Source organism: Pongo pygmaeus, chromosome 3, assembly GCF_028885625.2.
Source record: "Pongo pygmaeus isolate AG05252 chromosome 3, NHGRI_mPonPyg2-v2.0_pri, whole genome shotgun sequence".
In the NCBI taxonomy this organism is placed as follows: domain Eukaryota; kingdom Metazoa; phylum Chordata; class Mammalia; order Primates; family Hominidae; genus Pongo; species Pongo pygmaeus.
The window spans coordinates 33,666,653-33,738,741 of NC_072376.2; positions in this window are offsets into that span (position 1 = coordinate 33,666,653).

Here is a 72,089-nt window from a genome sequence, read left to right on the forward strand (position 1 = left end):
AAAGGAGGGCACCGAGAAAATAAAACCAGACAGGAAAAATGATGAAAAAGTTCTTTTGGTTCTCAAGCCTTTGTTCCTAGTTCTTCTTGAGGAATAGTCTCCTGCCTTTCCTGTGATTTGAAATCATAATTGAACTTTTTTAATTTATGAGATTCTACTTTCCTAAGGCAGTTCCAGTTTTGATTCTGTTACTAATACCAAAGAATTATAAAATTGTATGTGCTAAAGCCCATGTTATTAGATTTTCAATCATACTTTTTTTGGTTTCTATGTTTTTTCCTTTAACTTCTATGTGTTCAGATACTTAATCAGCAAATTTCATATTTTTGTCATTCCCTATTAAATTTAAAATAGAATACTGTGTGACTACTCAGAGAAGAGAATCTTCTGAAATGTTTGAAAATATAATTGATCTTTAAGTGTTCACGTGACAAAGAAAGAAGGAGATTGGGTAAGTTAACAAAATCATGAATCAGTTCTTACTATGGAAAGGTCCAATGGTAAGATGTCTAACATTTTTTATTGGAATATTTAATTACAAGTGCACCATCAAATAGGACTCAAAGATCTATTTTTGAAAATACATTTTTATTGAAACAGAAATCAATTAAACTTGAATTTCTCCTTTATATGATTGTCATGGTTGAAACTGCCTTTGCAAAAATGGTGTCAGTGAGAAAATTGTGGCAACAGGAAAGATCTGATCTAGCCAACTTCTCTCTCTTCCTTTTAGCTTTCATGCTGCTTTAATTATTCCTAGGCTTAGGCCAAGATAACTTTGGAAGACATTTAGGTTATAGTTTAAATGATAATAGCTGTTCCCTAAAAAGCCACAACCTTTGTAAAGCTAATGAGAGACCACCAGGCTAGGGAGAGGAGAGGAGCCTGAATTCTGTTAGTGTACAGTAGGCATAAAGGATTGCCAGTCATTATTCTGGAGGTCCTGCAGATAGCATCACTATTGTACAATGGCTTGTAAAGGAATCTTTTCAGAGGTGTTGGCATGTCTGACACCCATGGCTCTAGAACCCATTGGAACCAATGTCTCATCTGGCCCCACCCAGAAATGATTCTGAACACAGGAGGACCATTTCACACACCCCTTTGGTTGCACTCCAACAAATTAGTGGAAGCACCCATTTCCTAGCCGTCCCCACCCCTTCCCCAAACTGACTTTGAGAAACCCCTAGCCTACCAGCTTTGATGAAATCGATTTGACTAATGATGCTGTCTCCCACCTGACATTGATCGCCTTGCATCAATTAAACACTTTCTTTAACGCAATGCCATAGTCTTTATTTATGCAGCAGTCAGGAAGAACCCCAAGGGTGGTCATATGTTCAACAATGAGGAACAAGTTAAATTAAAAACAAAAAAAAAACTTACGGTATTAGTAATTGTATTTCAATTTGAGGATAGAATATATGGATTTTTTCATAAGAAAATACACTTACTATACTTTGCATTGCTTTTGAGTTGTAGAGTGTAAAATATAACAAACTGCATATAGATTTAACCTAAGATTATATGGATAAAATGCCTTGTACCCAGCAGATTAGAAGTATATTGCTTAAAAACAAAATTTCAAATAACCTGAGCCTGTTAAATTTGAATTCACTTGATTTATTTTCTCCCTTACTCTCCTGTGTGGTGAAATGAAACTGTTCAAAAGACACTTTGATGACTTGAACCAAATTGAGAATCTTTATTTTATTTGCTAGAAAGAGTATTTGTGCTTCAAATGTAATGGTTCCTGAACTATTCTCCAATTACGATTTAGTTACTATAATTTTGGAAAGAATAATTGTAAATTTATTGTGTGTATGTATAGTAGAGCAATAAGCCTATACAATAAATATTTTATCCCTTTAGTTTGAAAGCTTAAATACGGACTGGATGTTACTTTGACCAAGCCCAACTGTATATTGTGCTTCACTAGTAGTATTTCTCTGGAGATGTATTTATCTATTAAATATTCATCCTTTCCTTGTTTTTTATTATAATCCAATATTAGCCTTTTATTATGAGACTTCTATATATATATATATATACACACATACACACAGAGACATATATAGCTTATATAAGATATGTATGATATAAATGACTTAGCATCATCTTTTTTTGAAGAATCCCCATTAATTTTGAAATGTCACTTTTTTAAAATAAAAAGTATTGTGTATATTTGAGGTCATGGAATATATAGATATTAAAATGGCTATTATAATGAAGCAGATTAATATGTCTATCATCTCACATGTGATAGATGGCAAGAGCAGCTAAAATCTACTTATTTAACAAAAATGACCTAATAGAATACAGTTTTGTCCACTTTAGTCGCCCTGTTGTACATTAGATTTCTAGACTTGTTCACCCTGTATATCTGCTATTTTTTCTTCTTGGACCTACGTTTCTTCACCCACCTCCCCATGGTAACCACTGTTTCATTAATGTCATATTCTTGAATGCATAATCACCACTATGCATTTTAATAGCAAGAACATGAATGAAATGCACATAATAACAGAAGAGATTATTCTAGAAACTGGATTGTAGGGTGGATACTCTAAAAACATATTGTAAGGGACATCTTCAGAGAACACATATTGAAATCGTCAAATAATCATATGCACTAACAGTGGATAAAGCACACTTAGAAAGAGTGATAATAAATCCATCCTCTGCAAATCCCAGAAACCTGCCATGCATATTATTTGAGGTCTTGAAGATGAAGAAATTATGTAAGGATAGTCAAATATATGTCAGATTTCAAGGAATATAAACATGAAAATGTGATTAGATAATGTAAGTTACATGAGTAATTTGAAAAGTCAGTTTAATTGTACTGTCCTAGCAAATAATCACTGAATAGAGGGTTGCATTCACACCTTTCTTAAAGGGACAAGTTATTAGCTATAATTGGCACAGTGTGAGCTTCAATAAACCTTTAACTACCTGTGAAATACCTTCTTATCCCCACCTACAAATCCTTTTATTAACTCGTGGCTATAATGAATCAAGGAGCTAATTATTAGCGGCTGTGTGGCAACTGGGATGCCACTGGTATTAGAGGAACATGGAATGCAAAGACTTCTCACTAATAAAGAAATACATCTTTTTATCTGTTCTGGCACTGAACAAGAGAAGGACAATCAACTCAGGATTGCCTCTGATAATACTGACCTTGCAGCTTGCATTCTGTGGATTTAGAGCATGGATGGCAATTTAGAACACAAGTCCTTTACTAAAAATACAGAGAAAATAGAGGCATAAAAAGCAAATGTCCTATTATCACATACTTAGTCATAACAGATTCAGAAATAGAAATTGCAGTTTCTGAATCCGGGATTGGAGTTCTTTCTAATACATTTTGCTACCTTGATAGACCCTTACATATTGATCCTCCTATGCAATATCAAGTCATTCAATATTTGTTGATTCAATATATGATGTTTGAATACCACTGTGTGTCTCTCAAGTCTCCTTTTTCTTTTTCAATTTACTTCAGAAAACAGTAAAGTTATAAGCAGGAAAATACATATTTTTTAGAATTCTAGTTTATCAAAATTCTTGAATGTAAATGTTTAAATGCTATACACACACAACACACGCTCACACACATATTTATATATAAATATATAAACATGTAGGAAGACTAAATAGATGATAGATATTAGATACACAGATAGATGGATGATGATAGTTTAAGTTGGTGCAAAAGTAATTGTAGTTTTGCTGTTAACAGTGATGTCAAAAACTGCAATAACTTTTGCACCACCCTAATATTTTGATTGATAATACTCTTTATTCGTGTACTTTTATGTATTCATTTATTCATTCAATGTGAGTATTTAATATGTTCCTACATTCTGTTAGTTAAGATGTGGTGATAAATAATATAATTATTATTGTACCCTACCTATAACTTTTAATAAATTTATAATAAATGACACTTATTTTAAGTCCTTGACAATTTATTGATGACAATTTACCAGACACACACACACGCACGCAGACACACACACACTCACAGTGCAGTCATTGTTACATAGAGGTATATATCCAGAACTAGAATACTGAACTGTTTTAAATGAGGCGCATAAAAGAGAAAAACTATACTGGTAAACAGAAGTATTATACATAATATTTAATAGTAATTCTGTTTGTATTTGTAGACTTTTTTTAGAACTTTTGTAAAGTATAACCATTTAAAAAGTTAGAGCAATAGGATCAATTCTTTTCAGAGCTACAATTGATGGAAAAGAAATGGAAGTACATCATGCCAGTAGGATATTTCCTTTCAGAACAGAAAGTTTAAAAGGATAAGCATGATTCATAGATTCTTAATCTCCCCTCCCAAATAAAGTAATGATGAGATAATTTGGGAATATTTGAACATGGGGGTAGGGGAAAGACTCTAAATAGTTCGAGTTTGCTAACTGCACCACCATGAAGCAGCAGGGATGCTGCCAGGGTGCTCACAGGGATAATTATTACCTGGGAGGGAGCAGTACTTCCGGAAATGATGTTCATCATCAGATAAAAGGGGAGGGCCCATCACAAGCATTCTATGCCAAACTATAAAGCTTTTTTTCCCAGAAGGAGTGGTTATGAATTAAGACCCACTGCTGTTCAAATAATTAGGATTTGTGGTGTTTAAGAATTACCTCCATTAGAGAAGTAAAATGGTATTAATAGTGTGGCTGCAAGCTGTGAAATATAGAAACATTACTTCCTAAGACAGCTGTTCAACTGCTGTTAGAATATGCAAACTTCCCTAGAAAAAGATTTTTTTTTCTAGTCAATCAGTGTGTGGATAGCAATCAACAATAATGAAAAGAAATAACAGCTCCATAGAAATGAGAGTCTTTTGAGCTATCGAAACAATTATGATACTATCTACATGACTAAGGGAACAGAGAATCATTTGGGTATCAAGACATAAAAAAAGTGGGAATGAAGAGATCAACCCACAAAGGTGTATTAATTGAATGATAAAGAAAACAGCAATTCACAAGGTAAGTTCACCTGTGAAGAAAAGTCCTCTGATTCATTGGAGAAACAGCAAGTTTTAACATAATTCTTATAGGAATAAATATGTGGATAAATGAAAATAAGTTTTGTTAATTCAGCCATCAAAAACATCAACTGAGCCTTCCATGAAAAGCTTGTAGCTTACTAAACAAATATGATGATATATAAATCTTTAAATTAATAATTATACTTGGTTATTTGCCTATGATGGCAAACTGGGGGATAGAAAAAATACCAAGAGAATCTAAATTTCAAACTTGTTAAAATACTTACCTTAACTATTTTCCAACTTTTCAAGATACTCAACATAATCCGTATGTGATTTTTTAGGAAGGCTCTCAATGACTGCAGTATTCGGTTAAGGGAGGAAGAATATCAACTGTGTTACATTAAAAGGATACATTTCAATATGTTAAATTTCAAATATGTATAAAATTATTACAAAATAGAATTTTTTTGCAAAACTTCAGTAAATGATACAGTTGAACTTTTTTATTGTGAGTAACTTATAAATTCAAATATATATAAATTCCTTGGGAAAAAATTCCAAATATAAAATTTAAATACAAACACAAACACACACACACGCCTATAGATATTTAAATTTCATGTATGTATGTGTGTGTATAATATATATATATGTATATATGAAGACATGTGAGGACACATCTGAGTTCATGTGTATACACACACACGGCTAGTAGACAAAGGGAAAAAACTCTATGAAAAGCTAGAAATTTCACAAGGGCTAAAGGGAAATTATAACAGGAAAGAGAAGACAAGCCTGAACACCTTAGAAAAGGCAAGGGAAATGAGGAAAAAGGCAGAGTAGAACCTCAAAAATTTGGACAAAATGTTGTGGACGAATAGGCTAGATAGGTTATGGTGTGCTCTGGAGAGAATATGGGGAGCTGCTGTCAGTAAGGCATATTTTAAAGAGAGCCCAGGCCCAGGTTGGCTTTTTGATGTTGCACTTGGGTAGCAGCAAGTATGGAAACTGCTTCCAAAATTTTGCACCAAATAGTGCAACAGAGACTGAACTTAATGTCTGAGGATATGAGTGGACTGATGTCTCAACAATGCAAAATCTTTGCTATGTTTCCTTAAGCATTTTTTTTTTTTGAGACAGAGTCTTACTCTGTCACCCAGGCTGGAGTGCAGTGGAGCAATCTCAGCTCCCTGCAACCTCTGCCTCCTGGCTTCAAGTGATTCTCCTGTCTCAGCCTCCAAAGTAGCTTGGATTACAGGTGCACACCACTACGGCCGGCTGAGTTTTATATTTTTAGTAGAGGTGGTGTTTTGCCATGTTGGCCAGGCTGGTCTTGAACTCCTGACCTCGGATGATCCACCAGCTTAGGCCTCCCAAAGTGATGGGACTATGGATGTGAGCCACTGTGCCTGGCCCCTTATGCAATTTGAAGACTCAGTTTCTTCATTTGAAAATAACAACTTTGAAGTACATGGCTAAGGAACTGGTATGCTTACAGGTATACGTTTTCATTTCTGTTACTATAAGAAACTGGTATGCTTGAAGGTACAAATTTTCATTTCTATTTTTGGCACATAATAAAATATTTTTCTCTCAAAGCCTGATCTAATCTATTAATATTTCTGACTATGCATAGATACATTTAGTTAGTACATAACTGTCTAAAATAAAGCAATCTACAAGTACAGAAACATTTTTAGTCACCTTCAGAGAATGTCACCAATAAAATAACACATGAGACTGGATATCTGCAGTGTTACTTGTGAATAAATGAATGCTTATGAAGCAAGGGCACTTCACAAGTATCTTAAAAAAATAGGGTATATTTTCAGCAAGATTTCACTTGAAGGTACTATAGTAAATCAACTCTAAACTATACTTGGGTATTTGCATATGCCTGAAAGAGTCTTTTCTTAATGCTATGATTATATTTTGCATAAAAATAAAGAATAAAATAAAATATAAAAACTAGCATTTGCCATTAATTATTATATTTTATTTGGTTCCAAGTCACATTTATTTGACAGCTATTTTTTTTAATGTATTAGTTTCTAAAGAAGAATGTTCTTTTTCAGGCTATGGCTACTTAAGTTCTCATTTCCACAGTCTTTATAATACATTTCTCAAAGTAATCCCTTTCTGTGCCCTGATTCTTCCACTTTATGTAGTGATTCGCATTTATTTATTTATTTACTATTTTGATTTTTCAAAAATCTTAATACCTGGAACAGAAATATTGGATTACAGATACAAATCGACTACTTAAAAGAAAATGTCTCCAATTATAAATGATGAAATCAACATTCTCGTATATGTTTCAGATTTTCATAAATTTAATAGTGTGACTTCTGCTTCCAGAGTCCTATTTGGACAAAAAACCAAAAAACGGTAAATTGTTTACGGGCCTACAAAATACAACTATAAATAAAGCAACCTAACCAGCCAGCCTGTTTCCTCTCATTTTAAATATATATTCATTTTATTTGTTGGAATTTTTTTTCTTAGATATCTGGTTTTAAGTTTTGAGTCTTTTTATTTAAGTGTGCAGTGTCAACATATATGCAGGGTTACTTACCAGTTGGCTTATACTGGTTGTCACAGCCAATGGCTGTGTTACATGAGCCAGAGTCTAATCTGATTGGTTGGAGCCAGTGGCCCTTCAGGTTGCTAAAGACCATGCTGATTTTCCACCTTAAGATATTAGGATGTAAATAGAATTTGTAAGGGCATAATTCAGGTGTTGATTTTTTTAATTCACTCAAATTTTTTTTTAAATAGCACACGTAGTATATGCTTAATAAATAATTACTTTACTGAATATTTGCCTATGTTTAATTTTTAATGTGTGAATATATATGTTAAAATTATTTGCATGTCTTAATAGTGGAAAATGACTATGAGATAGCTTTTTATTAATTTTATTTTATTTTTTAGAACTACATCCATAAGCACCAGCTTAACTGAGACTATGTAGTCCCAATTTATATTATCTACACCAACTTTGATGTACATGTCAGGTTATTTCAAGTATGGGTTTGATTTTGTTTGTCTGATTTTATGTACTTGATCACAGAGTTTAGACATGTCCACTCCCTTTATTTTCAACATCATGCACATTATATTGTTATATATGAAAAATGTTATCTTTTCAGTCATGATTTTCTGTCTGCGTTTGGAGGAATTATTCCATGCTTCTGGCCTTATGACCTCTTGTAAGATTATTAAATTCTACAAAACTGCAAAAATCAGCTGTACTTAGAAAAACAATTTTTCTCAACTACACACATTAATCTGTTTCACTGGGGATGTTCATGTTGATTCAAATATGTATAACTAAATAATTCCATGCACATTGTAGCAAAAGCTACCCTATCTGTGTGAATGAAATCTCTTAAGGTCAAAGAAAATCATTTAGAACTTGTCAAAGTACAAAGAGAAAGAAGAAATAATCATAAAGCAAAGAGATTTCTTTTCCAGATATATTTTTTGCAAACATCCTTCTGAATGTATTATTAGTATTTTATCTGAACTCACTTTATGTTAAAGCAAATGTTTCTTTTCAATTAGAAGAGTTGGAAACAAATTATTTTTTCTTAAAAATAAAAATCCAGCATGGAAACTCTTATTATATTTAGGACTTTTCAAGCCCTTTGTTTTTCTTTGTGTTTCACTTTCAAGAAACTTTTATACATATATAGAATATTTTCTATATATGTGTAACTTTATATTCTAACCATTTTTGCTTCTTACTATAGATTTTATGCATATTCATGCATTCAATAGCAACCCTACTTCATAAAGGTATAAATGTTTAATGGAAATTCAAATCACAGCTTCAATTTTCCATCTCTTTTAAAGACTTCTGATTTTCTATTACTATTTAAAAGGTCAAATTAACTTTAAATTTGCATTTCACAATACATCTGCAATGCTGATATTTAGCATTATAAAATCACAGAAAACATAATAGGTAAGTAATTATATAAGTGAGAAAGGTTAATAAAAATATTGATGAAACAAACAGCAATAACTTCAAAGTTTAACAAGTAACTCTATGAAGAAATGATACACTTCACTAAGAATCATTCAAACTTGTTAACCGAAAAATCTGTTACTAGATCTAGTTATTTGCTTTAGCAACTGATAAAATCCCTTTATAATAAAAGTAACTACATAAAAATACATTTTAACGATATTTATCTCTAAGACTTTTAATTCTTCAACGAAGGAGATATCTTTATTATCTTTCCTTCACCATTTAAACAGGAAACTGAAGATTTCTTCATGTAAAGTGATTCATTAAAATACTGGTGGCTGACTAAATATAAGCTATATTATTTGGTTAAAAAGTAGTATTTCCATTAATTCATTGCCCTGAAATTTCTACAAATTAATATTCTTATATTATACCTTGTGTAATATTCTCATATACATACTGTGTAATTTTGTGTTCTTTTAATCCTACATGTTCCTAAATCTGTGAACATGTTTTATTCCTTTTACTTCTTATTTGCAAACTGGCCAGTTATTTTCTGAGTCCATATTTTTCCCAGTATTACAAAAGCATCAATTGCATTCATCAAACAGCATCATCATTGTTTCTGAACTTGACCTCTAGAGCTGGAAATTTCTTTGTTCAAGTGACCGCAAGCCCTATTTTCACCAAATGTTGTCTAGTATCTAACATGGTAGCCATTTTTCCAGTCTGTGGTAATTTCTTCTCTGGTCACCAACTGGCCACTTTGCCTCATATTTTAGGTCACACATTTAGGTTATGGTAGCACATCAATTCTAGACACGAAATTCTGCATTAGTTAGGTTAATGTAGGTTGTACTTCACTGACATCCAACCACAATTCATTTTGACTAAAACAGTTGTTCATTTTCTTTAGTTGACTTGACTAACATTAGCAAAAGGGTCATACTCATCCTAGGGAACAAAGGCTGGCATGGGTATCATATGTCCATGATGCCTCTTAAACTATCATAATAAGGAGTAAAGAATGTTATATCACACATAACTACAAAAAACTGATGTGCAAATCAACTATGAGCCCAGAAAGAAGGAGAAGTGAACTGATTACAAACAGCTTTAGTTTGTAAATGGCTAGTTTGTAATCAATGAGGGATCCCTCATTGAGAGGGAGGTCAGAGAAAGTTTCCATGAAAAAAATCATATCTAAATGGATATTTGAAAATGATATGAGTTAATGGAAATAAGCAAGTAGTGGGGAAGGAGGTATTTTACAGAGAAATAGCACGTGCAAAGACCCTGTGAGATGAAAGCAACACACTATATTGGAGAAAAAAGAGATCAAGTTCAATTTTGAGGAAAAAAGAGAAGTTCAAAATTAAAATCATGTTAATGATTTTAGTCTTTGTCTTAAGAGGAAAAAGAAACTCTTAAAGGGCTACAATAGTGTCAAAAAGAATAGAATACTTAGGAATAAATTTAGCCAAGGAGGAGAAAGACTTGTACACTAAAACAACAAAATGTTACTGAAAGAAATTAAATATGCAAATTAATGAAAAGTAACCTCATGATCATGGATTGAAGACTTAATTATCCTAAGATGTCTTTACCACTCAAAGTGATCTACAGATTCAATTGCAATCTCTGTCAAAATCCTAACAAAATCTTTTGTAGCAATAGAAAAATCCATCTAAAATTCACATGGAATCTCAGGAGGTCCTGAATAGCTAAAAACAAAATTGAACAGAAAAGGATTAGAAGCCTCATGCTTCCTGATTTCAAAACTTACTATAAAATCATAGTAATTAAAACAGTAAGATTCTGGCATTAAGACTAACATATAGATCAATGTAATAGATTAGAGATCTCAGAAATAAATCCTTGCATAAATGGTCAAATGGTTTTTAACAAGGATGTCAAGGCCACTCCATGGAAAAAAGCAATCTTTTGCACAAATGGTGTTAGGAAAACTAGATATTAATATGCAATTTTTTTTCAATGAAGTTGGACTCTTAGCTTACAACACACATAAAACTTAACACAAGTTAAGGTGTCTAAAACTTAACACAAGCTTCTAAAGGCAAAAGCCAAAACTATAAAACTCTTAGAAGAAAACAGGGGAAAACCTTCTGATGTTGAATTTATCAATGATTTCCTAGGATATGACATCAAAACACAGGAAACGACAACAACAAAATAGAATAGTTGGACTCATTCTAAATTAAAAACTTTGCACATTGAAGGACACTATCAACAGAACAAAACACAACCTGAGGAATGTGAGAAAATGTTTGCAAATCATATATTTCATAAGGAATTAGTACCCAGTATATAAAAAATTCTGTAGTTCAACAGTAAAGCAAACCACCTGACAAAAAAGTAGACAAAAAATCTGAATAGACATTTTTCCAAAGATGATATATGTGTCTAATAAGCACATAAAAACATGTTCAACATTCACCAATCACTAGGGAAATAAATACAAACCAAACCACAGTGAGTTACCACTTCATCCCTTCCTTAGAACAGCTATTATTATAAAGACAATAACAAGTGATGACAAGAATATGAAGAAATTGTAAGAATTGTTCATCATTGGTAAAAATGTAAAATACTGCTGCCACTGTGGAAAACTGTATGGCAATTCCTCAAAAAGTCAAACAAAATTACCATGTGATCTAGCAAGTCCACTTTGGGATATATACCCCAAAAATTGAAAACAGAGACTGAAACAGATATTTGTATACTTATGTTTATATCAACATATCAATAACAGCCAAAAGGTAGAGGCAACCCAAGTGTCCAGTGTTCATCAACAGATGAATGGATACACAAAACGTGGTGTATATATGTGTGTATGTATGTGTATGTGTGTATACTTATATATACATTCATATATACGTAGATACACATGTACAATAGAATATTAGTCACCCCTATAAAGGAAGAAAATTCTGAAACATGTTATAACATGGATTAATTTTCAAATCATTGTGCGAAGTAAAATAAGGTAATCAGAAAAAGAAAGATATTATATTATTCCACTTATATGAGATAACTAGAGTCATCCTAAATTCATAGAAACAGAAAGTAGAATGATGGTTGCCAAGGGTTTTTGGAAGAGGGGAGAATAGAAAGCATTAACCAATACAGAGTTTCAGGTGAAATAGATGAAAACATTCTAGAAGTGAATGGTGATAATGATTGCACAACGATGTTAATATACTTAGTGCCACAGAACTGTACATTTTAAGATGGTTAAGCATAAACAAAATGGTAAAATTTATGTCATGTATACTTAACCATTTTTCAAAAATGGGAGCAACATATCTTTCTGTACACCTAAGTAATTATTCAAACTCAAGTTATTCAGAAAGAGATCTCTGAAATATGTCTCAATTATTCTCTTCACACTCAGAATTTATGATCAAAATGTATGTACCATGTATTTGTATAGTCTTATTGATTGTACTAGATATAAGTTTTGCATTTTCTAAATAATTATTGAAATGAGCAGGCAAAAAGGTGCACATATGTACACACACACACACACACACAAAACGTAATGTCTTAGATAATTCAGGTCAGCAAAAGTGGTTTTGATTGATTGATTAGTTCATTTTTATGTATAGTAACAACATCTTTTGATGAATAGTAGCATATCTGTTTTGCAAGTATCAGACTTACAGAATCTTCAATTACTTAATGCAAAGTACAACTTGGAAGAAAACAGTAAGAAATATTTTTTCTCCATCTAAAGTGAAACTTATGCTCATAATAGAGGAGAAGTAAAAATGCCCTAATACCAAATGGCATTACAATATAACAGATTTTAAGAATCTGCCATGACTTACTGGCATTTTGTTTTCTTCATTCAGCTCTATAAAACGTTCAGTTTATGGAATGGAATTACCAAAATGAACAATGAAAATCCAACAATCAGAAAACACAGAGTTTGGGGTTATTGAGTGTAGTTCACTAGAGAGAACAGCTCTGAATATTTATCAAAAACAATTGTTTATATTTAGAAAAATACGAAATTTTATTCAGTACACCCTGACAACATAGAAAATCTGCCATTACTTTTAGAAATGTTCAATAAGAAAATATGTATTTTTAAAAGATCATAATTTAACATTTTAAGCTTCTCTAATTAGAAAAATTTATTCATCCCAGAAATACGATTTGCTCATACTGGAAATGCCTGGTATGTCATATGTTTTTCCATTTCACTCTGCATGTTTTAGTTCAATTCAGTTGGGTGCAAATTCAAAGTTAAACATATAAACAAGTAAAAATCTTAACTTTAGTTAAGGCAAAAAATCATAGAACTTTGTAACAGTGTTGTGTTTGAATATAATAAAAAGTTGAAGACCACTTTTAAATGTAACCTACATCATCATCTGGTTCTTGCATGTCTGGTTTATGCACAATAAACTGGAAAAACATAACAAACAAACAGACAAGCAAAAAATATGATTGTAGTTGTGTGTTAGCTTTTGATTGCTGCTGTAACAAATTGCCAAAAAGTTAGTGTCTTAAAGCAATACAAATTCATTATCTTAGTTTTGTAAGTTAGAAGTTTGCCATGGATCAACTGGGTTAAAACCAAAGTGTCAGCAAGGTTGTAATTCTTTCTGGAGGCTCAAATAGAGAATCAATTTCATTAGCTTTTGCAACTTCTACAGGCTGCCCACATTCCTTGTCTAGTGACCTCCTTCCTACATCTTCAAAACAAGCTATGTTGCACTTCTCTGTAAATTGAGTCAGGAAAGGTCTTCTTTTATGAAATCATGTGATTAGGTAAGGCTTACCCAAATAATCCAGGAGTCTTCCCATATCAAGACCCTTAACCTTAATCACACTTGCAAAGTCCCTTTTGCCATGTAAGGTAATACATTCACAGTTTCCGGGGATTAGGATGTGGCTACCTTTAAAATCCATTATTCTGCCTACCACAAGTTGTCTCTAAATTATATTTTTATAAAAAATAAATTAGGTCGATAGCTTGAGAATGGCAATTTTGCTCTAATAATATACATTATGTATAGTGCATGCCAGTAGTTTCTCCTTCCAATTCAGTATCTCTTAAGTAAGCAATTGCAACTGGAGAGTACAAACTTCCATGTATTTTCTATCCTTAAACAAACATAAAGAGAGCATAAAACCACCTTAGTGCACAAGAAGATTCTATGATACATTTATATCAGTGGTTATTACTCTAGTTTTCATGTGAAGATTTCATCCTGCTTGATACTTTACACCTTCCTTCTATAGTGCCTTTCCCCTATAATTTATGTATGCTACAGTGTTCACAAGGAAAATACATATATTAAAATCAGTTTGTGCCATGAGACTTCTCTATTTGATGGAAGTCAAATCTGGCTCAGATATAGTAAAAAATATCAAATAAAATATAGCAACTCAAATATCTATATGTAGGTACTAACAGTATGATCTCCAAAAATAACATTTCTGAAGCACAGTCTATGTGGTTTATGGTGAATATGTTGGGTTAAATAGCTGAATATCTGTCCCAGGTTCTTTCCAGTTTGCCTTCTTTTTCTTCAAAGGCTGGAAAGTATAGAAACTACTCTTCCTGGATTCTTTTGTACCTAAAGTTTCTAAGGAAACTATTTTATTAATTGCAATTTTACTCTTTATATGGCCCTTTCATGTTTAATTGGTTAATGTTATCATATTTTTATTTCCTTAAATGAAATATATTTCACATTTATTATTTGTCATTAGGATAACGAAAACAATTAAAGTTTATCCATTTTCATTTAAAATGTCAGCTGTGTCTCATAGAATGTGAATTTCTATTTTTATCAGATTATGTTCAGAAAATAGGTCCTATTTTTAGAGTCTAACACTGAATTATTTCTAGAAAGAAATCACTTAGCTTTTGGTTTCTAATTTTGTTTTCAACACATTATCTTGTGTTATGTTGTGATTTTCTTGTTTTTATTAATCTTACTAAGGAAAATATATCTGTGAATACATTCTCGAGGATTCATATCAAGAATTTAGACCTGATTGTTATTTCATTTTTTATGTATTCATTATTCAATAACTATTCAGTCTACAGACCTGTCATGATATCTACCTTTCTAGCAGAAACTGCACATAAACTTTGCCCTATTTAGATTGTTTATTGTTGTCTCCACCTGTGTAGACTAGCAGGTCTATTAGAGCAGAGAGTTTTATCCTGTTTTGCTCACTGGCATAGCCTTAGCATATAGATGAGTGCCTGACACTTAGCAGTGGCTCAGTACTATTAGCTGAATAAATGAATTTATAGAGTGCCTATTGTATGCCACACACTGTTCTGGGCTCTTGAGATGTATCTCTGAAAAAAAAAAAATAAACCCTTATGGAGCTTACAAACCATGAGTGGAAGAAGTCAAATAGCCAATAAACTATAGTTATAAAAATTAAGCTATATAGAACACTAAAAGATGATAAATACTGTAAAAAGGAAAAGGCATTACAAGGACAAAGAAAGTCAGAAGTCATTGGCCAGAAGAGGAGTGGTGGGATTGCAGCAGCAGTAGTATTCAATATGGTGGTCACTGTAGGATGTACCAAGAAACATTTGAGCCAAGTCTTAGAAGTAAAGGTATTAACTCTGAGAAAAGAAGAGGGAGAGAAAATCCAAACAGAAGACACAGTCACATTAGGGCAAGGAGATTCCATACAGAACAAATGGTAGAGTAGAAGGAGGAAGGGACAGGTAGAAGAAGATGAGATCAGAGTGATGAGGAGAGGGTAAAAATCTTGTGACCCTCAGAAACCAGAGAATGGATTTTCGTGTTTTATTTTGAGTAAAACGAACCATTGAGGAATTTTTAACAGAGACGTGGCACCTTGTTTACATTTAAAGGGATCATTTAAATGGTTGGCATGTTGAGAATAAGCAGTAGGAAGTAGAATGGTGAGTTTTGTAGCACAGTGTATTTACCCTTTCAGTAAGACCAATCAATGTGGACATCCTAGCATAGCTGAGCATTAGCTGCATGTTGTTTAATGTAGAACTATCAAGAGTATAAATTTTAGAAACTGACCTTGTAGATTGTTTCTTACAAATCAGAGATGCTGAATTAAGTCTTCCTTAAAAAGGGAGAATGGTTTTCCCCCTCCTTCTTATCTGCGGGGGATACATTTCAATACCCCTGGTGGGTATCTGAAGCCATGAAGGTTACCAAACCAACTAGCTATATACTTTGCTTTTTAGAGCTGATGACCCAGAAGGTTACTTAGTGACTAATAAGCAGATAGGGTACACAGTATGGATACTGTGAACAAGAGAATGGTTTACTTTCCAGTGGGGCCAGAGCAGAGAGCTCATACTTTCATCACACTACTCAGAACAATGTGAAATTTACAACTTATGAATTGTTTCTGGAATTTTTCACTTAATATTTTTGGATCACAATTGGCTGCTGGTAACTGAAACTGTGGAAAGCAAAATCACAGATAAGGGGGCTTGTTGTAGATCTTTTAATGTAAATTAATTTTTTAAATTTTCTAATTTATTTAGCATTTAATAAATGTGGCCATTTTTCTTTTCTATTTCTGAGTGCTGTATTTCCAGCTCTAACATCTAGTATTTAGGCAAACTCCATCATATGTAATTTCCTCAGATTTTCTAGACGGCTGCTCAGAATCTGTAAAACTAGTGGAGGTCATCAAAAGCTTATTTTCAATGGGAACAATTGTTCACTTTTTAAAACGGGGTGCCCCAAATTTGAGTACAGTGCTTTCTTATAAAAGCAGAAGAAAATTAGACTAATTCCTCTTGTGACTAAAAATGAATATGAATCTAATATATGCTTATTGAATATGTACTATATATAAATCTATCTACTCTATATCAATGTAGTGTACATGAACTTAAAATGCAATTCATCAAAAATACTACTTTTATAGGATATATTTTATAAAGATAATATTTTATATTTTTACTTACATTTCTGCTCCCTAAAACGTTTTTTTAAAAGTTGCTATAATACGCTAATATATTTATGACATGCTTCAATAATTTCCCTTCCATTAAGCAATTATATTGTTTTCCCCACCTCAACCCCTGATTGGGAAAAAGGAGAGCAGGCTACAGACTAGCAATACGTAATGCAAAACAAATCCAAAATCAGTCACTCCCTCGTCCCTTTCCAGCGAGCACAGAAAGAATAATTACTAGAATCTTAATTACAATGTTCTTTTTAGGCCACATAATACACAGATAAGTGAAGTGTTTAAATTCCTAAAACACTTAATTGCAAAGATTTTCTTTCTGTGCCCCTATAAATTACAAAAGCTGAGCTATTTGATGTATTGCCACCATCACCTTCTCATGCAAAATATGAATGAAAATAAAAAGCAAATTTGTTTCTGTGGCATCAGTGTATCTTTGGCATTTCTCTAAGGTCTACAGATGCCACCACTAATAAAGAGATGTTAAAGAATAATGAGTTCAAGGCTCTCATATTTTGAATGGTGAAAAAAATTTATGTTTCAGAGATCACATAGGGCCAAAATTGTGTAAATGCACACAAATCACTGCAAAAATTATATTTGCGATCCCTAGTCTTATGGAAGACCTGTGCATGTAAGTTTCTAATCCGTCACTGGCATGAGAAAATCAGTATTTGACAAGGGAAATTTTTCCATGACAACTAAATCTTATTTATTTATTTATTCCTGAATTTAAAAGTATTATTAAAGTTTTAAGCACTAAGTTCTTGAAATGATCTCATTTCTATTTATTTCTGAAAGGCTTTTGGCACGGTACGCTAGATTTCATTGATTTCTAAATATAGTATTAATGTTCTTCCTTGCTGGCTTAGAAATATAAAACTTTCCTTAAGAACACTTTAGAAAATTATTTTACTGTTAACCTGATTGGCAAAGAAGTATGGTAATATTTTATATTCATGATTATCTAGAGTAACTGTCAATGATTTTAAGGATAAAGACTCTCCATTTTGTACCAGTGGTCTAATCTTTGGAACACCCATTAAAGTGCCTTGCATAGAGTGTCTAATAAGCAGATTTATCTGGAAACATCAATCCTCTTTCTTTTTATTTATTTCTTTTTTTGTAGAAGGCGTTTCGCTCTTGTTGCCCTTGCTGGAGTGCAATGACACGACCTCGGCTCACTGCAGCCTCTGCCTCCCGGGTTCAAGGCTATCAATCTCTTTCTATGCATCCATCTATATATATAGAAACTTTCACACATATATGCAGAAGGAAATTATTGTGTTTTAAAAATCTTAGGTGAATTGTGGAAAAGAAAATGAGCAGATAAATATCTGTCCCCAAATTTTATATATGTTTGAATGTGAAAACAAAGAAAATTATTTACTTTCATTTATATATGGAAGAATTCATATAAAAGTGAATTTTGCTACATGTTATAGACAGCTTCTAGAGATGGTTTATGGATTCTCCTGTAATCCTAAAATTCAGTGACTGATTGATTTGCCTTTTCAAAAAAATCAATAACTGATTGATTTGCCTTTTTAAAAAACAGACAATACATAATCATTCAGATTTGAATAATCAAAATACAGATAAGCTAAAAGAAAGAAACTACTACCCATAATAAATCTACCAATTGTTAATAATCTAGACATGCTATTGAAAAAATGTGCTGAATCCACATTACTAAATACAAATTAAATACACATTACCATTAAAATGTGAATTATTATCTAAATATTTTTTGACATTTATAACTACTGTTATATAGATATAAACAGTTGATGAAATCTGAGAAAAAAACTTATATTTGTAAAATTTCTAAAATGTCAAACTTTTATAAATGTAATTGATGGCATTTTATAAATTTTTTACATATATAAACAATAAACTTATTAATTTCATATATTTGTTATGTATTATATAATTTACTTAGTAAAAACATTACTAAGCATTAAATATGTAAATTATATTAAACCAATTGATGAAAAACCCAATAAGCTGAAAAAGCTCTCCCTCCTTATCTTTTTTAAGAAGGAAAAAATATAGTTTTTATCAATTTTATTTCCTTGAATTTTAAAGTTTCTTCCTCTACTTGTACTATCTACTCCATAACAAAAATAATTTGAATAAACAACAAAAAATGTACTATAGTACTTGAAGTCTTATATATTGAATAAACCTTGACCATATCAACATGTGTTTTTGTTTTGTATTTAAAACAAAGTATTAGTCCTAACCAATTATGATCTATTGTATTGGCTATTTCAAAATGCTATAATGAGCTCATTCGATTATTCATCATTAAGCAATTCTGATTGCATTATTCATTCATACAGCATGTATTGAATGTTTGTCATAAACAAAACAAAATTTTTAGGTAATTTTGCTTTTTAGAGGAGAATAACAAAGAATAATACACATTTTTACTTTTAATTATTATTTTAACACAGATGATACATGCACTAGATTTATAAATCTTTGAACAGTTAATGAGACATTCACCTTTAATATTTGTCTGCTATTAGAAGGTATGAAATGTATTGGTTCAGGTTTTGACACTGAGAAATAGTGTAAATACAATAACACTTGAAGGAAAAGAATATAGACTTGGTGCTTAGTGATCATTACGAGAACTGAAATGACTGATTCTGACTTGCCCACTCAGTCAGTGTAGAGTTTAATATTTTATGGGAAAATAAAGAAAACTGACAGTATTATTTACATGTAAGAATATGGACATAAATACAATGGACATAAATACTCACATTTAAAGGCTTACTAAGCTACAAGAGCACTATAAAGTTTATTTTGTTTTCTCTTACACATCACATTGTGCTGTGAAACATATTATCAGAAGTCGGTACAGATAAAAAGTACAAAATTTGATGAAGATCTCTGTCTTGTTTATCATTACACAAGAAAGGAAAAAATTGGAATATAAGACAAAAATTATTTTTTTCATACTAGCTACTTTTGAACACTGCTTTGCTCAACAATTTTGCGTCCATTAAAATAAATATGAGAATCAAATATTTCAAAGCATAGCTATAAAATACTTGTATGTAGAAATTTGTTGATGCCCTCCTCGACATCTTGTCCATTGTCTTATTTTATTTATTTACTTTATCATATTTTTTCTTCAAGGTAGGTTGAGCTGATGACACACACAAAGACATACACTCATATTCATATGCACACACATCCCAAACAAAACACTCAAAAGAGATCTAATTAACCTATTGCCCAAATATTTTCAAATCTAAAATAAGTATATGATTTTGTTTTGTATAAAATATAGTCAGTTCATTCACAGTCTTTATTATTTTGGTGCGAGTTATAGCTTGGAAGCATGTTTGGCTTATATAATCATTGGCAAAATTTTCACCGAAATGTCTAACATATAAGAGAGTAGAATAGAGAGGTTGGTTATAAAATTTGAGCCAATAAATGGAGGTCAAATCAATATCAATTTCCAATTTTCCTTATCTGCTTTTGCCTGTATAATTACGCACTGTGTCCTGCCATATATTCACTCACATAGAAAGGAAGTATAGAATCAATGAACTAGAACTCTTTTTCAGATAAGGTTTCATTAAGTTGTTTTCTTGCTTCAATTCCATAAATATATTTTTTGTTCCTAACATAAACAGCAGAGCTAATGCATCGAGGGAGGTCATAAGCTACCTTAGTTCAATTTGGGCATTTTTAACTATCAACTGTATCATCTTTAGTTAAAACTTTTCTGTTTCTTTTCTTTCCTCTTGTCTTCTTTAAGCATAACTGCTGGAGGTCTGCAAATTCTGCTCTGTTGTGTATGTGGACAATGGTGCAAATGTTATTAACCGTAAGAAAATGTTTGATTTAACTGAAATCGATAAACTTTTGCAAAGGGTAGTCTCATAAACAGCATAACTTAAAAAATGTTTAGTTAAATTGTTCCTTCTCCACTAAGTTTTCATCTTCCTTTGCTGTATGGCTGGTTTATATTTCAACATGATGTCTAATTTATATACTTGGTTTAGACATGCAGTTAATTAAACTAGCCATTAAGTAGAATGGAAACTACTAAGGAACAGGGTTTTAATAGGTGTGTTTTCATGACTAAAGATCAGTAGAGGAGAAGTTGGAGTTATAGTTGACCACATATTCTTAAATTTTGATTCAGATTCATTTAGAAGCAACACAATCGTGTAATATAAATCTTAAGTGGTTATTGGTGGACTTTTAATGTTTTGCTATTCATAAATTTAAAATTCATTCTGAGTTTTCATTTTTTCAATTTAATTAAAAATTTACTTGTAATTCATGTAAAACCGTAGAAACAGAGCTTGAGGAAGCCTTTAATTCTTCAGAGTTCCATTTGCTTCCTGTTGTTTCTAAATTAATTTACCTGTTGAGTTCATCTATATTAAGCATTATACAAATGGCAAGAACAAAGCAACTTTTTCTGGCAGTGACTTCAATGTATGAAGGGCAATATAATTATCTATGAAGTTTCACTTTCGTGAGGTCTCTTGATTTTTGAAAATTATTATCTCTGTCAACTTTGAAACACTGTTGAAAAACAGCAGCTGAACAGTATCTTTTATCAGAATACTGAACAGTATTTCTGATACAGTGTGCTGAACAGTTTCTTTTATCAGAAAACAAAACAAAAAAGTACCTTTGGAATGCTACTGGTTAAAATATTGCCGAATTAATTTATTCTTAAATTTAAGATTATCCTTTCTTTTTTTACATCAGAAAAATTAGATAAAAATTTTGCCCCAAATCAGATTTAATAATTTATCTAAAAATAATAAACTTAAAATATTTTTTGAAAGAATAATTTACTTCTTTAATCTTTTTTTTCATGTCCTTGGAGAAAAGGTAGTTTTACTTGGTAATCCTAACTTATTATTTATGCTTCTTGTATTACAAATATACTCCTGTGATAACTCAAAATAGTTCCATGCAGTATGAAGTAATTATAAGTGATTCAGTAATTAATAATTTTGGTACTAATATTGATATATACCTGTGTCATCCCAGGCATTGTGATGAGTTATTTACAAAAATTATTTTATTTATTCCTCTACCACAAATTTATGAAGAATATAATAATATCCAAAGGTTTTATGTGAAGAAACTAACATGAAAATGATTAATAGTTCAAAAATAAGCCTAAAAAGACCATCAATCCCCAAAGTTTTTGGCACCAGGGGCAGGTTTCATGAAAGACAAGTTTTCCATGGAAGGTGTTGGGGTAGGGGATGATTTTCGGAATGAAACTATTCAACCTCAGATCATCAGGCATTAGATTCTCACAAGAAGCACACAAACTAGATACCTCACATGTGCAATTTACAACAGGGTTCCCACTCCTATGAGAATCTAATGCCACCACTCATTTCAAAGGAAGAAGAGCTCAGGTGGTAATGCTTGCTTGCCTGCCACTCATCTGCTGTGCTGCCTAGCTCCTAGCAGGCCGCAGGCTGGTACCAGTCCATGGCCTGGGGGTTGGGGACCCTTGTAATATGTGACTGAGTGAATATTCTAACATTGCCTTTTTAGATTCTAAAGTCAAATTTTAATCTTAATTTTGAAAATATATGAGATTCAATTTCTACATCTACTAAATGAGGAGTTTGAAACAGTTGATCTTTTAAGTCTGACCCTCTCTCAAAACCTATAATCTAGTACTGAGTAAAATTTAAAGCATATATATTTTTTCTGTTACCAGGAATTTTACAGTGTACATAAACATAAAAAATTAGTAAGAAAAAGTGATTGCTTTGGTTATCTCATACTTTTTATATGCTACAAGCAGTATAGTAAGCCTAAGATGATTTTTTTAAGAAAACTGACCGTTAGAGTAGATTTTATCTTTATAGTGAAGTTTATGAATTCTTAGGAATCTGTGGCTCATGTTAAGAACTTTCAGAATATCTGTGTGCACAGATATGTATGGGACATATGTGAGAATACTCATAAACAGTAACGTTCATTCTAATCTCTTTATTGGAATGCTAACTACATCAGAGAGAAGATGTTTAAATAACTTTCCATTGCTTTAACTCAATGAGTTAATAGAGCTAAGTAGAAGATAAACTTATATAATCAGGTACTCAACAGATATTTTTCTATTACTAAATAATAATGAGTAGCCCAAAAATGTAAACCACAGAAATGCTTACTGATTGAGATTTGAATAGTGATGGATAGATAAATACGGTTTGATAGTTCACTGATAGATGGATAGATAAATATGTCTTGCTACATGTACATGGTAGTTGATAAATATGAGTAAAAAGAGAGTGAACCAAACTGTATTAAAAAGTAAATGAAGATTAGATATATAAAACTGAGCAAAATAAAGCAAACTTCAGAAAACGACACATAGTATGGTAACATCTTTACAAAGCTTAAAAACAAGAAAAAATTAAAATGTAATTTAGGAATATATGCCTTATTTCATTAGTCCTTTATCATATACTTATTAAGAATTTATTAATATTCCAACATTATAAATTATGAAGCTAGTACAACAGAAATTTAGAGCCTAAAAGTACAACTAGATAAAACCATTTTTGAAAATGAAATAAAATGATTATCATAAATCTTTGATTAGTAGTTAATTCTGAAAGTGAGGGAGAAAGATTGAAAGAGGGAGCATAGAAAGAGACAATGGTTGGGATGGATTCTAAATCTTAAGATGTACCAATAAATATGTATTATTATTATTATGCATTATAGCTAGCATACAAGATATTGATTAGTTTATACATAATTATTACATTATTACATAATACAAACCATTCAGAATGTCTTAACGCAATGTCTTAATGTTACATTTTCTTATTATATTCCTAGGCAGTCAATTTTTTAATTTACAATTAAACCCTGCAACCTAATAGAATTTCATTGTTTTGTAAAATTCTGTAAATCTCATTGCATTATTAAGTAGTTTTCAAAATATACTGATCTCTAACAATCATTATATTGTAGCCCCACAATTCTTAATTTTATAAAGAGCCTTGCCACAATTAATATCAAATATTTCTTTGCTTTTTAAAAAATTGTAATGAAATATATAGATAATAGTAACTATACACATCATTTCTAAAATAATAAATTTAATACCATGGTTATATATAAATGATAAAATAAAATTAGTTATAATAAAATAATGTTAATTCTCATGAATGACTAAAATAAAATATATAATGATAATGAAGTAGTCGAATGCTTTTATCTATTATAAAAAACTTTGCAATTAGGATAAATTAACTGGTATTTATTTTAAATATATCAAAAAAGAAAGGACAGGTTACAGTGTTAGCAACTAGAATAAAACTTGTTTAGAATAAATAATTTCAATGAGACCTTTGTATATGGCAGAAAGAAAAGGAAAATAAGAGGAAAAAAGTAAATGGGGAGATCATGCCAAGAAAAATTACAAAGGAAATGAAGAAAATGAGAAAATATGCTATTCTTGGATATAGGGCTTATTATAAATGTAATTATTATGATAGAGAGCAGAGCAGCGACAAATTATCACAGAAAACATATTACCTATATTGAAACCTTTCCATATCTGAGAAAAATATTCAGCGTTAGGTCCTTAAAAGGAACTTTAACTGCAAATCTTAGAATAGGCAAAAGTGAGCAGACAGTGGTCATGAAGAACCATGAATCATGAGGCTCTAGAGAGGTTGTAGATATCAGAAAAACATCAGGTGAAAAAGATACAGACAACCCCCCAAAAGAATGTAATTTTAACCTGTAATTTTAGTGACACAGATTTGTTATTATTGCACAACATATTTTTTCAAAAACCTATAGAGTGTTAGTAACAATTTAAAAACCCTTATTAATGAAATTTAGGGAAATCCTCGAATTTTGTAAGGATCACCTGTTTTAATATTATGTGTTAAATACAATTATTTTTATCTTTATAATATTTACAACTATATTTGTACTATTTCCTGTAACTAAGCTAGTGCATTAAACATATTCTAAACAGGTTAAATGTTCATGACATATTAAGTAAACAAAATGTGAAAAATATATTATTCCATACATTCAAGATATTATATATTTAACTTATTTAAATTCCTTTTCAACATATTATCCTAAATTATTGGACTCTGTCATGCAGATTCATGTTTTAAAATCTTACTGGTTATCACCTCCTTCTGATCTTGAGTGGAACATTTTGAACTTCCACGCATTCTGGAAAATTCTTCATTGTGAAGGAATCTTTTTATTATGGGGTACCAAATGGCCTGTGCCTACAATTTTTTCAGTACCATTCTCTGAATATTATGACAAAAAAAATCACACAAAGATTTCTACAATTTATTTTAGTGTGCGTTAGTGTTTTAGTCAAAAACTACTGTTCTCAACAATGAAGATATGTACACTTAATCTTATTAAATAGTCTTATCTGGAATCTCTTATATAAAGCCAGTATTTGGTCAAATGCTTTCTTTTCAGACAGAGGTTTATCTGCAAAGCCTTCCATTCTATGTTTCACATTTTACACATTATTTGATTATATCTTGTTAATTTGGAAAACAACATATCTGAAAGAACAAAGAGTAAAATTGGAAATATTTTTAACAAAAAGAAAGTCTATACAAAATATTAAGATATTTTAAACTTTGTTAAAGTTTTTTTGGGAGAGTCATTCTGTTAATTAAAAAAAATAGTGGTGGTTAATAATTGTGGAAAGGAGATCAATGGTCTTCCAAAGACCCCTAAAGAGGTAACGTTCCTAATTCCTAATTCCTATGAATATGTTAGGTTACATGCAAAAGGTAATTATGGTTGATTTTAACCCAGTGAGACCAATGATAGATTGTTGATATACAAAGCTGTAAGATAATAAATGCATGTTGTTTTAAGTCACTGAGCTTGTGATAATTTGTGACTGAAGCAAAACAAATACGATTATTAGTATTTCTAACACCTTTATTAAAGCTAATAAAATGGTGACTCTCTCATGGCATCATATCTTTTTCCATGTATACAATTATATCATCTGCAAATAGGGATAGTTTGACTTCTCCTCTTTCTCCTATTTATTTCTCTTGCATGATAGCTCTGGCTAGGGCTTCCAGTACTATGTTGAATATGAGTGGTGACATAGGGCATGCTTGTCTTATTCCAGTTTTCAAGGGGGATGCTTCCAATTTTACCCATTCAGTATGAAGTTGGCTGTGGGTTTGCCATAAATGTCTCTACTTATTTTGAGGTATGTTTCGTCAATGCTTAGTTTTGAGGGTTTTAAACATGAAGAGATGTTGAACTTTATTGAAAGCCTTTTCTGCATCTATTGAGATAATCAACCGTTTTATATTTTTAGTTCTCTTTATGTGATGAATCACACTTATTAATTTAGGTGTGTTGAACCGACCTTGCATCCCAGAGATAAAGCCTTTTTGATCACTGTGGATTTGCTTTTTGATGGGCTGATGGATTTAGTTTGCTAGTATTTTGTTGATAATTTTTGCATCTATGTTCAAGGATATTGGTCTGAAGTTTCCTTTTTCATTTTGTGTCTTCCAGGTTTTGGTATCAAGATGATGCTGACATCATAGAATGAGTTATAGAAGAGTACCTCCTCAACAATTTTTTGAAATAGTTTCAGTAGGAATGATACCAGCTCTTCTCTATACATCTGGTAGAATTTGGCTGTGAATCGTCTGGTTCTTGGCTTTTTCTGGTTGGTGGCCTTTTTATTCATCATTCAGTTTCAGAATTCGTTATTGGTACATTCAGGGATTCAATTTCTTCCTGGTTGAATCTTGAAAGATTGTATGTTTCCATGAATATGTCAATTTCTTCTTGGTTTTCTATTTTGTGAGCACAGAGGTGTTTAGAGGGTCTATAAAGGGTATTTTTTATTATTTCCGTGAATTCAGTGATAACATCCCCTTTGTCATTTCTGATTGTGTTTATTTGTATTATCTCTCTTTTTTTCTTTATTAGTCTAACTAGTGGTCTATCTTATAATTCTTTCAAAGAACAAACTCACGGATTCATTAATCTTTTGTATTATTTTTATGTCTCAGATTCCTTCAGTTCAGCTCTAGTTTTGGTTATTTCTTGTCTTCTGCTAGCTTTGGGGTTGGTTTGTTCTTGTTTCTCTAGTTCCTCTAGATGTGATGTTAGGTTGTTAATTTGAGATCTTTCTCACTATTTTATGTGGAAATTTAGTGCTATAAACTTTCTTCCTAACATTGCTTTAGCTGTTTCCAGAGATTCTGGTACGTTGTATCTGTGTTCTCATTAGTTTCAAAGACTTTCATGATTTTTGTCTTAATTTCATGATTTACTCAAAAGTCATTCAGAAACAGGCTATTTAATTTCCATGTAATTGCATGGTTTGAGTCATTTACTTGGTACTAATTTTAATTTTTATTGTGCTGTGTTTTAAGAGTGTGGTTGGTATATATTTTTTTAATTTACTGAGGACTGTTTTATGTTCAATTGTGTGGTCAATTTTAGAGTATGTGCCACGTGCAGATGAGAAGAATGTATATTCTGTTAGTTTCGGGTGAGGAGTTTTGTAGATATCTATTAGGTGCATTTGGTCAAGTGTTAAGTCCTGATTATCTTTGTTAGTTTTCTGCCACTATGATATGGCAAATACTGTCAGTGGGGACTTGAAGTCTCATACTATTATTGTGTGATTCTAAATCTCTTTGTACATCTCTGAGAACTTGCTTTATGAATTTGGGTGAACCTATGTTGGATACATATATATTAATATTTAGGATAGTTAGGTCTTATTGTTGAATTGAGCTATTTACCATTATGTAATGCCCTTCTTCGCCTTTTTTTTTTTTTTTTGTACCTTTGCTGGTTTGTAGTCTGTTTTGTCTAAAATTAGAAAAACAACCATTGTATTTTCTATTTTCCATTTGCTTGCTGGGTTTTTCTTCAATCCTTTAATTTGAGCCTATGGATGTCATTGCATATGAAATGGATCTCTTGAACAAAGCACAATGTTGGATCTTGCTTCTTTATCCAACTGCTACATTGTGCCTTCTAACTGGGGCATTAAGCCTGTTTACACTCAAGGTTAGTATTGACATGTGCGGATTTGATCCTATCATCATGTTGTTAGCTGGTTATTGTGCCGACCTGTATATGATTGTTTAATATGTCAATGGTCTAGGTACCTAAGTGTGTCTTTGTAGTGGCTGATAATGTTCTTTCCTTTCCATATTTTGCACTTATTTAAAGACATCTTGTAAGGCAAGTTTGGTGGCAACAAATTCCCTTAGCTTGTCTGAAAGGGATCTTATTTCTTCTTTGCTTATGAAGCTTAGTTTGTCTGGCTAAAATATTCTTGGTTGGAAATTATTTTCTTCAAGAATGATAAATATACACCCCCCAATCTCATCTGGGTTAGGGTTTCTGCTGACATGTCTATTGTTAGCCTGATGGGCTTCTCATTGTAGGTGACATGTCCATTCTCTCTAGCCACCTTTAACATTTTTCTTTCATTTTGATCTTGGAGAATCTGATGACTGTCTGGAGATGGTCTTCTTGTGTAGTTTTTCTCAAGGGTTCTCTGCATTTACTGAATTTGAAGAATGGCCTCTCAAGCAATGTTGAGGAAGTTTTTTTGGACAATGTCCTAAAATATGTTTTTTAACTTGCTTTCTTTCTCTCTATCTCTTTCAAGGACACCAATATGTCATAGATTTGTTCTCTGCATAAACCCATATTTCTTGGAGATTTTGTTCATCCTTCTTAATTTTTTTATTGTTTTTATCTGACCAAGTTATTTTGAAGAGCCAGGATTTCAACAGCCTGTGGCAAGAGTGAGTGTCTCTCCACCTGCTCACCTCATCCCTTCCCCACGAGTCACTGGTGATCAGGAATGAGTCCAGGTACATAGTAGCCTCCATTCAGACTTCTCAGCTTCCTCCCCCTTTAGCCCAGTGTCTGTGTCCCACATCTTTCAACTCTCAATGCCTTCTCTCTGAAGACCTCCTTTGAGTGTGATGGTCTTCCTGATGTCCCAATCCCTTAGCAGGAGATGTTCCTCCTGGCTGCATCTAGTTGACCATCTTGCCTCTTCCTCTTTTTCAATAACTTCTGTCATGGCTTCATTTGTCTGTTATCCATTACAATTCAACAATTAAAATAATTGTTTATACAGGCATTACGTGTTTTCTCAGTTTATAATTCAATTGCAATATATTAAAATTTGGATTTCTGCCTGATTATTCTGTTAAATGTCATCAAAACCATCATGTCCACAAAGTTACTGGTCAATTCTCTAGCTCATCTTATTTGGCCACTCAGTATCCTTTAAAGTAAATGATCACTTCCTCATTCTCAAAGCTTTCTTACCTTTGGTGACAGTTTTAGTTTTGGTTCTGCTGAAAATCGTATAATTTGAGACAATGGATTTTATCAGGGCAGTTTACGAAGGAGGTAGTTCTCAAAGGGCAGAACTGAAGGAATGGAAAACATGAAGCTGGGGAGAAAAGTAACGAATGTGAGGGTGTATTAGTTATCTGCAGTCAGCAATGGTGGCCCAATTTTGTCGAATCTCTGAGAAGTATAGTAAACATCTCCCAGAATGGCCCATCTGAAAGACTGGAGGCTGATGGATCTATGTGTGGGTTGTAGATTACCCCAGTGCAATGATGGTTACTTTTCTAACCTGTATTATATAAAGATCAGCTGATGTCCTGTGGCATCCAAGGAGACCCTGTGAAAGTCATACAGAGCATGTTAGAGGCAGAATGCTAGTGTTGGAGGTGACTCAGATGTATCTACCACAGTCCAGGACTGAAAGTGGAGTTGAGCCCAGAGAATGTTTCCAGACACTTCACTCTTGAATTTTCAATGACTTCTCTGGTGATTTCTCTTCAGTTTCATTTTTTTTTATAAGTGCCTCCTCTTCAATCTTTGTATGATGTAATTTCCCATATTTAACCCTGTGAAATATTTTCTTTCATTTGAAATTCTCCAAAGTTAATCTTATCCCTTCCCGTTATTTTACATACCATATTTCTGCTGATGACTCAAAACTTTTTATCTCCAGGAAAAAAAAAAAGCAAAGCAACTTTTTTAATTTGGACTCATCTATATGAGTACATTCTTTGCATTTTTAAATGAATTTCTCACAGCCATTTTAAACACAGCATGATCAATCTAGACTCTTGAAACCCATCCCACTCACATACCTAATCCATCCTTCTCCTTAATAGATAGCAATTCCATCTACTCAGTAATAGAAGTCAGAACTTTGGACGTGAGCCTTGACTTCTTTTATTTACCCCCACAAAAAAAAAATAGTTTTTATTTCTTCAAAGTATGTGTAGCCCTCTCATCTCTCCTTCATCAGTATTATCATACTATAACAAATAGAAGAAATATTTACCATGTTAAATATCCTGATGATAAAATAAATTACTTTTTTTTTTCTTTTTGGTATTGTTTCTCTTTCTTCAGGTCTTTCTATAATACATGAATAGCTGGTCAAATATATCAAAAGAATAAATATCTATCAAACAATTTTTGCTTTTAATGAGAGTCTGTCACATGTTTGTATTCAACAACAACAATATTGAGGTACTATGGTATTTTGTATACAATATACATTAGAGCTTATTAAGTGCAATATGTGATTAGAATATAAAGCTACATGTTAATACCTAAATATATAAATGTATACAGCCAAAACATTTCACCATGCTCATCTTTTAGTACAAGTAAATTATCTAAATATTAGTCAGCTCTCATTACAATTAGTCACATAAATTTTTTGAAAGTCGGTTTTCCATCTCCCTTCAAATATAAAACATTTAGATATTTTGCTCCTTTTAAACAGGGACAATATTTTTGATCAAATACGAACATTCCTGACAATGGGATTTGTATATTTTATCTCAATAGTTTAGAAAGGTAAACTGTTTTAAGTGTTTCTAAGCAGACTGAGACAAAGAATGGTTGCTTTTTCAGGAATTTTGGTCCGCTCACACATATATGTACTGTACTTCAGTAATAGTTACAAAATTTTTACAACTTACTTTTGACAAAATCTTTAAATCAGATAGGTGAAACTTCAGTTCGAATGAAATCATGAATTCCAATTCCTGTCCAACTATAAGACAAAAATCTTTAGATAAGAGATTGATATGTATCTCACCAAAAAATTCACCTCTTTTCCAAGGTTTTAGCTCATCAACATAATTGAATCAAAATGTTTTACTCACACAATGTTTTTTATTATTCATTTTTAAGTAGACAAATGCTAGATTCCATAATACAACTTTTATTTGATCTTTAGTTTTGAATTATCTAAAGTTTTAGATTCATTTAGTGGCCCATCTTATGGCCAAATGCAGGAGCTTGTCAAATTTAGGAAAGGAATCTCAAAGAACTGGTAATTATTTGAATAATGACAATTTCTATTCTTTAAGAATTAGATTTTTTTTAGAAATTAACTGAGAAATATAAACATAAATAAAGTGAAATTTGAGTGCATCAACTGTTTCTTCAGTTGATTCATGATAAGCTACAATACATAAAGGTCAAGACAAAGCTTTAAAAGAGAAGAATAATAATACATTTTCTAGAATTTGTAATCGAGGAGAATTAATGGTGAATTTGCAGCCTGTTACTTTGGCCATAGTCTTAGGAGGTGATCAGCTAAATTCTTGAAAGTTCAACCAGTAATAGGTAGAAGCTCCGATGATCTCAAATTTGGTTAAAAAACTCATAGAAATGTTGCTATTATTGGGTTAAAAGCATAAAGCATCAAGTTCTGTTAGTATCTAAGTGACTTCTTAGGCTGGCAAATTTCACAAATTCTCTGTCTCTTAGTTTTGTCATCTGTAAAATAGAAGCAATATTAACAGAAACATTATTGCATTTGTTTGAATTAATTGATATTGTATATAAAGGACTGTGTTTGTATTGTATATAAAAAATTCTTGGCACATGGTAAGCAAAAGTATAAGAGAATTGATATGACAAATATCTAAAAATTAAATTAAAATATATCTGAATAATTTAAGTATAAATCAACATTTGTATAATATACTATAATTTCTCAATGATGTCAGAAAGAAAAACATTTTAGAAAATTAAACATTTATTCATTTAGAATAATGGAGGTTACGTTAGTATAGGATTATACTATGTATATTTAAAGTTATTTTATTTACTTTTTAATAGTTAATATATTTATACAATACAGGAAATTATATATATATATTTTGCACTTTAGTTTATTAACTTAAAAATTCATTTTGGATATAAATCCAAAATATGTATACACATGTATACACATACATATACATATACATATGCTTTTTGCACTAACGGTTAAATAATATTTCATTGAATGAATGGGCCAAATTTAATAAGCCAGTTTCCTACATATCTATATAATTAGACATTTAAATTTAGACATGTAAAATTTTTCCAATCATTGGTTAATAAAGTCAATGGACACAGGTATATATACAAATATGATGGTTCTTTATTAACACATTGATTTTCATTCTAACATGTTTTCAAATTTTTGATTATTGCTAATCTTATAGGCACAAAACACTAAATGACTCTAGTTTAACTTAAATTTACCTTATAAAATGAGTTTTAATATTTCTTCATGTGTTTAAATATTTGCCATTTATTGTTCATATTATTCATTGTTCCAGTAAATTGCAAATGTATTTCTTCTTTCAGTTGTTACTTATTGAATAACTATCATGAGTCAGGTCCTATTGTAAGTACTGAGGATATATCAGTAAATGAAACAGATATAAAAGCTCCTGTACTTACAGTGCTTATGTTTATCTATTGCATTGTTAGCATTTTTTAATTTGACTTGTCAGATATTTATTATGTTACATTTTTTCAATTTGTCATAGCCATCACATACACTGATAATCACCAAAATGTGGACATAATTAGGTAAAATATGTGATTTACAATAGCAAAACAAGATAAATAGCTGGTAATAAAACTTTGAAAATTGTTCATGTTTATAAAACTGTCTATGAAAATTTTAAAATGCTAGTGAGGGATTAAAAAAAAAATCGATTTAAGGCTGGGTGTGGTGGCTCACGCCTGTAATCCCAGCACTTTGGGAGGCCAAGACGGGCGGATCACGAGGTCAGGAGATCAAGACCATCCTGGCTAACATGGTGAAACCCCGTCTCTACTAAAAATACAAAAAAATTAGCCGGGTGTGGTGGCAGGTGCCTGTAATCCCAGCTACTCGGGAGGCTGAGGTAGGAGAATCTCTTGAACCCAGGAGGCAGAGGTTGCAGTGAGCTGAGATTGTGACATTGCACTCCAGCCTGAGTGACAGAGCAAGACTCCGTCTCAAAAAAAAAAAAAAAAACAAAACAATTTAAACAAATAAAGTAAATGCCATAATGTTAGAGATGAATCACATGGGTGGAAGTTTTCTCTGTTATTGTACAAATTAAATAAAACTCAATAAAGTCAAAATAGGAGTTTTGGTAGTATACAAGAAGATCTTAAAGTTCTTATTAAAGATTTTTGAAATAAGAATAATCCAGAAAAAATGGCAAAGAAATGACAGAGAACAAGTTCTGCAAGACATTTTTCCATTTAATTCAACAGTCTGGCCCCAGTTAAAACTGAAAACTATATGGACTCTAGTGGATAACTGTGGACTACTATAAGCTCAACCAAGTAATAACATAGTACCTCTAATTACATTTGCTATGCCAGATGTGGTATCTTTGCTACAGAAGATCAATATAGCTTCAGATATATGGTATGTGGCCACTGATTTTGTAAAGTCTCCTTTATTTTTTCTTCCTAATCAAAAAAGGAGATGGGAAACCATGTGCATTTACATGCCATGGAAAGAAATATACACTTACCACTTTGTTGCAGAGTTTTGTTAACTCTGTTGTCCAAAGTCATAACATAGTCTGTTGATATCATATCTCCACGAGATATGACAATGATCTTCTATATTAATGACATTATATTTATCAGGTTGAATGAATAAGAAGTGGTTAAATAAGAGGCCTTTGTAAGACATCTGAGTTTCAGAGGATGGGAAATTAACTATAGCACATTTTCAGGGGCTGATCATATCTATAAAATGTTAGGGATCTAGTGGTCAGGTGCATGTGGGGACATCTCCTCCAAAGTAAAAGACAAATGCTTCCATCTTGCAAGTCGTGAACAAACAAAGGAAGCACGAAGCCTGGCAGACCAGTTTGGTTTCTGAAAGCAGCATTACTCCACAACAAGGATTACTGTTGTGACTCAGAAGCCAGATGATGTGACAGCAGATACCTTTGAGAGGAGCTCAGAGTAGAAAAGTGCTCTGTCTCGTGTCCAGGCTTTGCTGCATGTAGTCCTACTGCTTGGATCATAAGATCTGGCAAGCCCTAAGCTGTGGAAAAAGCTGCCAAGTCCAGTTTATACCAAGCTTTAATGGAAAAGTTATAGAAGTTGATTATTAGTAAATATCTGCCACTAAAAACTCTGTGTTGGCATTTGCATACAAAAACCTCAATCTGTGACAATAATTTGTATGTGACAAAAAATATAGATTTTTAAATTAATATGTATTAAATAAACAAATGGGTACATTAATGAATGAATAACACTGATTTGATGGTTTTATAATATGCCATTGTAGATAGACTAAACTACATTATCAGAATTCTCTTTCTTGCATGTTTCCAGTTAGGGTAGGCCACAAGAGACTCTTGCGGAAGGCAGAAAGAAAGAAAAAGCAGCCATTTTTTAGTTAACACGTGATGCTCCTGATCTGTGGGCCCACTGCAGGAACTGTGATAGATCTAACCTCCCAGAATTCTTTTCAGTTTTCCTAGCTCCTGAGCTTGATGTGGATGTTTTATTACCTTGAAAAAGGCCCTTGCTTCCGCAGGATCAGACACCAAGAATGGATGCAAATTTCAGTCTGTGCTCTTAGGATTTCAGCTTGCACCAGCAGGATTCCAGCACATTCCTAATATTCTCTTTCCTTCTTAATCAGCCCCCACAATTGCATAAGCAAATTCTCAATCACAGATGTATATATCTATCTAATACATATACACACACACACACACAAACATATACACACACATATATGCAAATATACACATGCATATTTATAACATGTGTGTATATGTGTAACAGATGTACAAATCTATTCAATGTACACACACATAAACATGTATACACATATATACATATATGACATACACATATGCATACATACAAATGCATACATACGGAATAAACAACATATACATGTGGATGAACAGGTAGATAAATAGATAGATACATTTTTCTGGTTATATTTCTTTGGATGAATCCCAAAGGAATCAATGAACAAATCAACCTTAGAGATCATTCAAATATAGGATATTTTGCACAGTGTTAGTGGAAAACCTTCCACTAACATTTGAAGAAGTACTGTACACTTCTTCAAAATATGAGGCAGATCACATTACTCTTTTCCAGTCAGAGCACAAGCCCTTACCTTACAGTGACCTACACAGCCCTACATGATCCGATCCCCCATTACTTCCTTCACCTTGCTGACTACCCATCTCCAGCAATGCAAGCTATTCCCAGTTGAATTGACCTCCTCCATCTTTTTCAAATTTTACACATATGTATGGCTCAGATTCTTTGCACTTGATCTTCTTTTTTATCCCTGAAGCTCAGTGTTCACAGATATCCATCTTCGTTTCTCCCTCTCTCCCTCCCTTGAAGTGACAGATCCAATGTCACCTACTTGGAGACCTTGCCCGACCACCTGTATAAAATAGCAATTCTGTCGTTATTTATTTTTTCTCCATAGCATGTATCTCCATTTTATAAATAATGTATCCATTTGTTTAATTATTTATTTGTTATCTAACCTTGGTAGAATTAAAACACCATGAAAATGTAGACATTGTCTATTGTTTATTTTTGTATCTTCAGTGGCTACAGCAATATCTAGCATTTAGCAAATACGTAATAATTATTTTATTGAATGAATAAATGAATGATACGAATCAAAATTATGAATAAGGACATTTTTCTTTACAGATACAATTTTGCCTCTATGGCTTTGACCTAAAATATTGTGTTCTTCAAAATTTACCTACAAGGATATAATTGTAGAACAATTTGTAATAATCAAAATGAAAGAACACTATCAAATACTCATCAACTATTATGTGTACCTGGTCCAACTATTTGATGGAGTTTAAGTGGCTTTTTAATGACATGGGAACATTTCCTTGATATTTTATTAAGTGAGGAAAGCAATTTATATAAAATTGTGTAAGGACCTTAAGGTTGTAAGAGTGAGAGACTTCCTTTTTTACTTTGTACATATCTATACTGGCTAATCTTATGTTTGTTATGCTTTCCTTTCATATTATGGTTTTACACTTGAATTCTTCCTATGGGCTTACTTAAAACATATACACACAAGCAGACAAACATTTGCTAACACACTAAATCTCTCAGTATATATGAATACCAATGACAGTGGTGCTGAAGATCATAATGAGATGGGCTTTTTGAGAACAAGACAACGTTTTAGTCCCTGCTTCACTCCCAGCACTCATAACAGCTTTGTCTTAGACTAGATATTTAACAGATATTTGCTGATTATATTCTTGAAATATCAGTCCAACATATTAGGTAATATCACAAATAGTTTCTTCTCATATTTATAATTTGCTTTTTCTTTCATTTTCATTAAAACACACACAACCACACACAACACAGACACAATGAAGAGTTATTCTGTTCTCTAAATAAAAATCACTAGCTGTAGCGGAATCCCAAGAGAGAAAATACAACGACTACAAATACAGCAAAGCTCTCAGGGGAACTTTTGACTCAATTTTCTAAGAGTGGCAGAGAAAAAAAGAACAGAGGTCTTTCAAGTTCTGGGGGTGCACAAAAAAATCCCAGCCACTCCCTGGAGAAATGCTTGCAGAATGGGCACTACTTTTGTAGTTTTTGAAGCCTGTCTCCCCCAATCTACTACTGCTGGCACTGCCCATTTAAGTGCACCATGACTGGCTTTGAAGGAAGAAAGTCAGGGAAGGTGAACACCAGCTTGAAGTTCCCAAACACAGTATTCGTATGGACCTGATCAAAAAGAAAAGAAATCATTTCAGGTTTGAGGGACTACTGCTGAGCTACTGAGACTAAAGGAGTCTAAAAAGACAGTGGATTTGAATGGTAGAAGTTATACTTTTATTCTATCACCTTCTGCATGGGAATTCATTTTTGAACAGCTAAAAAGAATTCACTATTTATAGGTTTTAAAAGAGTATTACAATCAGGTTTTATTATTTTGGGGGGGGGCCCTAGATTCTTGTGCGAGACTTCTGTTTTCCATATTGATAAACTAGAATCAATAAAAATTATATAGAAACTTTTGAAAAACCAAATATTGAGTGATATGACTATTTTTTCTGTGTTATTAACAAGAAAAATTGATCATCTAATTTTTAACAGTTGCTAGAATAGGAGTAAATCGGCAATATTTAATGATTTGTACAAAAAGTTATAAAACTGCAGATGTTTGAAATTAAAATGGCAAATACTATTTAAATTCTCCAATATATTTTACAAATCTAAGAATTTTAAAGGATTCTACTGGCTATTTCATATTTGAAAGAACATAAACTATTTTACTGTTAATAAGTAACATATTAAATAAATTTTATTCTGTTACTCCTTCTATAATTTCAAGATGGTTTCACATTAAGATAAAATATTTTTAACACTGTAATATTCTTTACCATTATTTATAGGTATTTATATTCACATTTTTTTTCATTAAGTTACTAAAATCTCTACCAGCCAGAATGGAGAGATACTCCAAGAAAAGTGAAAATATATGCCCACATAAAGACTTGTACTCAAATGTTTATAATAGCTTTTTGTCTAAGAACTACAAGAGAAATAACTAAATATCCATCAATGAGTATTGAGTCATATTACTCAGTCATAAAAATGAACAAATTATACACACTATATCGTAGATATAAGTTAAAGTCTATTCTGAGTGAAAGAAGGCAAACAGAAAAAAAGTACATGCTAAGTTTTTTTATGAGCTTCCAGAAAATGCAAGCTAACCTATAGTAGTGACAAAAAGCGATCATTGGTTGCCTCAGGGACAGGAGAGAAGAATTACAAAAGGTTATTAGTACACTTAGCAAGTGATGTAATTGTTCACTGTTCTTATTTCATTGATGTATTCAGGATGCATACACACATTAACATTCACTAATGTTAACGTTTATTTTAAATATATACAGTTTATTTTACATTAATTGTTTATGAACAGTTTTTATAGCTTTATTGATTATACCTAAAATTATACCTTAAGGAAAGCTGTAAAATGGATGCCATGTGGAAAGACTATATTTTATTTTATATCTATGTGTAAATTTCTAATGAAAAGGTTAAGATTATTTCATTAGTAGTCATTACCATATTTCTTATATGTGTTTGCACATTTTGGTCACAGATATCTTACAATGTATCATCCTTTTATAAGATTCTAGAATCAATCGGTATAGCAGGTACCATTACCCACAAAATAGAAAACATAACTTTTAACCTGCTAATGATGAGATTTCACAAGCACATTTAATTCACAAACATGAACTTTGGGAAAAAGAAAGAATATTGCTCTATAAAAAAATAGAATTGCTGATTTATTTTCTACTTGAAAATGTGCTGTCAATTTCTTCATTAATATTGTTCTAACTTTGCAAAGATAATGTTTTCTAACCTTTTCTGCTGAAAGCAGCTATGTGATTCAAAGTTAAGCAATTATTTCACTGACTAATAATTTATAGCTAACAAAAATGTAGCAACTTGATAAATCATAAGTAAATAAGAGTGTAAAATATGATTTTATTAAATTTAATTTCTCCTCATGCCAAGTATTTTTCAAGGAAGCAGTTGTGCTTTGTTCATATTATCAAGATAATGAATTCTAATTATAGTGACCTCTAATGGAGCAAAACTTCTAGAAAGAGTTTCCTAATTGAATAAATAAATTGCACAAGAGTGTACATCTAATTAAACTATTAATATTTTAATCAAATTTAATCAAAATAAATAGAAAATCACAAAATTAACAGAAATTTAGGAACATTAGTAATTGTATTGGATCATTTGGTGCTTACTAGGAGAAGCAAAATCTTTTCTCTGTTATATCACATTTCAAACAACTGGATAAACAGTTTCCAAATCAGCAGTCAAAAACTATGTAGGCTTTGCCCGTAAATAGTATCAAAAAGCACATAAACAAAGAGTGGTTGTATTACCAATTTGAGAGAATACAAAGAGTTTTCTTAACTGTGGTGTGCATGTAAAAGCAAAATCTGTATTTTTCGCTGAGTGGTAATTTCATTCACGGTATTTGATTACATGTCATCTATGTCCAACATTTTATTTTTGCCTAATTCATATTTTACCCATATAATTGATTTAAGTCGATAGTGTATCTTTCAGATGAAACTAGAGCCAAGCAGACTTGCCCAGGAATATACAGAAATTCATTCTACTTCTTAAGGGTCTTCCTTTTTTCCAGTTTTCCCTTGCTGCAGTATTGCAGCACAATTCAGCATTCTACAGCTCCATCTTGTGTCATGCAATTATTTAAAATCCTTTTCTTTTTCTCTGAGCTGGATGATTATGTTTCTGTTCTTTGAGGATACAGAACGATGACAAGGTGGGCTAAATGTAAGTGCTTGGACAAACATTATGAACAAGCGTTAATAACAGCCAGATGGGAGGTGCAACTAATGTGCAATGCACTTGCTGCTCTTCTGATCATGCTCACTGGTGAACGGCTTCTCACCGAAACATTGGCATAACCTTGTCTGTCTGTCTTTTTTGTTCCAAGTTCACGTGTGACAAGGACCATCAGCAGAGCATTACAATGGCCAGCTGCTTTGGTCTGCAGCTGTAGGCAACACTAATTTTTTCTCTCTTTTCATTCATTCTTTTAACATAAAATTGGTCTTGACAATGCATTTTTATAATCAGTGTGTTCACTTTTCAGTGTCATCAATTTTTTACACATGACCTGCTGATTAGTTTAAGAAATTGATGTTGTTCAGAGAATTGTTTTGCTAGTGTGTTTGCTGAGTTGAAATAAAAGTTAAAAAGCCTGCACAGTTCAGAAAAACATACCCTGAGAGTCCTTGAGTTGGGGCTGCTACAAAAGGAAGTTGAAAGCACAGATTTTTGTCAGTGGAGCATGAAGATGACTAAAATAATGACCTCAATCCAGCATCTTAAGCAGTCTGCCTGTGATAGCAATAGAAATTGCTATAGGCAAATTATGTACTTTTTCCTTAATATGTCAATTTCCTTTTAAATTGTATATAATTACATTTAGGTTTTTTTAGAAAGTCATTCACTAACAATTATATATGTGTAGAACACATATATAATTGTGTTTTTCATAAGAATAATATATTTTTTGCAGTTAAAATATAAACAACACTGCTACCAAAATGTGAGTAATGTACCTATTAAAGCACATTCTAAATACTGGAAGTTTTTATATAGAAATATAATTACTTCTTATAGCTAATATCACTCATAGGAAAAACAAGAAAAAAAATTTAATAACGTTTGTCAAATAAGCAGTGCCATTATTTAAATGTGTATGTATGTCATACGGGAAGACAGTTAATGATTTTGTTTAATTTCTGAATGCATATAAATTAACCCAGAAAAGTATATTGGTTGTTTTAATTTTTGTACTTCGAAGTCTGAGCTAAATTAAAAGGGAATTCTTGTTATAAAACTGTTTCTTTGTTCATCTATTCCCCCTTTCATTTATTCACTAACAAATTCAAAAAAAAATTGAGCATTTAAAATATACCAAGTAATATCCTAACTGTTGAAGACAAAGTAAAAAGAATTAAAATAAAAATGGTTTGCCCATAATTCTCAGCAAACTAGGAACAGAAAACCAAAAACCACTTGTTCTCACTCGTATGTGGGAGTTGAACAATGAGAACACATGGACAAAGGGAGGGGAACATCATACACCGGGGCCTTTAGGAGGGTGGAGAGCAAGGGAAGGGAGAGCATTAGGAAAAACACCTAATGCATTTGGGGATTAAAACCTAGATGACCAGTTGTTGGGTGCAGCAAATCACCATGGCACATGTATACCTATGTAACAAACCTGCACGTTCTACACATGTATTCCAGAACTTAAAGTAAAATTTAAAAGAAGAAACGGTTTGCAATGTCAGGCTCTGTGTGTATGTGTATATAGCTGTGTGTATATACATATGTATGTGTAATGGTTGTGTGTTTGTATGCAGTTGCGTGCTTTCTGTGAACAGACAAAGAATTATTTATGTTTCATGGTAAATCATTGGCTTAACCAACCTAAAATTCGTTTTAAATAACTATTTAAAACTTTGGCAAAAACTGTTAGATGAAAACTCCTAAGGTTCTTTAAATTGTCAATGATTCACGATATCAATTTCACTGAGAATTAATTCCAACAAATATTGCTTATACTATAATTAGTTTTATCTACATCAGATTTTATTGGTATTTAAAATAATAATGAATATTTTAAATGTATTCTATGCCACAATCTATATAAGTGTTTCTTATTAACAGTATTTAAGCAATGGAAAACTTCAATGAGTTATTTCTTGTTTAAAATTTGTCCCTCATCTATGTGCAAAAGCAACTGAAGCAACTCACATTAAATTGCAGTTCAAAATGATAATATTAAATAGCAAAACAGAAAAGATGTTTTCCTTCCCAAGAATTATTTAGCAATCAAGATTTGCCAACTAATAAAATGCAGTTTTATTTTGTGAGAAAGGTTTAAACTGCTTCTTTAAAACTATATGCATTATCTTGAGTGTCTACATACTTCTAATATTTGTTTTAAATTTGCTGTATATTTATAGGAACCTTGCAATTGTAATGCTGCCTCAACATTTATGGAAAATTTTGAAATGTGGAGAAAAGGCATTAAACTGGTAAAAACTTTGATGTCCAGCCAAGGCAGCAATATAGATGAAAGAAAAGAGGAAAAAAGTGGAGCAGGGTCTGCTCTATGCCACATGAAAAGAGCTCATGTAGGCAATGTCTACTCTATTTAAATAAACACCATGAAAAAAAGTTGTATCACTTTCCACATCTAGATAGACCCTGAGTAATATTTTAGTGATATTGATAATTCTCATTGAATTTGATTTTCATCTTCAAATTTCACAGAGAAAATATCACATCCATAAGACACACGAACAAACATCCTCTGGTCTTCTGATATTTTGTACTCAAAACTACCCTTGTTTCAAAAGTTAAGAAAGAGTAGTAATCCAATCGACTAAAATATTATAAAAATCTCACCAATGGTCATTGTAATATACTTATGTAGGTCAAAGCAATTCTTGACAGAATATCCTAAGATTTCCTTAGATCTTCCATTAGCAAGTTCCACTGATGAAGCTACAGCTCACCCTGACCTTACTGCATTTTGCAGAAGGAAGAAATGAATCATATCTTGTTTCTTATTTTAATATCCCAATTATTCAGAAATACTTTAGGTTTCTAATATTGAACCTACTACTTTGTATTCTGTCAATTAAAATTTAGGAAAGGCACTAAAAGTCTATAATACATTCAACAAGTTTAGAGTAACTTCACAGTGCACATAATTCAATTTGCCTGACACATCCCAATTTCGTCTCAGTACAATTTTTTTTAAAAAACAAAATATGTTTTAGTGCCTTCTAGGTATTAGAAATATTTCAAGAAACATTTAAAATACAGAGGTAATACAGGTTCTGTGTTTAGGAACTCACAATGTACTTAGAGAGAAAAAGATGTAAACATACACATATTTATATCAGATACAGATATTGGTGATTTTTTTTAAAGAAGATAAGCTCTCTTTGAAAAAATTCAGAAAGAATATACTATGGAGATATTATTTAAAGTTTGACTTTTTATTTGATGTGTATTTTAAAGAATTTAAAACAATTTACTTTCTTAATTAGTATATACAAATGAATAAATTATATAGAACATTTCCGAGTACAAATAGCTTGTGGCTTAGATTTGTTTATTATGACTAATAATGAACAGTTTCATTTTGATGCTGGTTCTTCTTTAATTTCAGGTTTAGTCAATATTACAAAAGTGTCCTATAGACTTCCTCTCTATCAATTCAGGTATATAAGTAGTAATACCCCAGCATTTTAAGATGGTCAATGAAACACACACACACACACACACACACACACACACACACACACACACACACGAACCAGAATTAATCTTGTAACTTGAGAGTATATAATGGTTAGGAAGCCAGTTTTACATAGTTTATCATTAAAAATAAACAAATGTACATTTGGCAGCCTAGAATCACTTTCTGGTGACAAATTTATGTGTACAGGCAGAGCATTTTAAATGAAATTCTTAGTTTAAAAATATGACTTGTGTATTACTTTAGATGCTGTAGGACTTACTTACCCTTTCAGTTTTCACTAGAAAATATCACTATGTAGGTTGTACAAATTTCTTAAACTAAATAACTGCTGAATCATTTTCCTCTTTAAGCAAAGACAGCCTTTTCATTTTCACTTATATAAAACAGCATTTTCTTTAGAGATTAAGTTTCTTACTCTTTTTCAACATTTTAGGTTACTGCTGCTTTTCTGAAAATGAGAATTGAATAATACGCTAAAATTGCTTTTTTTGTTTTATCATATAAACTATATCTGGTTTCCTTCAGAAATGACTTTTAAAAATACTTCTATTGATACTCTGACAAAAATCCTATTTCTTTAAAAATACACACTTAAGTGATCTTGGAAATATAATCTTTCTTGGTTTCTAATTCACAGATATAAAACTTCTGATTTAACTGAATAGTTTGCACAATTCTGATTTACTTTTCTTAGATTATAATAACTTATTTTAAATATCAGCAGAGCAAAAAGGCACAGAAATTGAAAAATACATTTAGGAAATATTGCCTTTAAAGGAATTTCTACTACTCAAATTAAATATAATGCCAAAATAATATTTGTTAAAGCTTAACCAGGGACTAATTTACAACATAAGCTTAGCTTTGAAAAACAAACAAAAACAAACAAACAAAAACAGACTTTGTTCTAAAACGAAAACATACTATTTGACTTAAAATTTGGAATTTTGAGCAAATAACTTTGTTTTAGAATTATATTTTGCTATTATTTACCATTGGGCAAATTCATGACTATTCATGAAGTAAATTAGTTTCCCTGCACCAATCACAGGACCTGCAACACAGTAAGGATTCAATAATTGTTTCTTGTTTAAATGAAAAGAAAAGAATTTATAATATCAAGTTACTTTTTATTTTTAAATTAACAGACTTAATTTTTGGAACAGCTGTAGGTTTATAGAAGAATTGAGTGTCAAGTTCAGAAAATTCCCATATATCTATCCCACTAACATATGGTATATTTGTTCAAATTGATGAGAAAATTTTGAAATAATAACTAAAATCCTTGATATATATTTGGGTTGCCCTTTCTGGTTGCATATTTTGTGGGTTTTGAAAAATGTATAATGGCATGTATTGACTATATTTAACTATATACTTGCCATTATACATTGCACAGAATAGTTTGGCTGCCAATCAGTGGTTACCAAGGACAAAGGAGGGGAGGAAGAGGGATCAATAGGTGGAATACAGGGATTCACAGTATCCACTATCTCCTAGTTTGGCCTTTTCCAGAATATCATGGAGTTGGAATCACAGAGTATGTAACCTTTGTCAGATTGGCTTCTTAACTTAGCAAGCTGCATTTTTTGGACAAATCAGGTTGTCATAACAAAAATGCCATAAACTGGATGGCTTAAACATAGAAATGTGTTTCACACAGGTCTGGAGGCTGAGAAGTTTAAGATCAAAGGCTGACAAGGTAAAGTGGCCTCTTCTCTTAGCTTCTCAGTAGCCATTATCTTGCTGGTGTGCTCAGATGACCTCTTACTTGTGCAAGCATGGGAAAAGAGAGCTCTCTGATATCTCTTCTAATAAGGACACCAATTCTTTTGAATTAGGGCCCATACTTATGACCTATTTAACTTTAATTGCCTCCTAAAGACTTTATTTCCAAATGCAGTCACATTGAGTATTAGGGATTCAATCTATGAATTGTAGAGACAAACCAGTATATGATATTTCACTCTTGGTCTCCCAAAATTCATATTCTTTTCACATGCAAAACATATTCACCTTTTCCAACAGTCTTCCACATCCTAATTCATTCCAGCATCAGCTCTAAAGTGTAAAGTCTCATCTAAATATCATCTAAATCAGGTATGAGTGAGACCTTAGGTATGATTCATCATGAAACAAAATTTCTCTCAAGCTGCAGACCTGTGAAACTAGAAAAGTTATGTGGCTCCAAAATACCACCTAACTTTTGTAGTATGATGGGACAGGCATAGGATAAACATTCTCATTCCAAAAGGGAGAAATAGAAATGGAGAAAGGAGTAGCAGCTCCCAAGCAAGTCCAAAAGCAGGCAAAGCAAATTTCATTAGATCTTAAGGTTCAATTATTATTCCCTCTGGCTCAATGACTCATCTTCTGGACTGATTGGGGTGGTGACTCTGCCCCCAAGGCCCTAAGTGGGGTTGTTGCCAGGCTCAGGTCTTCCTCCCAAGGCTCTGCTGGCAGAGGACATCTGGCCAGTTGAAACTAAGCCGGTGACCCTGATAATTCTGAATTGCCTACAGTGTTATTTTCCCTTGTCTTGAAAAACAGTGTATGTTTACAGCCAAATAATTCTGTTGTCCTGTCCTGTAGAATCTGAGAAGACCCTCAGGCTTCCTTCACTTTATCTTACCTCCATCCCCATCCTTTCAAACTGGCAGTGTTTCTGCCTATATTATTCCATAATCTCTTTATCAAGTGACAGTCTAGCTATACCTTTGGTATTCTCTTAGAACATGCTCTTCTCATTTTTTTGCAACTCACTCAGGTTGAGAATTTTCTACATCTTTCTACATTTGATTATTTTTCCCTTAACAATACCTTCCTCAATTAATCTCTCTCTTCTAACATTTAACTATAAGCAGTTAGAAGTATTCAGGCTACACCATCACATCTTGCTTTGAAATCTCAACTACCTATCTAATTTCATTGTTCACAATTTTGATTTTTTGCAAAACACTAGAACACATTTTTAGTCAAGTTCTTTGCCGCTTCATAACAAGGATTACCTTTTCTCCAATTTTCAATAATCTCTTCCTATTTTTGTCTGAGACATCACAAGAATGACCTTTAATGTCATGTTTATAACAAAATTATATTCATGATTATGTATGTTTTCATTAAGAAGTTGGAGGCTTTCTCTCTATCTCCTTTTCTTTCTGAGCCCTCATCAGAATCACCATTCATAGCCAATGTCCATCAACGGTCCCTCCTTGGCAATGTGGGTTTTTTTCTAGCATGCACCTCAAAACTCTTACTGCCCTCACTTATTACCCAGTGCCAAAACTGCTTCCACATTTTAAGTATCTGTTACAGCAGCATTCCCTTCTCTGTACCAAGATCCATTTTGATGAAGTCAGTCACGTTGGGAGTCAGGACTTCAACATATGAATTGGGGAAGGTGGGCACGATTCAGTCCATAGTACATTTCAAATGCCAGATTAATAGAAAGCATGAGGAAGTTGTAATTTGTTATTCTAGAGTCCGCACAAACAGCTGTCACCACGCTTGGAGGCCATTTGTTAGATCTGTAGCATATGGGCCGCCATCATTCCCTGTGGCAGGCAGAGTGAGTTGATGCTGGTGTGCTCTCCTTCGGACCTCCAATTGGTTGTCATAGCCATCCTTCACAACCACTCCCAACTTAGTAAAGATGAACCTGGAGGAGCATTTGCTATCCCTGATGTACAGAAGCAGAAAAGAACTAATGTATCAGCAGTTTTATCAGTAGTCTACATAGAGTATCCCCCTAAAATGAGATATGACAATGTTGAAAATGACACTCCTCTGACTTATGGAACCATGATATAGTTATAGAGCTGCCATAGTGATCTGTAGTTCAGAAAAGCCTGACTTCCAAACTCTATATTTAGTAATTCCTTAAGTAGACAGGCTCAGGTATTTTTTCAAGTGAAGCAGAATCCCACATCTACTCCAGGGAATCCAACATCCTAACCAGAGCTGGAATGATGTCAAAATATAACTTTCTCTTTTCATGAGAAAAACACTTTATGTGTATTTTAATTAATATTTTCTGCAATTTCTTACTTTCTGGCACAAGAAAGTCAAATCAGATAAACTGTACATAATTTTACAGCTGTGGCAGAATCGTTTTGCCATTTCTGTGAGATGTATTCCTTCTGAGCATACTATATAGACATATAATTCTGATTATATTATTACTTTGTATCTTTCCCTAGCAGAAATTAATTAATTTCTGATAGGTTGGAGCATGGCTTTCACCTAGTATAAAAAATTGAAATAATTATTAACCAAACAGGAAACAGTTTCCAAATGAGTATATGAAAATTTAATAATATGTGAATTTAAATATTCTTTTATCAAGTGACAGTCTAGCTATACCTTTGGTATTCTCTTAGAACATGCTCTTCTCATTTTTTTGAGAAGAATATATAAATTAAGTATTGTTTCAATAATTTATCAGTCATTTAAGTAGATGCTACTATAAAGCAGGCCTTTTCAAATCTTATAATATTTAAAATCCATAATAAGCATACCAAGCACATGTTATATTTATTTTATAGATAGTAAAACAAATAATCAGACATAGTATGTCTTTACAAAAGGTTTTACAAGCTTCAAAAATAATTATGGCAGGATCTGAATCTAGAACTTTTTGGTTATTGGTGTGTCTATATTTCTTTTCTTATGCCTCTAAAAATGTATAGTCTCAGGTAAAAATTAATAATACAAAAAGAGTTATTTTGGGTGTATAGTGAAATTTTTATAAATTACTTCCTTGAGAAAGGGAATAAATAGTAATTGTAACACAATTTTACAAAACCTCGAATTGCCACATAGCAGTTACTTACATTTTATGATGCTGAATAAGCAAAAATTTATATTTTGAGATCCACAAAATTGTCTTCCTATAATTTCTAATCATGTGGACTTAGGTGAAAATCTCTGTGGTATAAGGCTCCATTGTGGCTCCTATAACCCCTACCTTCTGGCAATAACACCTTTGTGCTCTTAAGTGTGGGCAGGAACTGAGTTACCTCTAACAGTAGCAAATGGCAAATATGAGACTATGTGATTATGTGAACATGATTACATTACATGAGATTGTAACTGGTCTTGCTGGGAGACTCTCTGTCATTGGCTTTGAAGAAATAAATTGTCATGTGTTGTGCTGCTACATGGAGAGGATCACAGCTTACAGAGTTGAGTATGGCAATCAGCTAACAGCTAGCAGGAAGCTGAGGCCCTCGGGGTAACCGCCTTCCAGGTACTTGATAAATACTGTAAGGAACCATATGAATGTGGAAGAGGATTCTTCCCCAGCTGAGATTCAGGTAAGACCATAGTCTTGGCTGCTACCTTGATTGCAGCCTTGTAAGACTCTGAAGCAGAAGAGTCAGCTAAATCCCATTCCAAATTCCTAACCAACACAAACCATAAAATAATTCACTTGCTTTGTTTAATCTGCAAATTTCATAGTAATAATGCTGTGCGTCAATGGAGACACAATATTATTTCTTACATTTATGCTTTATTACGCTTTATCACTGGCTATTTATACTGTCACTTCCAGAAATTTTAATAAGAAACAATTTACATATACACAATCATATATATGTCTTCCTATGCCCACACAAACACACAGCATATGTGCATATACAATTGTTTGACTCAGAGAGAAGTATATCTGACACTTAAAATATTTATTTCTAAAATATGCATTTCAAAATGTATGGCTGGGCTAATTTTGTCTTTAAGTATCTGCCCTCGGAAAATGAACTGAATTTTTATACGTAATGAAAAACCTGGGTAAAGCTCTCCTAGAAGATTGGCCAAAAAGTATAAAGCCTGAGGCATTGCCAATTACTAGCTTCCAGAAAATACCGGATGTAGAGGTCACCATTGTTATTGCAAACTATGAAAATAAAAAATGTTTTAAAATTCTTTTTGTGTGATGAAAGGCTAAAAGCTGAAGTATGTGTTGCCATGGAAATAGTGTTTTGTTTACAGCACTTGTCTTTTCTAGAACTCATCCATTAAATGGTAGGAGAGAACCACTTCAATCTTGACATTGTATTACACTCGGAGCTTTCATTACTAGAATAATATTTGTTCATTTTTCAATAAGAAGCATAAAATGTTCCATTGCTCATTTTGTCCATTTGTTTAATGGCACTGGTAGGTTTGTTACTTAAATTAAATGCGTCTAAAGAAAATAAATATGTACTGGTTAATCCAACTGAACCCATGTAAATACACTACTGTGGCTCTAAACATTGGCAAATATAACAAACACTCACTACCATACAGGATGTCATGTTACAGATAATGTTCTGCTTCACAACCAGTGACGATGGTGCCAGAACTCTCGTGTTCTTGTTTCTCCTACTTTCTGATAATTTGTACTAATCAAGATAGGATTGGCACTGCATATGTAGTAATCAAACCTTTTATTTCTTGCTTTCACAAAATCACTCTAGTCCGGGTGAGTTTCGGGGGATTTGGCTGCTACACAGGAATTCATTGAGGTTGCTTTTGTCTTCTGGTTCCACAGTCTCAACACAAAGTCTCCTCATTGCCCTGGCAGAGGAATAGAATGCTGGAGGGTTTTCTACTGACCCAAAGGGACATACATGATTTCTACTCACAGCTGTTTGGCTACGGCTTGTTTCACGGTCCTAGTTAATTGCAGGAGGGCTAGGAGAAATAGGAAAGTTCAGGTTACATTTGTCAAATCTTCTTAATCCTCTCACATCTGTCATCCAGGTAAAATTTTTCACAGATCTGTGCCCACAAACCAGGGGGAGTATTTTTTTTTAACCATCCACAAGCCTGTTCCTTTGGTCTGTTGTACTTTTGAATCTTCTGATTCTCTTTTCTTTTTTTTTTTTTTGTATTCCCTGACATGAAATAAAATTATACATTTTATAACTTTGTCAAATTCTACATGCTATTTCCTTACTTGAGCTTAGATTTCTCTTTTTTGACCTAACAAGCCGGTACCATTTTAAAATTCAGTGTTTCAGTGCCACTTAAATAGAAATGCTCCTTTTATCCGCCAGTCCCTTGTGTCATAATACTATATGTTAGGTGAAGATTTATTATATAATTTATCAGATTGAATATTTCTCATGTACATTCCATATCTCTGTGTGTGTGTCTCTCTCTGCCACATTCTTTAACCTTTCCCTTCTATAAAGAATATGGAATGTGAGTATCCATGTTATAACTACCTGTGCTTCAAAAAGAATGTAGGTTACAGTATTTACACAGTTTATTGTTGAAATAGCTAAAGAGATTAGCATCATGCTTATGCATATTTAAGTGCTCAATACATAGTGCCTTTTATTACCATAAAAAATAATATTTGGAATATATGATTACTTACAATGTATAGACTTGGTATATTACTTCTGTAACTTTTTACTTATTCATAGGGACTGCTAAATCGTATAATTCATTTGATTAGATATCATTCACCACATTAGAAAATTAAATATAACCACTAAAATATTCTACATTTTTGATTACTTGGTTTTGATTCTTTGTCTCATAGGCAAGAGAAATAGTATGAACAGAGGAATGGAATTATAACTAGAAATTCTATTTTGGTGAATAAGCTGAGGACTTCCTAGAGAAGCTGTATGATGTGAAATAGTTGCAAATAATGACAAAGTAACTCGTAGATAAATTATTTTAAGCCTTTATTTGTTAGGTTGCTGCATAGAGCTGCAAAAGCATCAACAACGTATTTCCTCAAAATGTAGAGTTTACAAGTTTTCTGAGCTCCCTGATGTTTGCAATCTATTCCAGTCTCAATGTCCTCTAATTTTACATCAATCATCTAATGATCTAGATTGCCCATTGCTTGCAGCTATCTTTTCATGTTTTATTTGGTTAAAGGAAAATCAGCTTTACATTGTGAAAATGCATACTGTTAGTGAATTGTGAAATTGTGAGGAATTGTGCTGTAATTACTGAATATTGGCTCTCCATGAACATGTTGCTTAAACGTGGGAAGATCTGCCAGAGAAATTAAGTTTCTCTCCTCAGTAGTCCATCGTTACAGCAACAATTGTGGAAATCAAGTGAGATGTGGAACCATTTTTGATTGCCTTAAATGGTGCATTTATATATGCCAGCAAGAATCTATGCTTCTATGTAAATTGAAAAAGGGAAATGAAACGGTCTGTGGATGTGGACTCTCTCGGGTTGAATGTAGGTGGATCAGTTCGTACTTAACATCTGTTCAGGCTGGAAATGCAGAGGAAGTTTAATATGTTTACTCAATCATACTGGTTTCCTGGGTGCCAAGGCAGAAAATCTAAAACATGTGACTTCTGTTCACACTATGTGGGAGCTATTTAGAACAAAGGTGATGATCCTGGAAGAAAATGTGAAGACGCTATCTCGGGTGCCAGCACAGTTGGACTTCTTTGCTGCCAGCAATCAACAGCCCTTAAACATCAACATTTCAACGTTTTGTCGACCACTGTACCAAGTAACCTCTAAAAACATTTAAGAAGAAATAGAAAATAACACTAGATTATTTCTTAACATATCAAAAGAATATCAACATATGGCCTTGAATCCTTTTCATTTCCCATCCCTATAACTCAATACAAAATTATAATACATTTAATGTAGCATTCCAGTCCAGATAGTAGTTTGTGGAGTTAAATTTCAAATTCCCTTTTCAAAAATTTTCTTGCATTCATAAACACTTTAGCTAGCCAGGACAGCATGTTGCTCTAGGAACAAAAGTGGGGAGTTACAAAGAAGGCAATTTATAAGAAATATTTTTCTGGCAAAATTTTATGAAACAGAAGAAAAATCATAAAACAAAAATTAATATTAGAAGAAAGTCTTATCAAAATCTATATAATGATGTTTCATCAATATACGTGGCTTCTAATTAGTTAAAAGGAAGATCATGCAATGCCCAGAGTTTTTATCTTGTGGTTACTATTCAATTTAAATTCTCATATTCCCCAAAATGGCCTTGTTTTAGTTGGTAAGACAGCAAGACAGTAGCTACAATTCAGTGGAATTAAGTACTTTGCCATATTCCGTGAAATATACCAGGAAAGGTCAGAAGAAACACATTTATTTTTGTCTGGAGGAATACAAAAAGGTGTCACCGAGTTGGCATTTGAATTGGATACTGAAAGATGAATGGAAATGCACTAGCTGGAGATGAAAAGAATATAATGGACCGAGGAAAGGTCCTTTCCAAAAATCAAGAAAGCTGTAAAAGGCATGGGGATTTTAATAATTATCTTCAGTTGGAATTACATGTATGTTGAGTGCAGGGACAAAATTGAAAACATAGTTATGGCTGAAAAGTTATATGGGAAATTGTTATCAAAGGCTATTGATGTCAAGCTAAGAAGATTACATTTTACCTAAAACGCCTATGATCTTTAAAGACTAGTTCCTCTTCCCCATTCTTATGTTTTCCATATTCTCCTCCTCTTGTGAAAAATTCCACCACCGTTGTCAACACTTCACTTTATATACCATACTAATATGATACTTTCGCCCATGAGCAGAATGGATGAGAACATTCTCAGAAATACATTCAAAATAACTACGTATATTGTGTTTGAAATGGAAAACCATGAATGGATACCTTTATAGTAATCAATTAAATCTTAACAGGTGAGTTGCAGAGAATATGGTAGGTGGTACAAAAGTAGCAAAGTGGGGTGGGGAAGTTTGTAATTTCTAAGCAATACTCTAAATATCTTTATTTAGTAATCATCCTCTAGGTCTGGTAGAGTGACTTAACTGAGCGATGCATTTCAGAAACATGGCTTACAGAAATCAGATATTTAGGATAGTTACTTATAAATAAAATCCAATACAAAGGTAAGGCATCATTATATATACACACAGAAGCTTCATAATTATACTTGTAAAAGTATAATGTTTTAAGTATTTAATTGACTAATAAAATTACATTAAAGAAAAATGACTTACTTTAAAGACATGACTTGTATAAGCAGACTTGTAGTTACCTACTTAATATCACATAAATTTGTTTAACAAGTAAATAGACAAAGTTACAATATGAATTTTAATATATATATTATATATGTATGTCTATCCACTTTGAAAGTATGTGAATATATTTAGCTTAAAAAAATAAGAGGATAAAGAAAAATCAGTCTATCAGAGAAAAAAAATTAATGATAGAAAAATAAGAAATCCATAAATGATATTAAAGCTTCCCTTCTCTGTTGTTGCATGCTATGAGTGGTTCTCATATTTACTGAAGAACTAAGGTAAAGTGCTGGTTTTGTAAGGGTGGGACATACTGACTATAAAGCTTAAGATTAAAATCAAGCAGAAAACCAAATACTGCATGTTCTCATTTATAAGTGGAAGCTAATCACTAGGTACACAGAAATACAAAGAGGGGAAGGATAAACACTGGGAACTCCAAAAGAGAGGTGGAAGGAAGGGGAGGGAAGACTGAAAAACTACTTATTCGGTACTATGCTCACTATGTGGGTGACAAGATCAATTGTATCCCAAACCTCAGCATCACATAATATGCCCATATAACAAATCCACACATGTATCCCCCGAATGTAAAATAAAAGTTAGAATTATAAGAAAATAAAAATTAAGCAGGATTTTTCTAAAGGGCTTTCAGTTTGAAATGACCTTGAATGACCTAGAATTTAATGAATAGCAGACATTTAATAACCTAAATTAACAAGCAATGACGACAAAGCAATATTAATTATACATTATTTTAACCAAGCTGAGAGTTCACCTGTTTTGAGGTAGGCACAAATTAGCCAAATTCTGTTTTGTGGGGCTTTTTTTTTCCCCCACAAAAAGGCAAATTCTCAAGGCTGTAAGTAGACCTCTGTTATTTTCAATGTACTTAAAATATTATATAGTTGTTTTATTTTACAGCAATCTTATAGCCTTTAAATTATTTTAATGCTAGGAAAAAATGACATATGACTTTTTAAAAATTTTATCAACTGTTTGTTTTGGGTTTAATGTAAATATTCCATAACATACCTAGGGCCAAAATGTTATAATACTGGACCAAAATATGTCTCAATAAACAGTAATAGTGCTCCAGGTATGGAAGTGCTGGGTGACTAACATCAGGACTTGATTACTAGCATTAACTCTCATCAGTATTTCAATGCTAACTTCTGTGTTGTAAGACATCAATTTGCTGTAACAAGTATTTACGAAATATGCTGTGGCAACAAAAATAGGATGTGCCATGTGACTTCCTCTCACATACAAAAAAGATGTATGCAAGGTAATTCAAAAATTGGAGTTGTTTAAAAATATCCTCATATTTATTGAGTTTAAATGTTCTTTTCATTATGAGGGTAATTAGATCATCAGGCTAAATGAACATATTTTAATAAACAAATGAATTATCAGCAAAAATCCCAAGTATAAAAATGAATGAGTGCTGTTTCTTTGAATTTGGACAATCTGTATATTTAAAATCTAATTTTGAAGAGGATTCCAATTTTAAATTAAGAAAAATGCTTTACATACTTGAATCTAAAATTACATGTTATAATACTATATGTATTTGGGGATGTGTTTCTTTAGACAAGAAATAAATTATATTTACAGATGTGTGCCTAGAGAGAATATGTATCAGTAGGTACCTCACAATTAATAGGAATACTGCATTTGAGAGACAGAGAGAGAGAGAGATGGAGACAGGCAGAGAAAATATGAGGCAAGGTAAAAGAGAGAATCCCATAATAATCTTCAGAGTAAAAAACAGGATTTTATGTTTTCCTCACCAACACAGACTATTGCCTCTGTCTTACAATTGCTAATGAAGAACTATAATCTTCTCCTAAATCAAAGTCAGTAAAAGGTAAATTTTATTTTACCTTCATTTCTTTTCAAATACTCTTCCTTTTTGATGTAGATCTGAGTTCTCTCTGTTTTATTTTATTTTGTTTTGTTTTGTTTCTGTAGAGATGGAGTGTCACTATGTGGCCCAGGCTAGTCTTCTGGCCTCAAATGATCCTCCTGCCTCAGCCTCTCAAAGTGCTGGGATTACAAGCATGAGCTACTGCACCCAGCTGAAAGGTAAACTTTAGATCACCAGTATTGATAGCTCTACATGATACTTAAGCTGAACCCTGGCATAAAAATAACATATTAAACAGGATATAGGATGGTATAACCATTTACTTGTTAAAACTTAAATTTTAAATTGATGTATTTATTCACATCAAAACAAAAGATATCTGAAAACATTTTCATTCTTCCATTTAAGTAATTAAGTTGAAAACATTGGACTTTTCTTAACCAATTTTCCTCAAGTTATCACTGGTTTTCATTAAATGATATTCCTTTTCAGCTCTTATCCACAGAGGTTTGCACTGTTTTCACAAAAATCGCAGATAATTTAAACCTATGGCAGGAAGCAGGGGAAGGTCAGTGAAATAGCATTATCATATAGTGTCTTGTTCAGTGAAGTAACACTTAAAGAGAAGTGTCTGCTGAAAGCTAGCCAAATCATTGTCATCTCTGGAACTGTCAGGTAGTTGAGTTTTCCAGGTTGTTATTCAAGTTCTCCTTTGAATTTAGGGAATGCTGGGATGAGTAAATGCCTTTCAGAATAAGTGAAATTTAAGAGTATTGTCCAGTTCAATGTTTCCATTGCATGAAATAATCATGGTTTGGTGAATACTAGCAAACCTGGAAGTGAGGAATGCTCTATATCATTAGGTCTGTCCAGGTTTTAGCCTTTGACACTGTCAAGGAACTTTTCCAATAAGCTTTAGTTACCTTACCTATAAACTAGGAACAGTAAAATTTACTGTTGTTCCCAGCAAGGCTGTTTTAGGAATCAGAGGGAAAACATTTGTTAAAAGAGCATTTGAAATAAAAATTTATAACAATGCTGTTTTAATTCTCACAAGATTTTTGAGAATGTTAAAACATCAGCAATTATAATCTTCAACTTTGATCCAACAAAGTTCATAAGAAGATATATTGGCCATCTTTAATTCATGCAATCATTCCTTGAGTCATTCAACCATTCACAGAGCAACTATGGTGTGTAAGTGAATATCTTTACAATTAATGTACAAAAATCAAAAAGAAGAATAACTAATATGACTAACCATGTTGAAATATGGTTAATTACCTTAAAGGAAATACAGTTGACTCTTGAATAATGCAAAGCATTAGGAGTGCCAACCCCCTGCACAGTTGAAAATGTGAGTATAACTTTTGACTCCTTAAAAACGTAGCTAATAATAGCCTAGTGTTGATGGGAAGCCATACTGAAAACTCAAACCGTCAATTAACATATATTTTGTATATTATATGTGTTATAAACTTTATTTTTACAATAAATAAAGCTAAAGAAAAGAAAATGTTATAAAGAAAATCATAAGATAAAATATATTTGCTACTTATTAAATAGAAGTGGATCATCATAAAGGTCTTCATCCTTCTTGTCTTCATGTTTTGTAAACTGAAGAGGAGGAGGAAGAGAAGGGGTTGGTCTTGCTGTCTCAGGAGTGTCAGAGGCAGGCGAGGTGGAGGCGCTGAAAGAAGAGGCAGGAGAGCAGGCACACTTGAAATCTTTATTGGAAAAAAATCCATGTATTAGTGGACACACACAATTCAAACCCATTTTCTAAGGGTCACTTGTAGATAGAAAGTTGTACTGGGTTTGAAAACCAACATAACTAATGATAAAAAATAAATATAATGTAGTTAGACCAAGACACTTTTAGCAAGAAGAATGAATTTGAAATGCAAATCATTTTATTCTCTCAATCAATTCAAAATATATACCTTAAATATGTTGTCATTCAAGACCTGCCTCATCAAATCATATTACTCCTTCCTCATCAAATGTCACTCAGAATCTTGTTATTAGACATTTATGCAGCCAAAAAACACATGAAAAAATGCTCACCATCACTGGCCATCAGAGAAATGCAAATCAAAACCACAATGAGATACCATCTCACACCAGTTAGAATGGCAATCATTAAAAAGTCAGGAAACAACAGGTGCTGGAGAGGATGTGGAGAAATAGGAACACTTTTACACTGTTGGTGGGACTGTAAACTAGTTCAACCCTTGTGGAAGTCAGTGTGGCGATTCCTCAGGGATCTAGAACTAGAAATTCCTTTTGACCCAGCCATCCCATTACTGGGTATATACCCAAAGGACTATAAATCATGCTGCTATAAAGACACATGCACACGTATGTTTATTGCCGCATTATTCACAATAGCAAAGACTTGGAACCAACCCAAATGTCCAACAATGATAGACTGGATTAAGAAAATGTGGCACATATACACCATGGAATACTATGCAGTCATAAAAAATGATGAGTTCACGTCCTTTGTAGGGACATGGATGAAACTGGAAATCATCATTCTCAGTAAACTATCGCAAGAACAAAAAACCAAACAACGCATATTTTCACTCATAGGTGGGAATTGAACAATGAGAACACATGGACACAGGAAGGGGAACATCACATTTCGGGGACTGTTGTGGGGTGGGGGGAGGGGGGGAGGGATAGCATTGGGAGATATACCTAATGCTAGATGACAAGTTGGTGGGTGCAGCGCACCAGCATGGCAAATGTGTACATATGTAACTTACCTGCACATTGCACACATGTACCATAAAACCTAAAGTATAATAATGATAATAATAATAATAATAATAAAAGAAAAAAAAAAGAAATTTTAGTACTACCTTTTTTATAACTTTTATTTAAGTTCAGGGGTACAAGTGCAGGTTTGTTAAATAGGTAAACTTGTATCATGGGGTTTGTTACACAGATTATTTTACCACCCAGTTATTAAGTCTTGTACACATTAGTTATTTTTCCTGATCCTTACCCTCCTCCCACCCTTCACCCTCGAAAAGCCTCCAGCACGTGTTGCTCCCCTCTATAAATTAGCCCTTTGCTAGGGAAAATACAACATACAGTTGTCTCCGACAAAGGCTTGAGAGGGCTTTTCTAAATATACACTACCCATTTTAGAAATCAGATTAAAAATATAGAGAAATTCATATTCTTTTTTTAATAATAGAGGATCCTAACTCTTGTTCTTATATAGACAGCTAACCAGACTTCACATGAAAGTTGGAAATGTTTAATATAGTTTTGAGAAGTGAAGATTAAAAAATAATCCAACAATAATGATATGAAGCTGTACAACATTTGCTTTGAGCTATTTGACCCAAGCAGTGAGTCAAAGATTTCAAGTAATGTTTATTTTTTATTATTTTTTTTCTTCTTAGGGTAACTATAACACAATAAAAAAGAATTCATAAAAAATTCTAATGTATTAATCCATTATCATGCTGCTATATAGAACTGTCGAGGACTGGGTAATTTATAAAGAAAAGAGGTTTAATTGACTCACAGCTTTACATGGCTGGGGAGGCCTCAGGAAACTTACAATCATGGTGAAGACATCTCTTCACAGTGTGGCAGGAGAGAGAATGAGTGCCGAGCAAAGAGGGAAGCCTCTTATAGGGCCATCAGATCTCTTGAGAACTCACTCATTGTCATGAGAACAGCATGGGGGAAACCACCCCCATGATTCAATTATCTCCACCTGGTCCCACCCTTGACATGTGGGGATTATTACAATTCAGGAGAAGATTTTGGGTGAGGACACAGGGTCAAACCATATCACCTATGAATTTTTTTTTTGTTGTTGTTGCTATTTTAGGTTCTACTTTTATTTCCTTCTACATAAAATTTTCACACTTTTTAACTCAGCACATTCTCAACTTCTCCCATGTTAGTATCTAACATGGGTCAGTCCTTGTTTGACATGTTTCTCTCTATTCTGGATTTATATGCCTATTCCATTTCTCTGACTTTCAGCATTTTGGTTTTTAGCCAATGTCACCTACTCTTAAACTAAGTTAATTACCCTCTGAGACAGTTTGATTATTGTCCCATTATTCTATTGGTCATTGGGCAGATCTGTCATTAATCTATATAACCATTTGGAAACATATTCTCTTAAATGTTTTTGAAGATAATTATATTTTCAGCTTCACTCTATGGAGAGATGATGCAAGCACACACACATGTGCACACATGACTCCTAATTTTCTTATCTTTATTAATGTTATTTCCAACCAGCACTTCTAAATCTTGATGTAACTTCCAACACTTCTTTATTTGTTTTTCCCTTCAATTTGAGCCACCACAATTCCTTTTATTCTCATTTCTATCCCTACTCAGGATTTTAGGAACTGACTACTGGATTTACTCAATGGGCTCCTGCTGTTTCAACATTTGAAGACCTGCCTTTATAATCAATCGAAACCATCCACATCAGAATCACTTTTAGAAATACAACCTTGATCATGTCTCTCACTTTTTAAAACCCTTCAGTTTGTGACCCTGCTTATGATCCAAGGCCCAACCTTCTTTTTCAGACATTGATAGTTTTCTAAAGTCTAGCCTGAATGACCCTTTCTATTCTTATTTTTCATGTATTTGAAGAGACATCTTACTCCCCTCAAAACAGATAACTCACGGTTTTCTGGGTACATCTTCACATTCTTATTATTGTGCATCTGTTTATATTTTCCCCTAGAATTCATTTTCACTTCTCTCTATTAAGAACTCTTTTTTTTTTTCAGTGGTCACTTATATCAAATTTTCAACATGAAGTTCTGCTTAATCACTCCATGGAGTGCTCATTCATGTGAAAAAGGAAGTTATAAAGCAATAAATAAAGTCACAATTAAATGAATGCCATATTTGGGGATTTGATACAGGAAAACTAGAATGCCATGAACTAAGTTATCCCTGCTACATGGGTCTTTCCTCAACTAAATTATAATTCCTAAAGGTCACAGATCATATATGTCCTTCTTCCGCTTCTTCGTTTCTATTACTCCTTATAAATCTTTCAAATAAAATTTGCTCAGTATATTGTATTACTACTTGATCACCTAAGTATGAAGGCATATTCTATAAATGCAAGGCTCTGGGCAGAAATTTTTTGAATTTGTCCTGACTCAAGAAGGCCTTAGAAAGATACATAAAAATTTTGCATTTTCTAGTTTTATGTCATAATTAATTAATTGTACAAATGATTATTGAGAGATTTAGAGTGTTAGGTACTCTTTGAAGTTCTGAAAAAATGGCAATGGAGAGAAAAAGTTTCTTGCTCTCAGTAGTTATGTAGTTTCCTTAACATTTGCTAATTTTACAATTACATTTGTTGATTAACATGTGTCTTTACTCTCTACAATTCTCCATCTTGTATTCTATACATTTACATAATTTATATATCTCCAGTAAAAATATTATCTCCCTTTTCCCTCCCCACTGGAGAGGCACCACTAACCACAGATTTTCACGCAGTAGACAGTATCAATAAATAATGTGTTTGTGAGCATCAGGCATGAAATGCATACATACAAATATCATCATAGATATAACTATTTATAAGTTAATCTGGTGTCCAGATAGCTGCTGTCTTATATATAAACAAACTATTTTACTCGGAAGGAATATTTTTTTCTCTATTAGATGCATTTAAAGAAAGAAAGTCTTGTTCAAAGTTTTCAAGTTCTCAGAGTTCCTGTTGATCAAACACTTTCTGAGCTCAAGAAGCATCTTTAGAATGACTCACCATTTAAAGTGTAGAGGTATATTTCCAGGAACAGTTTGTGTTTTCTAAAATCAGTTTAACTCTTGTTAAAATTTTTTGCACACATGCTGAAATGGTAAAAAAAATTAAAAAAGTGTCATGTATTTCTATTAGTCTATCAATTGTCTCTTTGATATTAATTACCTTTGAAAAATACAACAGAATATACTCATCCCATGTGTCAGTAAATCTCAGTATGTCAGGATAAGTAATTCTCAACATTAATATCAACTTGCTGTGAGGAGGAAAATAATGTTTAGGTAATTTTGACCTTGACATCATTCCTGACTGCTTTCTTTCTCTCACGCTCTAACAAATTCATTAGCAAGTCCTTTCAGCATTACCTTTCAAATAGATGCAGAATCCAAACATTCTCACAATTTCCACTGCTCCAAATCCAGTTACAGCCACAATAATTCCTAACCCTGTCTTGAAAAGACAGTCTAACATGTCTCCTGCTTCTACGCTTGCAGGTTTTCTTCTTTCCATAAACCACAATGATTCTTTAAAAATATGAATCAATTATGTTATCCCACTGTTTCAAGCCCTGCATGGCTTCCCACAGAATGCAGAATAAAATCCCAAGTTTTATGAAGGCTTTTAGGCTATTCTCGGTCCCTTTCTGCCTCTCTGATATCATCTATGATTACTCCTCCTCTTTCTTCAACCATACTGGTCTCGTTATAGATCCAAGGCTCCAAGCATGCCTTGGCCTGACTTAAAGCATTTACACATGTTCTTTCCATGAACTAAAACACTCTTCTCCCAGAAAGTCAAGTAGTTGGTTCCTTTGTTTCCTTCTGTTTGTATTTAGATGGGACATTTTCAGAACATGTCTTCTTGGATCAAGTTGTCTACACTGTCTATACTTTCTTCCACATTTTTTTCACCATTTATTCAAGTATCATCACTTGCCTTATATTTCCTTATTTAGACTGGTGATTATTTATTTACTGTTCTTTTTTCCTGCTGCTGCCTACCACAGAACCTCTGTGAAGAAAGAAATATTGTTTTGCCCATATTTATATAGTCAAAGTCTATAGAAAAATGTTTGGAAAAGGCTTATGATTCATGAATATTCCTTGAATGATTGAAGGTTCTTGTTATTGAACAGTCTGAGAATCTTTACTTTATATTAAAGGGGTTCTAATTTGAATGCTTTCTGTGTAATTTCAAGTCAAAGTAGAATGTTTACATGAAATATTTAAATTAAATAGATATTTTTACATCCCACATATCAACCACTGTGAATAAATGTTTTCAAGTTTGTATGAATGAACAAAAATGAAGTATGTGATTTTTGCACATTGATTTTGTATCCTGAGACTTTGCTGAAGTTGCTTATCAGCTTAAGGAGATTTTGGGCTGAGACAATGGAGTTTTCTAGATATACAATCATGTCGTCTGCAAAGAGGGACAATTTGACTTCCTCTTTTCCTAAGTGAATACCCTTTATTTCCTTCTCCTGCCTGATTGCCCTGGCCAGAACTTCCAACACTATGTTGAATAGGAGTGGCGAGAGAGGGCACCCCTGTCTTGTGCCAGTTTTCAAGGGAATGCTTCCAGTTTTTGCCCATTCAGTATGATATTGGCTGTGGGTTTGTCACAGATAGCTCTTATTATTTTGAGATATGTCCCATCCATACCTAATTTATTGAGAGTTTTTAGCATGAAGGGCTGTTGAATTTTGTCAAAGGCCTTTTCTGCATCTATTGAGATAATCATGTGGTTTTTGTTGTTGGTTCTGTTTATATGCTGGATTATGTGTGGTGATTCCTCAGGGATCTAGAACTAGAAATACCATTTGACACAGCCATCCCATTACTGGGTATATACCCAAAGGATTATAAAACATGCTGCTATAAAGACACATGCACACGTATGTTTATTGCGGCACTATTCACAATAGCAAAGACTTGGAACCAACCCAAAAATCCAACATGATAGACTGGATTAAGAAAATGTGGCACATATACACCATGGAATACTATGCAGCCATAAAAAATGATGAGTTCATGTCCTTTGTAGGGACATGGGTGAAGCTGGAAACCATCATTCTCAGCAAACTATCGCAAGGACAAAAAACCAAACACCACATGTTCTCACTTATAGGTGGGAATTGAACAATGAGAAAACATGAACACAGGAAGGGGAACATCACACATCGGGGCCTGTTGTGGGGTGGGGGGAGGGGGGAGGGATAGCATTAGGAGATATACCTAATGCTAAATGACGAGTTAATGGGTGCAGCACACCAACATGGCACATGTATACATATGTAACAAACCTGCACGTTGTGCATATGTACCCTAAAACTTAAAGTATAAAAAAAGAAATAAAATAAAATAAAATACAAAATAAGTAAGAAAAAAATGAAATATGTGAAATATGTATCACTACAGCCTAATGTTCAATGAAATCAATCAATTTGTAGATTTCTTGAGCTATGTCATGAAATAGAAGATAACATTATCTAAAGAAGATTACAGAGTTTAAAGGGAAATTTTTTTTGGTCATGCCTAGCTGTTTTTCGTACTTTATAAAGGCAAAGTAATTTATTAAAACAGATTTCTATGTTTGTATTATTTTATATTCTTTATATTTTCAGTTCTGTAGCTTAAGCACTTGAATATAAATAGCTTTACACTGTCACGTAATGTAAAATGCTTTGCATTGTTGTAATTATCTACACAACGAAGTCATCTAATACTCTCATTATGATCATCTGTATCTTAAAGATGGGTCACTATATTTCAAAACTTTAGAGTTGGCAAAATTTAGAAAGAAAATAGGTAAAATATATTTCTGTATTGCAAAAATGTGCTTGCTTGTGTGTTTGTGGACAGAGAGCCACTGAGTGTGAGCAAGAGAGATTTGTTTTACCACTCATACAAAAGCAAAGTTACAACATACACAGTATCTTAGGAAGTTTTATTGTTATCTTATTATAATCCAGTTGAGCTCTATAACAATTCTCAGAACGTATAACATAAAAACCAATATTATTTGTGATTTCTACTGCTTCAACATTTACTGTCAAGATCTTTATGACAGAAGATCTATTTTCTATATTTGACTGTTTCAACAATCTTTCTCCTTTTCAATGTTGTGTTCTTTTCTGAGAGGAACTTACTATTTCATCTTGTGATATGTTGAGGCTTGCTAGAAATTCAAGTCCAATTCACTAGGAATAGACATATAAAGCATCATATTTCCCAGCCAAGTATATAGACACATCGCGTAAAGAGAAATATTACAATGTCTTTCTTTGATATAAAATATCGTAAAGATTTTCTCTTTCAATGCTTACTTTAAATAGAATGGTGAAATTTAAATATAGTATGTGCATAGTAAATATGTCAAATGAGGAAGTGGAAATATACTATTTCTCATAGTATTTCAATTTCTTAAATTTTAAGAATGGTTACTATATTAATATTGAACTGTGTCAAATCATTGTATCTGCATAATTTCTGATACTAATTATTAATTTATTAAGAACACACGCTTGTGAGTGATGTCACTTTTCCTAGAATTTGACTATTATAAACAAAATAAAATGGAGATTGAGGGTTTTTTCTGTATTGCTTGGAATTATGGGAAAATAATTTAAAGGTAATGTCTACATTTTTATGACATATTAAAAAAAAAACTACTACAGTCATACAATTTTCTTGACAATTGTATCCATTAATCATTTAAGATAAATGTAACATTCCCTTTATATTATTATGTTTAGTAATTGTTTAAGAAACTTGCTTGTATGCTAAAATAAATGTTCTTGAATAATGTCAAAAATTGTAACACTTTGAGATAATTACAGCAGGAAATAAAAACACCTTGTATTATCTTAATTTTAAAGATTTCTAATGTGCATAATAATATTCTGTGTCAAAATACCAGCCCCAATACAATGGTAGGTATATTTTCAATCGGAAATTATAAAACCCCAATTTTTTTCTTGATATATCTATTTAGAGTAATCATGTTTTATTGGACCATAAAGGTGAATGGAATTTGTTAAAATGATTAGGCAAGTGATACAATGAGCAAGAGAATAGCAGAAGAAATATCACAAAAAATAATAAAAGAAACTTCATCATATCTAATCAAATTTAGTATACAGATATACAAATATGTAATGCTACCATTAATAGAAATGATTGTAAGATAAATTAGGCAAATTTATTATGTCACCAGACTTTGTGAAATTGATAATATCTTTCCTAATGCATAGATTTATTGGTTAGTTAGAATATGGTTAATATTTCTCAAGTACCTATCCATTTCTGAGCAGACGTACATTTAACAATGCTTAGGTAGGTGAAGCAGAATATGGAATCACATGTGCAAAAACCTAGTGTTTTTAGATAAAAACAATATTATTAATAATATAGTTATTATTTCTACCAGTAAAAACATTATTTGCATTGAATGAGTTCTATTTTTTCTAACTAAATTCTTAAAATATAGATTACCATTCCAGACAACTAAGGTATGTTTTCTTACAAAATAGAACCGGCAAAATTACTAAAGGTTTGACACACCATATTGTTCATGGCCAACAAAGTTACGACTGACAGCCTGCCTAGGACCCCAGGGACAAATCTTTAGAAGAGGAGTAGTGTCCAAAGGCAGAGTTCAAGGAAAAAGTCTGGAACAGAGCAAGACTAATACCTCAGAGGGTAACAAAAGTTGTCAAGGCCAAATTAAAATCAATGCATCAGTTTATAGGCAACTCATGTGCCAAATACAGGGCCAGAGATCTATGATTTTTTTCCACACAACCAATGAAAAACCATTTTTATAAATTCTACAGACAGGAGTATGATACTTTGTGATGGTAACTGACAAGCTGTCAATCTATCTTAGGTGTTGGAGATGCTCTATCTCTTCCTATCCCAGGAAGACATTCCTTTCGTAGAATTACATTTTGTGAGATTATTTCAGTGCTCCTTGGAGATTTATTTTTTACAGCCATCTTTAAAAATGCTGATACTATATGCTGCCATCTATGTTGTATCACACAGTTAGGATTGTATGAAAGATATCATTGGCTTTAACAAAAGACTGCTTTGGATCACATTTCTGCCAGTTACTAATTGAATGACCTTGAGCTGTTTAGTGTATACCTTTGAACTTCAATTTTACTATCTCTAAAGTGATGATCATAATAAATGGCTCACAATATTGCTATGAAGATTAATTGAAGAAATGGTACAACATTTAAAGCAAGCACAGCAAAGATATGGTGGCTATAGTTTATATATATATATATATATATATATTTCTTTGATAGCTTAGTTCAGAGACTAATATATAACCACCACAATTCATGTTGTTGGTGAAAATAAAAATTATAAAGCTGGGATGGTATATAGCTTTCATCTCTGTTGTTAATATCAATATATTCTTAATAGTTGCATAGTGAACTGTGTCAATAAAAGTTTTGGAGTTCAGAAAAGAAGACTCATGAAGAAATTCTGATTATATACAGGCATGTACTACATAATTACATTTCATTCAACAATGGACCACATACACGATTATAGTTCAACAACGGACTATAATAGTGCTGAAAAAATTCTATCACCTAGTATCTTCATAGCGGTTGTAATATCATAGTTCACAAATTTTTTTCATGTGTTTGATGTGATGCTAGTATAAACAAACCTATTCATTGCCAGTCTTGCAAAAATATTTAAAAAGTTAACTATAAAACAGTTTCAGGAGGCATTTTGGAAGAAACTATTGTTATTATAAGAGCTGACATAGCTCCATTGGTGTTATTGCCCCTGAAGACCTTCCAGTGGGTCAAAACATGGAATTTGAAAGAATAATATTGATGATCCTGACCCACTGAAGGCTTAAGCTAATATGTATGTTTGTGTCTTAATTTTCAGCAAAAAATTTCAAAACCTTTAAGAAAATTAAAAATAGAATATGAGCTTACACAATAAGAATCTTAAAATAAAATATTTTTGTAAATTTGTATAATGTGTTTGTGTTTGAAGTGTTATTACAGAATAGTCAAAATAAAATAATTTAAGTCTGTAAAGTAAAAAAGTTATAGTTAGTGAAGGTTAATTTATTATTGAATAAAAATGTTTTTTAAAAAAATGTAGTGCAGCCTAAGCGTAGAGTGTTCATAAAGTCTAGAATAGTGTACAATGTCTTAGGCCTGCACGTCCACTCACCACTAACTCGCTGACTTACCCAGAGCAACTTCTAGTCCTGCAAGCTCCAGTCACAGTAAGTGCCCCTTTCAAGCATACCATTTTTGTCTTTTATGCTCTATTTTTAGTGTACCTTTTCTATGTTTAGATATACAAATACTTAGCTTTGTATTATAATTGCCTACAGTATTCAGTAGAGTAACATGCTACATAGGTTTGTAGCTTAGGAGCAAAAGGCTGTACCATATAGCCTAGATATGTAGTAGGCTACACCACCTAAGTTTATGTAACTACACACTATGATGTTCCCACCATCATGAAATTGTCTAAGGACACATTTCTCAGAACACATTCTCATTGTTAAACAACACATGTCTGTAATTGTTCAAAAAGATGATGACACAACTATATATGTTGATCCAGAGGTAGAGAATTTAATTAAATAGAAAGTTATTTTTCTTCAGTCTAAATGATCTTAATTTGTATTATTTATAATAGGTAACTATGTAAGTGGAAAATTAGCTAAGTCTCGAGGAATCATATAGGCACACAAAGACAATGTAATCCAAATATCTCAGCTGTCAACATTGTCAATATTATCACCAACAAATCAATCATATAGATCTTTTTTGAAACGATAGAAGAAGTTTTTCCACTAGATATCTTTGTACCTTCTCTGGGAAATAAGAAAAAGTATCCTTAGAAACATGGTTCTTGACTCAGTTCTGATCAACAGAAAAATGATGGGCTTTTAGAACATTAAAGTTCTAAATGCACACTTACGCATACAAATATAGCTTAGAAGCTACATAAGCTCTGGAAAACTTTGTAATTTTGAGTTGGTCAGGAGATAATTTTCAGGCCTTCTCTCTGTAACTGGTTACAGAAGTAATAACTCTCTTTCTCCCCAGTTCATCTGCATCTCGTTATTGGGCAGTGAGAAATAGCAGCCCGACCCTCAGTTTGGTCCAGGAACAGTTTGATACCAATATTAACTGAAATTATGATTATTTCAATGAAATTGTGTCTTTATTCTAATATTCATTAGAAGTGAGTTATGTTACATTATTATAGAATACTGTATTATCATTTACTTTTTCCTTCTGAGACCAAAAGCACTAAAGTTGCATATTCATTCAGCCCTACATTTAAATTTTATTTTTCGAAATGTGTTACACAGTTTAGTTTGAGATTACACATTTTTGATGCTACAACAATTAATATGGGCTTTCAGAAAATGAAAAATGATGGGTTTTTAGAACATTAAAGATACATGATAGCTACCCAGGATAACCTGATTCACAAAGTTGGAGTACAGCTCAGGATGTATATTTTTTCAAGACTCCCAGGCAAATTGTGAAACACAGGCTTGTTAGGAAACATTGCCTTAAAGGCTTGGCGAATATAAAGTTTTGATTATATAATTGATATATCAGAAAATATCTGATCATAATTGTTTTTTCTATTTCAAATTTGAACAACTTTTTACACTTTACTACTACCACTAAAATGTGTTATAACACATTATTTTCTATAAAATGTATGTATTTATTTATTATATTTTATTTTTTAAATTAATTTTATGGCTGCCTTCAGCCTTGGCTAAAGTGATATTGTAAAATATATATTTAGTCTTTGATTTTGTTTCCTGGCATACAATCCCTAAAATCCTTAGAATATCCAAAATGATGTCTTTTTGTATACTAATGAGCTTACTGATGGTTGGCAGCCTCTAGGTAACTTCAGGAAGGGCTTGTCACCTGAAAGACAAAGGCAGGAGTACAGGGTTGAGACTTTGATACCCACTCTCCAACTTCTGGAGTGGGAAGTGAGGGCTGAAGTTTAAGTTGATTATTAATGGCCACTGGTTTAATCACTCACACCTAGTAACGAAGCACTCATAAAATCCCCAAAGGACAGGTTTTGGAGAGCTTCAGGATAGGTGAACACATGAAGGTTTCTGGAGAGTAGAATATGCCTAGGGAGGGCATGGAAGATGCACACCTTTTCCCACAGTCTTGCTTTACGCAACTCTTTCATCTGCATCCTTTGTAATAGCCTTGATCATAAGCCAGTAAATGAAAGTAAATGTTTTCCTGAGTTTTGCAAGTCCCTCTCACAAATTAATGGGACCCAAGAAGAGGGTCATGAGAACCTGAATTTATACTCAGTCAGTCAGAAGCATAGGAAAAACAACCTGAGGATTGGGATTGGTTATAGAAGAGGAGACAGTCTTGTGGGACTGAACTCCCAACCTATGAGATCTGCCACTATCTTCTGATCCATATATCAAAATTAAACCCCGTTAGTGTCTGCTGTAGAACTGACTGCTTACTTGGTGTGTGGGGAAAATCCCCCACACATTTGTTAACAAAAGATGTCTGTGTTGATTGTTGTGGTAGAAAAGCAGGGGAAAAACAGTGTTTTTGCCACTCAGAGCTATTCTGTCTTTCTCTCTTCTGTGTAATCAATGATATATACAAAATGTTGATCCTGTTAATAACAAATTTTAAACTGAATAATCTCAATGTTAATACATTTTAATGTATATAGTGACAATAAATAATTTGAAATCTAAGTTGTTGAAATTTTAAATTACTTTGAGCCTTAAAGGAATGTGATTATGGAGCCTGAGTCATGTGACAGGTAGTTAGCTGTAACCTAGGCAGCTATAATCTTTGTTTTTCTGATTATAGATTAGTCTTCTTCCTTACTTACATTGTTTTGTAAAATGTTGTAAATGGCTAAAGGGCACCATAGACGATCCCTTCCTTCTTCTTTGTTCACCTTCATGGTAGATTAACTGCCCTCCTACTTTTCTCAAAGACTTCATGGCTGTCACCTTTTCTTATAATGGAATGTTAAGTGCATTCTTCTAACTTGGAAAGGAAATAAAAACTAGATATAAAGAAGAGAAAACAAGCCATAACTAATTATATTTTTGTAACTCATAAACCAGTAATGTACACACAATGTTGTAAGCCTATTAAATTTCATTGTTTTCTGCCTATATAAGCAAGAACTTAGGATCACTGGCTCCATTTCTCTGGAGTCTTTTTCTCCAAATGCCTAATTCCAGCTTTTTGTTTGACCAAACTTTAAAAAACTGAATTCTGATCCTTTTGAATATTTTAGGTTGACACTGTGATTCAATTGTCTTATTTTTTCTCTTGTTTTGTGGCAGGTCAGGTCTCACTAAGGCAGGCCTCCATAACAAATGTTTCAGTACTGACTGACTGGTTAAGTTAAATATTAAAAGCCAGCACCCTTATACAAAGGCTAGAATGTAACAAGAGCCCATCAAGAGTCTTGCCTAGGTCTTTCCTGAACCTTAAAGCATGATTAAACAAGCTTAATGGGAGTCTGCAGGAACTCCCCAAACCTTTGTGAATTAGCAGAAGACAAGACAAGAGTAATCATCCCAGTGCTTGGACCCATTTAGATTAAGTATACGTACTGAAGCTCCAGAAGAAGGTCTTCAGGACTCAGACCTTAGTTATAGGTTAAAAGAAGTTAATCACTTATGTCTTTAGATGAATGAACACTTACGCATAGAAATATAGCTTAGAAACTACATAAGCTCTGGAAAACTTTGTAATTTTGAGTTGGTCAGGAGATAATTTTCAGGCCTTCTCTCTGTAACTGGTTACAGAAATAAAAACTCTCTTTCTCCCCAGTTCATCTGCATCTCATTATTGGGCAGTGAGAAATAGCAGCCCGACCCTCAGTTTGGTCCAGGAACAGTGTGATGCCAATATTAACTGAAATTATGATCATTTTAATGAGACTGTGTCTTTATTCCAATATTCATTAGAAGTGAGTTATGTTACATTATTATAGAATACTGTATTATCATTTACTTTTTCCTTCTGAGACCAAAAGCACTAAAGTTGCATATTCATTCAGCCCTACATTTAAGTTTTATTTTTCGAAATGTGTTACACAGTTTAGTTTGAGATTACACATTTTTGATGCTACAACAATAAATATTTTGTGCCATTTTAATATTTTAATACATTCTTCTGGATGTTTTTCTGAGTACAGTGAAAATACAATTTTAACAAATATAAGATTAGTATTTTGCAATGTTCCTTCAGTGTTTAATTATCTTCACTTAATTCTAGAATTATATTTCCTTATTTTTAAAGATATACACACATATATAATTATAATGACATGTACACATACATAATTATGATGACATGTGCATAAGTGTGTATATATATTTATATGTATATATTTATAAGTATTCATACAGACATATAAGTAATTTGGATGATAAGATTATTTGTCCATGATAATTCAATAAGCCACACACACTGTAGAATAAGGTCATCCTTAAATACCTGATGGATTAACTGATTGAATTAATGAGTAATTTAATCCTTATTATAAAAATTTAAAAATCACATGTAAAATACATAAAAACAAATATATAATCATAAGTTTATAAATTATAACTTAAAAACTAATAAGAAAACATTTTAATAAGGCTGACTTCCTTGTTATTGATTGTACTCATACTTCCGTTAACCACCTATCTTTCTGGCCTCTTGCACTCTGACTATCTTCAGGTACTTGTATCATTCTGAATTACTGACACCCTTACCCTCCAATCTTTGTTCATGATCACGATGTTTTCTCTGGAACATTTACTCAAGCCTCGTACGTTTGCCTATAATTTTTCCTGATTCAGCTGTGATATAATGTCCTCTGAGATGCTGTCTTTATATTTCTGAGCCAGCTTTTGTGATGCTTCTAAGTGTTTGCAAAATAATTTGTGCATAATTCTATCATACAACATGTCTTCCTTGACCACAAAAGTCTAATTGTTGTACTTTCCACTAGAAGGTAAGTTACCAATTTACTGTATTAGTCTGTTCTCATGCTGCTAATAAAGTCATACTTGAGACTGGGTAATTTATAAAGAAAAGAAATTTAATTGACTCAGAGTTCCACATGGCTGGGGAGGCCTCACAATCATGGCTGAAGGTGAATGAGAAGTGAAGTCACA